Genomic DNA, 72,089 nt, shown 5'->3' with positions numbered 1-72,089 from the left:
CTTGAAATGTCACCAGTGCACAAACTGGTATCTGGTAACTGGAACCTGCACTGAAGCGGTCTGTCCCGTTTCCCAGAAATGTGGTGCAGTAACAGTGAGTTACTCTCACTCAGGTATATGTGACAAGCTGTGGTGGAAAAAGTACTCCCATTTTTTTACTTAAGTAAAAGTATCAATTGTGCAATGTAGAAGGGTCATTCGAAACGAAAACGTGCCATTTTGTGTCCCTCAGAACAAAACCATTTGTAACTAGAAAAAGTGCCCTTCTGGGCACAGGTCTCCACCAGGAGGATAGGACTGTGTGAGATGTTTGGCAAAATGTTTAGGATTAATATAAACATGTTTTTGAAGCATTTTGTTCCAAAAATGTGTTATGCAAAAATCAACCTGTTGGTGGCGCTATAACAGGCCAATGTGAAAAGGGTGGGATATATTCCTCAGCCTAGTAAGAAAATGTGTGAAAGATTTCACGTAAATTGCATGCTGCGTTCATGATTTGAGGCTTTTGTTCAAAACGGGGCAATCTTGCAAACTGTGAAAGCAAATTATAGCCAATTAGGATGGAATATGAAATATCGGACAGATCCGACTTGAGCACATGACCATAGAGATACTGTGTAACGATTTGTGAGATTTTTGGACAGAATCTGGAGGAGTAATATCAAAAAATGTGTTTTACAAAAGTCGGCCTCCTGGTGGCGCTATAAAAGGCAGATGCGGAAAATGCAGGTCAAAGGTTTGTCCTTGGCCTCTAGGGAGTGTGCATGTAACGTATCACGCAGATCGGTGCAGTTTTAGGTAAACAATGTGAAAAGCTGCCTCATGGTGGCGCTATAACAGGCCGTTCTGGAAAATGTGAGGCAGAGGTTCATCGTTGGCATCCAGGGAGTGTGTGTGAAAAGTTTGGCATTGACCTCTGCACCTCTGCACTGTCCAATATCCCACACGTAAGTACCTACACCACTTTTGCGCGCGTGTGTGTGTGTGTATTGTGTACATTATAAATAATTACATAATATTTTACATATAATTTCAGAAAACTTGTAATACAAAAAAATCTTAGTTTTAATATAAGTAATCAACTGGAGAAGTTTCATTGTGATAGCTATTAGTTAACTTTTTTTCCCTATTCACCTACCATGTCTCACCTTAAGACACACATAATACTGCCCTTAGGCTCTGCCATTTGAACCACCATAACTGTAGCCTAGAATAGATGCCGCAGATTGCATTGTAAATGCAGTTGTTACTACATACTGTACATCTCAGCGACTGCGCAACTATTGTGGGTTCTTTTGTGCGTTCTGGTTTCAACTTGTTGTTTCAAAAAAGTTGAAACAACCTCACCCCCATCTAGACCGTAGATGCCACACCTCCTATTAAAAGCTGTACGGTTGCCCTGGCAGTTTTTTAGTTGGAGCTGTTGGACGGACAACAAGATGCATCTAGTCATAGTGATCCTTGGGGTTCTGCTTTTCCCAAAAGTCTTTTTTTAAATGATATGTTGGGGTTTCATGCAATGATGGGATTTCTCCATAATAAATAATTGATCATTTCAGTAGCAAGAGCTTCTAAATCTAGATCAATAAACTAGAAAGGTGAGATAGTCTAGGACCTGGCTAAGATAATGCACTTCATTTAGGAGATAACTCAATTGTTCTTGGCTAATATCACCCTCACAAACAACTTAGTAACTGTGAAAAATTCTCTATCCGGGGCAAAATACCTGAAAAGGACCACACCCCTTTAAAAATGACCGCTACTTTAAACATGGCTTTTCTAAGTGTTTCAAAGTGTTCAGAATACTCATGTTTGTTGAATCTGTGCCCGAGCATATAGCCTAGAACAGTTGAGATATTCTCTCCTAAATGAAGTGCAGCAGATAAGTGAAAGGATCGTTCAAATTGTGATACAAGCATGAAATTTGGTACATATACTCTTCAAATCCCACTCTTTTCAAAAACGCCGCTAGCCACGCAAAATTCCAAGACGGCGGCCCCAAAAATCCAAGATGTTTTTCCTTTAGAACTTGAAATCCATTGATTTTTTCATAAATGTATTGAAGGTGAATATAAAGTTGGGCATTGCGGATATTTTGGTGCCAAGTACATGTCTGTATCTATTATGGTTCTTGATATACAGCTTTTACAGACTCGGGAGAGCGTTTGTAACATTGATTGTTTTGTTGTGTGAAATGATTAGCCAGGTCCTCTACTAAGAGGGCTGTTAGCAAAAACAGCTTTTGATCTTAAGTCTGGCATAGGCTCAAGAGTCTAGCATATATTACGTGTAAACTGAATGTTGAACTGGACTTTTTTTGTGTGCATGGCTCTAAGTAAACTAGAATTCAATATTGATCAAATAAACTGAATTGATGTTCCAGATGGCTTTATTTAATTTCTTGGCCCCGAAAACATATATTCTGACACCAAGATTGACCTTCTAAGTGGCTTGGAACTTAAGCCGAGATATTGGCACTACACGGTGGCCATCTTTTACATCAATACTGTATGGCCGCCTTCTGCCATCTTGATGACGTGGCATGGTGATGGAGAGCATGTGGAAAGAAATTGGTGCTTTTGTCAGCCGTGTCCACATTTCTCTAAAATACCGTATGGCCCTAAACTCCCTCACTAGAGGAATTGTTAGAGATAGAAAACAGTATCCACCATAACTTTAACGCTGACTGCTCCGACAGGATTTTTCATGAAATGCACGGTAAGACTACGGTGATTAGTATTATTGCCATCACCATTGGTCAGTCGTGTAACTTTCCCAACGTTATTGATTGAAATTTTTATTTCACAGTATGTAGAATGGGTACATTTCAAACGAAAGCACAAGTCAATACAAAAACTGCTACTTTGTGGACGATCCATGATAAAGCACTAAGACTTGTTTACAACATGGTCCACCATTTTCAATTAATCAGAGCTGTGTATGTGTTCAACAACACAGCCATGCAAAATAACATTGACATCTATGAGGAATGAGGTGTCGAAAGCTTGCCATCCTTATAGCAAACAGCGGTTGCTAAACTATTTGGATTGGCATACAATCGCTTTTGGGGTGGGTTTTAGTGAAGGGTCCATTATAATTGTTTGTTCAGCTTCCAATACACATGCATGGTGATGGTGGACTGTGTGTAAAGTTCCTAGCGTTCAGTTGTTGTAACCTCTATGATATCGCCCACTTGTCGTTTTAGCTCTCTCTGCCTTGGAATGTCACCTGTGCATCCAGGGACCAGCAACCTGCAAAGAAACACAGATGAGCTGTCCCGATTCCCAGGAATGTGGTGCATATACAATCGAGGCATCCGTGGGTATGTGATAAGCTGTGGTGGAAAAAGTACTCACATTTTTTACTTAAGTAAAAGTATCAATACTGCAATGTAACTCTGTTACAAGTGGCCGGAATACAACATTTTACTTGAGTAAAAGTACACAAGTATTGGCATCAAAATCTATTTAAAGGACAACTTTGGTATTGGTTCATGTTTTAGGCTGTTATTAGAGCAAGTAAAAGATGGAGGGATGAGTGTAATTTTTTTTTAATTTGCTGCTTTCTTTCGTTTTAGGGATTTTAGCTATTTTTGACAGGGGCGGGGGCATTCGAACATGGGGCCAAATATGTTTTTTTTTTTTCACATTCAGTAGATCCTGTGATCTTTTGTGGCCAGATGTAATTTATTGGGGTCTAGTAGGACTATAGTAAATAATGAAAAGAAATCGCTATAACATTTTTGTATACAGATTTAGCCCCATGTTCAAATGCCCCCACCCCCCTGTCAAAAATTGCTAAAATCGCTAAAACTAAAGAAAGCAGCAAATGGAAAAAAAATAATAAAAATAACATCTTTTACTTTCTCTGATAACAACCTAAAACATGAACCTTGGTTGAATAAAAACTAAAGTTGTCCTTTAACTTACCAAAAGTAAAAGTACTATTTAAATTATGCAGAATGTCCCATTTCAAGTTATCAAGGTATAATAATCTTTTGAAAGTAGCATATTTTCAAGCTCACAAGCTTGTAGATCTGCTATTTTAAAATGGTCGAAATGTATACAGGGCTGATGTGGGTAATATTATGTTTTGTAATAATAATCTAAATCTATAAAGTAACTAGTAACTAAAACTTTCAAAAACATTTAGTGGAGTAAAATACAATATTTGGATCAGAATGTAGTGGAGTAGAAGTAAAAGTATTGGAAATTGGAAATACTCAAGTACAAATACCTCAAAAGTTTACTTACTGTAAGTACAGTACTTATTGTAAATGTTACTTTCCACCACTGGTGATAAGGGGTACGGTATTTCATTTTTGTGAGGAAACAGGCACTTTTTAGTATGATTATGTATTTAAGACATTGTTTGACAGTGGGTAATATCTTGTTTGTTTTTAGATGGGGATAACAGGGATTCAAAACGAAAGTCTTGCATGCTACCTGCTCGGTGTGGTCTTAGTTTCTCAATGAACATTGGAAACATCACGACACTTGTAAGCAGCAAGTGCTGCTCCACTGACCTCTGCAATGTCCAATATCCCACACGTAAGTACCTATATCACGCACGGTGGCTACTGCCACACTGGGGGAGAGGGAGGGGCCACATACATCAGCTTGCATCCCTTCATGCATCTAATTTCACTGTGTGACTCGCGTGTCATGTGATTTGTCGGTAGGCGTGTTGCACAGAAAACGGTGACCGATTGACTAATTTACATCTTCCCAACATGCATTCCGCGAGTCACGTGATCTGTGGTAGCCAATCGGAGGATTTAAATGGAGGTATAGTCCACTTGCCAGAATGTGAACCCGGACATTTTGAGTACCCTATGGTTTTAAGTTAGAAATGTTGAGTATGGGTCGCCAGCATTTAGAAACTGCCGGAATATGTTGGGCAATTTTCATAATTAGCATAATACGCTGGGGTACCATTAACAACCTATATAAGGCAACATTTTCAAAATGTCTTTATGCTTAAGTAGCACGTGACGTGTCAAACTAGGGGTTTTTCATGATTCTGAATCTATTGCAAGCATTAGTTTTGCACCAAAAACACTCCTTCAGCTAAATTCGGCCATAGGCACTTGTGTGACCTCATCACATTTGTGATGACGGCTATGGCCGTTTTTAGTCGAAGGAGTGTGAAATCATGAACATGTCACATGCCAATTAAAGCATAACGGAATTTTTAAAATGTTGCCTTATATAGGTTGTCAGTGGTCCCCAGCTTATTATGCTAATTTGAAAATTGCCCAACATACCTGTATGCAAGTTAGCATCCGGCAGTTTCTAAATGCTGGGGACCCATACTCAACATTTCTAACATAAAACCTTGGTGTACTCAACATGTCCGGGTTCACAATGGGGCTCTATGGGCTGGCAAGTAGACTATAGTATATGGAAGGGACAGAAAGACCGAAGGACAGAAAGACAGAGATTTGTAGAATTAATAGATGCGTTGAATCTAGAGTTGCAATACCCTCCATTGACAGCCCATTGATCCAAATTTAAATTTACGATCTGCTTGTAATATTAAACAACGTTAAACTCACCATCATTGCAGCTGAAAGGCAAGCTTGAATTATCCTCTTTTTTTAATGATCATTTATTTTTAGATTTTTCTGACATAGACACGTGGACAACACTAGACAGACTTACAGACTTACAGTGTAAAATCCATAATTTGATAGTACAATTATGCACATGAAACAGTTTTAAAATATATAAAAACAAAAACAATTAACCAAGGAAAGGGGGGAGAGTAAAGGGTACTTTCCAAGCTTGCGACATGGGGGAACGGTGTGAAATGTGTCCCTTGTGCATGTGTGTGCAATTGAGGGTGGGCTGTCCTTACATAATAAAGTCAAGCAGTCATAAAGGTAAAGATCATGAACCATGCAGTCAGAATCAACTACTCTCTTCGATATAATCCAAGAATACATCTGCCTTATTCTGCATTTCATATTTAAGCCTCAACAGAGCAGATTATTTGGGCCATCCACATATATGTTCAGACAGAATATTATGTCATCTGTCTTCCATAAAGTTAAAATGCATGTATTTGCCAAAACTGATCAAATAATGTCCTGTGAACAGAACTCATAATTACATTTGAGTCTGCTCCTAGGAGATATAAGAGAGGATATTTCCTCAGTTTTTTCAATTTGATCATGAATCGTTTGCCAAAAAGGTTTAATCTTTGAGCAAAACCAGAACATATGTGGGTAATAAATGCCCAACGTTCGTTTACATCGATTGCATGAAGGAGAGTGAGAGGAGAAAAATGCACATGTTGATTATTTCTTTGCTTTTGTGCTTAGCGCTCGTCGGAAGTCAATGCGTACCACCTGTTTCGAATTTTCACATAATGTAGGAGAGAGCAGCACGATGCGTTAATGAAAACAAGTGCTTCCAAACTCCAACACTAAAAAAATAATCACCTGCATGGAATTTCTTGACAGGGAGTAGCTCGTAACATGTCTACAGTGGATTTTTATGAAACAAGCGCTTTGCAGATTGAAAGAGGATAATTCAAGCTTGCCTTAATACACTTTACAGCTGCAATATTGATGAGTTTAATATAATTTAATACAAGCAGATCAGACTTTTCTATATGGATGAATGGGCTGTCAATGGAGGGTATTGCAACTTTCAAACCATTGTAAAAAAAGTGTTGCAATTTGTGGCTAGTATGCAAATATGTGAATGTTATTTTGTTATACATGAGGTTCAGGGTTGAATAAATCACCAATATATTATATACAGTATGACCATTTAAAAATGTAAAACCTACAGCTCCTGCCAGCCCTTCTCTCAACGGTAAGAAGTGCTACACCTGCAAAGACAACAACTGCACCAACATCCTGTTATGTTCTGGTGATGAGGATCGATGCGTCACAGGTCGAGGTAACAAGTCTATGGCTTCAGACCACAGCCTCTCCTTTTAACAAGTCTATGGCTTCAGACCACAGCCTCTCCTTTTAACAAGTCTATGGCTTCAGACCACAGCCTCTCCTTTTAACAAGTCTATGGCTTCAGACCACAGCCTCTCCTTTTAACAAGTCTATGGCTTCTGCTTTACCCAAATATTTCACGTTCAGCTCAGAAGAACGGTCAATTAAACAACATTACACGAGAGGGTGTGCTTTACCGTCATTAATGGTACCCTTGCAGGCCGTACCCAGCGCAGAAGTGCTTTAATGATGGTAAAGCACGACCCTTTAGAGAAATAACAACAATTATACAACAATTACCCTTAAAAAAAAAAACAAGTCAACTCAATTTCATTATAACCAAGATATTTGCTAAAAGAAACATATATATTTCTTTAATGACAGATGTAGCCACTAGACCAAAAATGTTCCAAGAAAATCGCTAGCATAGCAACCCAGTCGGCTCCGCTCTGGGAGATCAGCACAGCTGATTTTTGAGGGGCGCTAGCCCCTCCTATACACAGGTTTAATGTTTGTCTTTAGTTCAAAGTTTGTTTAGTAAACTCATTGACAATAAAGGGAAATTTGTCGTTTACATCATATTGTCTCTTTATTGTTAATGGCGTTTAATGTTTGTGTTGGCACCGTTTGTTTTACATCAACATGAGTCAGACTTTAACATATTAGCGCCACTCACTTCACACGGATGTGATTTTTTTCCTATATACAATACACTTTTAATGTTTGTTTTTAGTTCAATGTTTGTTTTAAAAACGCCATTGACAATGAAGGGAAAATGTACGTCATCTTGTCCCTAACAAACATTAAATGCCATTAATAAAGATAATTTAATGTTTGTGTTGGCACTGTTTGTTTTACATCCCCATTACTAATCAACATGAGTTAGACTTTAATATATTAGCGCCCCTCACTTCACACAGGTGTGATGTTTATGTTTTGAATAGGCGTTCCATCATGCTCGTTTGAAGCACAGCTATGGCTATTTCAACCAATCAGATTGCTTCCTCGACCCAACCTGTTGTATAATTATGTTACTCTAGACATGGAGAGTTAACTACAGACAATAACATGTTTTATGTCTGTTCACAGTGGAATACGGAGGCAATGCGATGACCTCGAAGGGCTGCGTCTCAAGGAGCCTATGCGTGTCAACAAACACTCAACAAGTCATTCCAGGCATGACAGTTAAAGCAAGCTGCTGTGAGGGTGACTTGTGCAACAACAGCGCTACCAGCACCACTGTTAGCCTCTTATTGCTCCTGGCAGCACCAGTGGTCTCTGCTGCTCTGTTCAACTGAAGGTTTCGCTGCTTCAGTTTGATCAAAGAGATTCTATAGCAAGAGATGAAACTCCTTAGTGGCGCATCACTCCAAGATGGCAGCACAGTTTACATACTGCTATTCTGAATTAATGTTAATGTAACACCACAAACACGCACATAAACATGCACCGTGAAATTCTGAATTAATTTCTATTTTTCTACTTTGATCCATTCATAAATATGATAAAACGAGTAAATAATGATAGTATTAAGCATATTTATAAATGCTTTAAATGAGCCTAATAAATTAGGCCTGTATCCTGCCACTGAACCTGAATGGAAACAACTTCAAACAAGACTGCAAGGACTTTTTTCGGTGATCGCTTTGGACGTGTGTTTGAACGTTCTCTGTACTGTCTACATTTCTACCAATAAAGTAATCAATCAATCACCACTTCATAAATCATAAAAAAATATATATTTGGAATTGAATTGAGATTGTATCTACAGGCTGGTATGGGGGTTCTCCGGTCGCATGTTGCCCATGTGTGGTCTAGAATCTTCCTCAGTGTGTTACCAGTGGTTGTGTTATTGGATTGGATTGTTGTTTTTATTGTTATTGCTGTTTTATAAGTCATTCTGTGTGTGCCGGAACAATATTAAGCATTTGAGCCGCTTCTACGCCACCCTCTCTCTTTTATGCAAGGCACAGTATTACTCCAAACCACTTTATTTTACCTTTCAGTCAAAACAACAATACACACAATCATACAGGTTAAATCCAAATGGATGAGCATAAACGTAGCAGCAGCAAAATATGAAAACTGTCCCTTTAGACTGGTTTAGACTGGTTAGAAGGCATTTGTAGAATTAATTACTTGCACACTTACATTAGCCTATATTTAGTTTATTGAATTTCATAATTTCCTTGTAATCTATGTATGTAATTAGTGATGGGAGATTAATCGGCAAACACATCGGTATCGGCAGATTTGAGTCGTTTTTAGATTAATCGGCATCGGTTCGATTAATCAATCAGACCGGTCTGATTAATCGGTCTGTCTTTACAGATAAACAAGCCCAAAGTAACAGCTTGAACAGATCTACAAGCTCACAATATTAAATATAATGGTATTAAAGTTAAATCTGACTTTTAAGCATGCAGTGCAGACACCCTGTTACATGTATTTTTCAGAATGGACAAATTATAATTTTTCAATACAGAATGAGATCATATCAACATCGGTAATATTGGTTATCGGCCATAACAGCAATTAATTATATCGGATATCGATATCGGCCAAAATGTCTCATCGGCACAACCCTATATGTAATACATCTTTAGGTTGTTTCCAGAGGAAACGTTTGGGTAACATCTTGAAAACAGAAGTATACGTCTTGTGTAATGTATACTACACATTACTACACATGTATACTATTACACAAGACGTACTTCTGTATTCCCTATGTTCTGTTGTCACTGCCAGTGATAGAGAACATAGCCTGAGCTATGCCTAATGTTTTAAAAAAAACATTGGGCATAGCTTACTTTAGTTACTAGTTACGTAGATTTTGATTATTATTACAAGACATACATTACCACATCAGCCCTATATACATTTCGCAAATACATTTGAAAATAGCAGATCTGCAAGCTTGTGAGCTTGTAGATATGCTATTATCAAAAGATTATTATACATTTGAGAACTTGAAATGGGATATTCTGCATAATGAGTACTTTTAATTTTGGTACTTTAATTACATTTTGCGTCTCAAAGAGCCTGTGTGTGTCAACAAACACGCAGCAAGTCATTCCAGGCATGTCAGCTCAAGCAAGCTGCTGTGAGGGTGACTTGTGCAACAGCTCTACCAGCACCAATGCAATCGTCAGGGTTTCCGATGCTACCAGCACCGCTGTTAGTGTCTTATTGCTCCTGGCAGCACCAGTAGTCTCTGTTGTTCTGTTCAACTGAATGTTTCGCTGCTTCAGTTTGATCAAAGAGATTCTATAATATAACGAATGAACGAAAGTATTCAATCAGTCAATCTCTCCGGTCGCATGTTGCCCATGTGTGGTCTAGAATCTTCCTCAGTGTGTTACCAGTGGTTGTGTTATTGGATTGGATTGTTGTTTTTATTGTTATTGCTGTTTTATAAGTCATTCTGTGTGTGCCGGACCAATATTCAGCATTTAAATGTATATTCAGTGATTTCACTTAATTCAAATATCACTCCAATATTATCACATTTTCGAGGACTAGGGGTGTAAACTATTCCCAAAAATCACTGAATTATTCCATCTAGATGGTAAATTTGTGAGTTTATAGTTTACGGAGTAAATTAACTGGGGGTGGAACCTGCATGATAATTGATTTGTCCCACTTACTCTAGGTAAAAAAATAAATATATATATATATATATATATATATATATATATATATTTATTTATTTTAAAATATATATACACACTACTAATACAAAACAATGAATGAATTAGCGATTCTGCAAGACATAGAGGTGCTTTGCTTTGAAACAGTTGCAGAGGTGATAATTATTGATGTATGTACTGTAATGGTAAAGTAAAAGTTATCCTATGCATTACACACACTAAATGTTGTTTATTGAATTCCATAGTACATTTATTTAGAATCTGTGTATGTAAATATTGTATTAAATCTATAGGCTATTCACAGTGGAAACCTATTGTGTAAAGGCCATGCAGTCCACCCCAATGTTTCGCAACACCAACTGGTTGTCTCCACCAGGCCGAAGGCATGGGGAGAGAGTATGTTTTGCACTCCGTCCGTCCGTCCGTGTGTCCGTGTGTGTGTGTGTGTGTGTCCGTCCGTCCATCCGTCCTTCCGTCTGTGAACAGCTAATCTCCGGCACCGTTAACCCGGTCGATACCACATTTTCCCTGGATGCCAACGATGAACCTCTGCCCCAAAATTTCCAGAACGGCCTGTTATAGCACCACCAGGAGGCCGCTTTGTGCAAAACAAGTTTTTGGACAGTACACCTACAGATTTTGTCCAAACATCACGCAAATTGGTACACAGTCTCTCTAGAGCCATTCAACAAAACGGGTCTTTCAGATTTCTCAGACTCCATCCTGATTGGCTAAGATTGGCTTCCAAAGTTCGCAGTTTCAAACAAAATGCTGCAAATCATGAACACATCGTGTGATATCCGTGAAATTGTGCACGCACATTCCCACTAGGCCGAGGAAGAAATGCCACATGAACATTTTCAACTCAGCCTCATGTTGGCGCTATAACTGGCCAAAAAGTGTTTTACCTCTAACTGCACGGATCTGTGGATAACTTTGTATGCCAACTCCCTAGAGGCCAAGGAAAAACCTTTGCCTAGAATTTTTCACATCTGCTCTTTATAGCGCCACCAGGAGGCCGACATATGTTAAACACATTTTCTAATATTGGATATATTTTATCCAAATTTCACGCAAATCGGTACACATGCTCTCCATAGTCATGTGATCAAGACGGGTTTGTTTGATTTCTCATAATCCACCCTCATTGGCTACAATTGGCTTCTAAACTTTTCAGGAGTAGCCCGCCTTGTACCTGTTTTGTACAAATCGCCACAACTACTAAACGCATCGCCCGATTGTGGTGAAACTGTGCATGCATATTCCCACTAGGCTTTGGAAGAAATGCCACTTGACAGCTTTCAAATCAGCCTCATGGTGGCGCTACAACAGGCCAAGCCGCGTCACACACACACACACACACACACACACACACACACACACACACACACACACACACACACACACACACACACACACACACACACACACACACACACGTTTATATTGCTCCTAAACATTTTGCCAAGCATCACACACACACTCCTATCCTCCTGGTGGAGACCTGTGCCCAGAAGGGCACTTTTCTAGTTGCAACTGCAATGCTTACAAATGTCACGCCCACACCAGTGTGAGCGCACCTGCACCAGGTTCTACGCTGAGTAACCAAGGTTACTTATTGTCTGCTGCTACCCATTGTTCTCTGCCTGCAGATCAACCCAGTTTACCCTAGAACCACTGTGTATGGACCCGGACCGAACTCTGACTACGGCTTGCCTAATCCCTATCGGAACAGACACCCCACGGACAGCCTTCCCGGAACCCTGACCCACGCTTTCCCTACCTACGACGCCTCTGCCTGTTCCCTTGACTTTATAATAAAACCCGTTAAAGGTTTTGCTGCCTGCTTTTGAGTCCTATCCTTTCTGTTGCCTGACAACAAAATCACTTCCATTTCCTTAAACAAAGGTCAGTCAGTCAGTCACTTTAGAAATCTTCAAAAAGCAGATGTACAAGCTCACTCACAACTAGTACTGGTGTGACGCATTGTGAACTTGTAGTTCGGTTATTTTCGTCACATCAGTATAGGTTACTTATTTTCACAAATATTTGTCAATGTTACCTTCTTCTATCCAGTGTTTAACACATTATTCTTTCACCATGTGGTAAGAACATGTAATCAGGGGAGGAGAAGCTACTGTCTGTATATTACTAGAATCAATAATCAAGGAGGATTTAAGACGGTCCACGGCCATGACCAGAATAAAGGTCTAATCTAAATTAAAACTATACTAAAAAAAGCATTATTACAAAATACAAACTAAACTAGCACAAAAACTAATTAAAGCTATAACATGAAGTGAAAATGAAATTCAGAATTCAAAACGATAACCTTGCGGTGGACATGATGTTTGTGGTCCATATAACTAAATCGTTTCTGAGAATAAAATAATGCAATAGTCCGGGAACCGAAGTGTGATTTTTGGCTGAACGTGGTTTCGTCAGATAAAGTTTTTTTGTCAACTGATTCTTGTAGCATGGGGTCACCTCTTAATAATTCAAGAGGGTGCCCAGTGATATCCCTTGGGCATTTTTTGTTATTAGCCCCTTAATGCCCGAAACACAAAAGAATCCACCCAAAATAGAGTTTTATGGTATTTCATGCAAAATACTTGGTCTAAATGCATCAACTTTGATTTCTACAGTGTTTATGAATGTGGATATGCAATCCACATTGTATAAAAGTATAACATTTATGATTAATGCATTATTTATTAATGCATATTATTAACCCCTTCATGCCTGAAAACCCCAACATGCCATAAAATATATCTTTGTCTCCACCAGGCCGAAGGCATGGGGAGAGAGTATGTTTTGCACTCCGTCCTTCCTTCCGTCCGTCCTTCCGTCCGTCCGTTATCAGCTAATCTCCGGCACCGTTGGCCCGATCAATGCCAAACTTTGCACACACACTCCCTGGATGCCAACGATGAACCTCTGCCCCACATTTTCCAGAACGGCCTGTTATAGCGCCACCATGAGGCAGCTTTTCACATTGTTTACCTAAAACTGCACCGATCTGCGTGATACGTTGCATGCACACTCCCTAGAGGCCAAGGACAAACCTTTGACCTGCATTTTCCGCATCTGCCTTTTATAGCGCCACCAGGAGGCCGACTTTTGTAAAGCACATTTTTTGATATTACTCCTCCAGATTCTGTCCAAAAATCTCACAAATCGTTACACAGTATCTCTATGGTCATGTGCTCAAGTCGGATCTGTCCGATATTTCATATTCCATCCTAATTGGCTATAATTGGCTTTCACAGTTTGCAAGATTGCCCCGTTTTGAACAAAAGCCTCAAATCATGAACGCAGCATGCAATTTACCTGAAATCTTTCACACATTTTCTTACTAGGCTGAGGCATATATCTCACCCTTTTCACATTGGCCTGTTATAGCGCCACCAACAGGTTGATTTTTGCAAAACACATTTTTGGAACAAAATGCTTCAAAAACATGTTTATATTAATCCTAAACATTTTGCCAAACATCTCACACAGTCCTATCCTCCTGGTGGAGACCTGTGCCCAGAAGGGCACTTTTTCTAGTTTGAGAATGAGATTGTATGCACAATAATCAAGTCAAATGCATCAAATCTGCTTTCTACCATCTGTATTAGTGAAACTGTAGCATATTTCTTTTCAGGTTGAAGATGGTGGCAACAACAGCCAAATCCAATTCAAATGATACACTCCAAAGTGTATGACCTAAATTATATCTATTCAATGGTCATCGTACTCCTGTCTAGTGACTGTGATGTTCATGTGGAGGATGGCCTTGCCTATGAGCTGGCACCAGTTCACACCATGTTCACACCACCATGTTCACAGAGGATGGAATGCAAATGTATATACCTTTATTGAAAGGATAAGCCCCTTGAGATGCATCATCTCATTTTAGAGGGGGTCCTCAACACCGATGAACAGTAATAATAAACAGCATCATCGAATAAGCAAGGTATAAATATGAACATGCATATTGGAAAAGAGGCGCAACTTTGTTTGTTGTAGAAAGACAAAGTCCAAGGAAAAAAAAGAAGCATGAGCACAGTGTTAGAAGATGAGTGAAAATCGATTCTTTAAATACTGTACATTGAAAAGAAGTGATTGTCCACATTGAAGACGTCACTTCGGGAGGAATGCTGCTGATGCAGATGTCACTGTCATTGATGGATCAGACCTTTGGACCATCCAGCTGATGTCAACCACATACCTGTCTGACAGTGATGTCTACCTAATCTTCAAGATATAGGTCTACTGTGATTACAATATCAGGTCAGTCAGCAGAGATGCCAGGGAGACGGGGGTCAGCTAGAAATACCATGTCCTATCATGATATATCTCCTCCAATCACTGTAGCTACAAACAGGTCTGATTTCCACACTCATCTTGTGCTATAGGCATTCCAGCAAGTGCATTCTGGACCTTCAGGTCCTGTTCCATTAAGGAAACTATGGAGGAAACTAGACTACTAGTCTGGGAGAAAATAATGGGAAAGGTCATGCATGTACTTCAAACCAGCTGCACTACCACCAACAGATTAATTGAGAATGTATAGATCCCCCACTTTTAAACATCTTTGTGGCAAAATGTTGATGGGCATCTTACACCAGCATAAGACCGAGAGTAGTTCGGATGGAAAAAGACAGATCTATCAGGCCACTGAGCCCTAAAGACCTGCAGTAATAAGTGTAATGAAGTAATACAAGTAATAAGTGTAATAAAGTAATAAGTGATCGAGTTAATTCATAGGAAAGGAGGTGTGGTGTACATGACCACTTCCAAATAAGCATTTATTTTGGAATGCAAATTTGTTGCTTTTGCATTAATTATTGTAGGCCTATTTTATGGGCTTTTGCTGTGTTAAGCATGACGGGGTTAATATCTAAAAATGCCCTATTCTGAAATCAAATATATTGTACATATCCACATTCATGCGGCTAAACACTCTAGAAAGCTAATTTGATGCATTTAAACGATATATTTTATGGGATTTGGGGGTTTGAGGCATGAAGGGGTTAATATGCATTAATTACTTGCGCAAGCAGAGCGTGCAAGTAATGTTATCAGTCAGGTGCTACGATGCGTGTGTCCCTTAGCAGTACATGATATGACGTCATATGCTGGCACGAAGCAGACCGTGCAGGTATGTTCTCCGTCATGCTACGAAGCGTATGTCCCATGACGTGATGAAGATATGTACCAATGTCCCTTAGCAGCATATGATATGACGTCATATGCTGGCACGGGACATACGGAAGCAGACCGTGCAGGTATGTTTTCCGTCATGCTACGAAGCGTATGTCCTATGACGTGATGAAGATATGTACCAATGCTAGGGTATAATTGGTTTACGATGGTGACGTAATGATATGTTTCAGTGTCGGGTGGATTAAAGGGACATACGCATCAGACCACCCGAGTAACCACATTATACCACTAATCAACTCAGAAATTACATATACATACATATAGACATATACATATATAGACATATGAGCATATGACGTGATGAATATATGTACCAATGCCAGGGTGTAATTCATGGTTATTGAAGGTGACGTAACGATGACATGTTACAGTGTCGGGTGGACTAAAGTCTAAAGGTAATGCCCCTATGTATACATGTATGTAATCTGACACCACTGCCATAACAGGCACAAGTAATCATTACCATACTTCAAAATACTACTTTTCTTCCTCCAAAAGCAAGGTACGTAGCAAAAAGCTAAACCTAATAATTCAATATTGCAAACGTTCTTTCACAGAGAGGCTGATGTATGTACCAATGCCAGGGTGTAATTCATGGTTATTGAAGGTGACGTAACGATGACATGTTACAGTGTCGGGTGGACTAAAGTCTAAAGGTAATGCCCCTATGTATACATGTATGTAATCTGACACCACTGCCATAACAGGCACAAGTAATCATTACCATACTTCAAAATACTACTTTTCTTCCTCCAAAAGCAAGGTACGTAGCAAAAAGCTAAACCTAATAATTCAATATTGCAAACGTTCTTTCACAGAGAGGCTGATGTATGTACCAATGCCAGGGTGTAATTCATGGTTATTGAAGGTGACGTAACGATGACATGTTACAGTGTCGGGTGGACTAAAGGTAATGCCCCTATGTATACATGTATGTAATCTGACACCACTGCCATAACAGGCACAAGTAATCATTACCATACTTCAAAATACTACTTTTCTTCCTCCAAAAGCAAGGTACGTAGCAAAAAGCTAAACCTAATAATTCAATATTACAAACGTTCTTTCACAGAGAGGCTGAGATTTGAACGTTTGTAGCGGTCTACAGTACTTGCACGCTCTGCTTGCGCACTAGTAGGCCAGGCCTACTTGTGTGCAACAAGCAAGTAGGCACTCGACAGAGTGCAGTTCTAGTTAATAATGCATTCATTTGATGCATTTCGACCAAGTAATTCGCATGAAATACCATAAAACTTTATTTTCAGAGATTTGTTAGTATTTCAGGCATTAAGGGGTTAATAACTAAATTTGCCCAAGGGATATCACTGGGCACCCTTTTGAATTCGTGAGAGGTGACCCCAAGCTACAAGAATCAGTTGAGAAAGAAACTTTATCTGACGAAACCACGTTCAGCCCCACGGCTCCCGGACTACAATGCCTGCCCGTCTGTAAGCTTGTGCTTATTTTCAGTTATTGGTGTGTTTACAAAACTAAGAATAAAGTAAGAATATTCTTACAACATACACTAAGCAGCACATTTAGGCTCTGCCATTTGAACCACCATAACTGTACAGGTATAAGTGACCGTATACAGGCTAGAATAGATGACGCAGATTGCAGTAAATGCAGTTGTTACTACAGTACATACTGTACAATGTACATCTCAGCGACTGTGCAACTATTGTGGGTTCTGTTGTGGGTTCTGGGTTCAACTTCAGAGAAGTTGGAACAACCTCACCCCCATCTAGACAATTTACAATTTAGGCATTTAGCAGACGCTCTTAATCCAGAGCGACTTACATTAAGCAAGAACAAAAAGCATGGGAATACATCACATATAAAAAGCATTTATCAAGAAACATGCGTAAGCTAAGAACGTAACTAGAACATATCTATATAATGACACTATACATATAAACTATACATATATATTATACTATGCTGTACTGTTATTGTGCTGTCTACATGACATGCTATAAGTCTGTTTCAAATGCTATCTAAGTCTAAAAAGTGCTGTCTAAGGCGGTAGGGTAAGTGCTATGGGCCATGGTGGAGTCTGAAAAGGTGGGTTTTCAAACTACGGTGGAAGACCGGGAGTGATGATGCAGCTAGACGCCACCCCATTTGTAGACAGTTATGAAAGCTGTACGGTTGCCCAGTTATTCAGTTGGAGATGTTGGACGGACAACAAGATGCATCTAGTCATAGTGATCCTTGGGGTTCTGCTTTTCCCAAAAGGTAAGTCTTTTTAAATGATATGTTGGGGTTTAATGCAATGATTGGATTTCTCCATAATAAATAATCGATCATTTCAGTAGCAAGAGATTCAAAATGTCTTCTAAATGTAGTCAACGAGGCCTGCAGGCCATGCACTGCAGGAAACAATGTGCATGACATTATTTAAATAAACTAGAAATGCGAGGAAATGTTACAGATACACAAAACAGTATCAAACTTATAACTTTAACTGCTCCTATAGCTGCACTGCATCTATGAGGTGTCAAAAGCTTGATATCAGTTACAGTTGCTAAACTATTTGTATTGGCATTGGACAATCTCTTCTTTGTTTTTATTTCAGTTTAGGCAACTTCACAGAATTAAAAGCATACATTTTTCTTACAACTGCTTTTTTTCTTTTTTTACACAACCTCAGCTGTTTCATACTTTCACAGAATATATTATACACTCATACACACAAACAACTTCACATACATTTACAAGTATTCACAGACAATCTCTTTTTTGGGGTGGGTTTTAGTGAAGATTATGATTGATTGTTCAGAAAGTCATGCTTCCAAATCCAATACATATGCACGGTGGACTGTGTGTAAAGTTTACATTAGTGTTCAGTTGTAACCTCTGTATCGCCCCCCTCTTGTCTTAGATCTCTCTGCCTTGAAATGTTACGAGTGCACTGAGGTTGGAGCCACAGGAACAGGAACCTGCAATAACTCAGTGTACTGTTCTGATTCTGAATGTGGTGCAGTAACAACCAGGTCATCTGTGGGTATGTGATAAGCTGTGGTGGGAAAAGTACTCACATTTTTACTCACAAGTATTGAATACTGCAATGTAAAAATACTCTGTTAAGTAAATGGCCGGAATTCAAAATTTTGCTCGAGTATAAAAGTACAAAAGTATTGGCATCAAAATGTACTTAAAATACCAAAATGAAAAGTACTCTTTAAGCAGAATGTCCCATTTCAAATTCTCAAATGTATAATAATCTTTTGAAAATACCAGATCTACAAGCTCACAAGCTTTTAGATCTGCTATTTTCAAATGGTCCAAATGTATATAGGGCTGATAATGTATGGGTAATGTATGGGTAATGTTTTCTAATAATAATAATAATAATCAAAATCTACAAAGTAACTAGTAACTAAAGTTTTCAAATAAAATGAAGTGGAGTAAAAGTATATTTGGATCAGAGATATAGTGGAGTAGAATAAAAGTATTGGAAATTGGAAATACAGTACAAATAACTCAAAATTGTACTTACTTATTGTAATTGTTACTTTCCACCACAGGTGATAAGAAGTATAATATACTGCAACCTCTGTATTTCATTATTGTAACACTTTCTAGTATGATTATTTAAGACATTGTTTGACAGTGGGAAATATCTTTGTTTTTAGGTGAGATTCCCATTGATGTTAAAATCAAGAGTTGCATGCTATCTGCTGATTGCGACAATGGTGGCTCAATAAACTTTGGAATCAGCAGGTCAGCTGTTAGCAGCAAGTGCTGCTCCACTGACCTCTGCAATGTCCAATATCCCACACGTAAGTACCTATAGCATGTGTAATAATAATAATAATGAATTTTATTTGTATTGCACTTTTCATTCACAGGGAATCTCAGAGTGCTTGTGTGTGTGTGTGTGTGTGTGTGTGTGTGTGTGTGTGTGTGTGTGTGTGTGTGTGTGTGTGTGTGTGTGTGTGTGTGCACGCGTTGTGCGCACATGCGTGCGTGTGTAGTGTCAAATGCTTATGAGGAGCATTGAGAGTTGCATTTGTGCCAGAGGCCAACTGTAATAAACGTGTGGTTTAACTTGTTTATGCAAATATTAGCCACAATTTGCAACACTAGATTTTGTATTGAATCTAGAGTTGCCACAACCTCCATTGACAGCCCATTGATCAAAATAGAAATTTACGATCTGCTTGTATTAAACGACGTTAAACTCACCAACATTGCAGCTGTAAGGTAAACTTGAATTATCCTCTTTCAATCTGCAAAGCGTTTGTTTCATAAAACTCCACCATAGACATGTTATGAGCTACTTTCTGTCAAGCAATTCTGTGCAGCTGATTAATTTTCGATTTTGTTTGGAAGCGCTCGTCGGAAGTCACTCAACGGCCTGCGTACCAACCGTTTCGAATTTGCATATACTGCAGTAAGCAGCAGCACGATGCGTTAATGAAAACGAGTGCTTCCGAACTCCAACACTCAACAAAATAATCACCTGCACGGAATTTCTTGACAGAAAGTAGCTCAGGTCTATGATGGATTTTCATGAAACAAACACTTTGCAGATTGAAAGAGGATAATTCAAGCTTGCCTTACACTTTACAGCTGCTTGTTATTGAGTTTAACGTTGTTTAATAAAAGCAGATCAGACTTTTCTATTTGGATCATATTGCTGTCAACGGAGGGTGTTGCACTGTTGCAACTCTAGATTCAACCCATTATAAAAAATCTAGTATTGCAAATTGCGGCTATGCAAATATGTGAATGTTATTTTGTTGTACATGAGGTTCAGGGTTGAATAAATCACCAATATAATATGACCATTTAAAAATGTAAAACCTACAGCTCCTGCCAGACCTTCAGATTTACCCAACGGTAATAAGTGCTACACATGCAAAGGCAACGACTGTTCAGACATCCTGTCATGTGCTGGTGATGAGGATCGATGCATCACACAGCGAGGTAACAAGTCTATGGCTTCAGACCACATCCTCTCCTTTACCCAAATATGTCACATTCTTCAGCTGAGAAGAACGGTTTTATAAAAGGGATATTTATACAGACAATAACATGTTTTATGTCTGTTCACAGTGGAACACGGAGGCAATGCGATAACCATGAAGGGCTGCGTCTCAAAGAGCCTGTGTGTGTCAACAAACACTCAGCAAGTCAATCCAGGCATGTCAGCTCAAACAAGCTGCTGTGAGGGTGACTTGTGCAACAGCTCTAACAGCACCAATGCAATCGTCAGGGTTTCCGATGCTACCAGCACCAATGCAATCGTCTGGGTTTCCGATGCTACCAGCACCGCTGTTAGTGTCTTATTGCTCCTGGCAGCACCAGTAGTCTCTGTTGTTCTGTTCAACTGAATGTTTCGCTGCTTCAGTTTGATCAAAGATATTCCAAAATATATATCACATCATATACAAATAATTTGGTGATTGCTTTGGACGTGTGTTTGAATGTACTCTGTACTGTCTACATTTCTACCAATAAAGTATTCAATCAGTCAATCTCTCCGGTCGCATGTTGCCCATGTGTGGTCTAGAATCTTCCTCAGTGTGTTACCAGTGGTTGTGTTATTGGATTGGATTGTTGTTTTTATTGTTATTGCTGTTTTATAAGTCATTCTGTGTGTGCCGGACCAATATTCAGCAGTTAAAGGTATATTCAGTGATTTCACTTAACACTTTGATTGCTACAGGATCTCGGCAGGCCTATTTTGATGTTGCTACCGTTTAACATTGCACAAAGGCCTTGTTCGGGGCCCACAGCAAAATGTTCTCTTATAGCGAGAATCACACGCATACATCAAAAGAAAGCTGAACTTGTCCACTTCAATTTAAAAAATACATTTTGATTTTACCATGTTCCATTCTGGAGATATTGACCTTTTTGCAACACCTGCATTTGCCTGGAAGTGGTTATCTTGAACAGCGAGCAGAGTTATGGATGGTTTAAAGTCAGAGACATTGACAGGCAGATATAAAATTGAACCCAATAAATATCCTATACATCCTATACACCGAATGAAAGCCCTGAATGTGTACTTTTACGAGGAAAAGAGTAAACATTGATCCCATGTACAGTTAGACAGTAATTGGTTATTGAATGCAGCTTGTGCCCACCAGATAACTTCAGAGAAGACATGGACGTGAACTCCTCAATATTCACAAAATAAGGCCTATAGCGACATATAAATACTATATACCGTATGAAACAGAAGACTCTCTGCTTTCATAAGAAAAAAAACTTCTATTGTAGTAATAATAAAAATCACACCCATGTGAAGTGAGTGGTGCAACTCTGTCCCATATTATGTTCTCTGCTTATTCAATACAGCTCGCTATATACGGACTGAGGCAGAAAGTCATGTAAACCTTTTATTTACAGTTTGGTCTGTAAACTTCTACTGTAATAATAAAAATCACACCCCTGTGAAGTGAGCGGTGCAACTGTTCTCTACAGTTGCACCGCGCATTTTGAATTCCATAGTACATTTATTTAGAATCTGTGTATGTAAATATTGTATTAAATCTATAGGCTATTCACAGTGGAAACCTATTGTGTAAAGGCCATGCAGTCCACCCCAATGTTTCGCAACACCAACTGGTTGATTGATTGATTGATTGATTGATTGATTGATTGAATTTTTTGAATGGTTTATTTCGATCTTATGCCGTTAGTACATTACAAGATGAATCATGTTTAAAACTCATTTGACATGATCGAAAAGGTATAGGCGGAAGCTGGGAGCTTATTAATGCCTATTCTTAATACATTGTACAGTTGTAACTAAGATAAATTTAAAATGAAAAAAAACAAAAAAAAACAAAGACAAAGACAAAGACAAAGACAAAGACAAAGACAAAGACAAAGACAAACAAAAACAAAAACAACAAAAAACAAAAAACAACTAACAAACAAACACGGGAAACGAAAGAACAGACAGGCAGAGAAGAAGAAGAAACACATTATCGAACACAGTAATCAAACAGTACGAAAATAAAACTCAAGCAATTCAATCAATAAAGCTTCAGTCATTCACTTTTGTATTTGTCCAATATAGCATTTTTGAGCCTTTTTTTTTTAAATTGTATAATGTTTTTACTTTGTTTAATTGTATCCGGCAGGTCATTCCATAGTTTCACCCCGCGAACGGAGATACACATACTTTTCAGTGTGGTACTAACACTAGGTTGTTTGAAGTTTAGTACCCCTCTCAGCTCGTACCTCCCATCCCTATCCCTGAACCAATTTTGGATGTTATCTGGAAGAAGTTTCTGTCTGGCTTTATATAATATTTGTGCTGTTTTGTGGTCTACTAAATCAAATTCTTTCCTACATTTCCTAATAATATCCATTAATTTGTTTTTATATTTTTTATATTTTATTTCTTTCTCTCTAGTTCTGTGTTTAATAAATTCTCTATATAGATTATTCTTTTTTTTGCAAGCATTTTGCAGTCCAATGGACATCCAGGGCTTGTTCAGTGTTGCAACTGCAATGCTTAAAAAAATCACTTCCATTTCCTTAAACACAGTGGAAACCTAATGTGTAAAGGCCATGCAGTCCACACCAATGTTTCGCAACACCTTAAAAAAATCACTTCCATTTCCTTAAAGGGATAGTTCAGATTTTTTGAACTTAAGTTGTATGAAATACTTGCCATTAATATAGTGGTTGCAACTGTATTAATTGATTGCCCGAGTCCCATGGTGGGAGTTCTGCTCTGGTTTTGGTCAATATTAAGTAGTTCCGGTCATTTTGTGGGGGGCACTGGGGCCACGCAGTAAAAGTAAATTAATCCACAAAACGAACGTAATTTGTATTGTTGACCCATTTCTAAAATATTAGCGCGACCTTCGTTCAACTTTGACCCCTCTATCACATGGAACTATTTTTTGGGCGTAGTGATATGGACACAAAAAACATAGTTCTGTGTGATAGAGGGGTAAAAAAAGAACGGAAGTTGCACTAATATTTTAGAAATAGGTCAACAATACAAATTACGTTAGTTTTGTGGATTCATTTACTTTTACTGCGTGGCCCCCAGTGCCCCCCACAAAATGACCGGAACTACTTGATATTTCACCAAAACCAGAGCAGAACTCCCACCACAGGACTCGGGCAATCAATTAATACAGTTGCAACCACTATATTAATGGCAAGTATTTCATACAACTTAAGTTAAAAAAATCTGAACTATCCCTTTAAACAAAGGTCAGTCAGTCAGTCACTTTAGAAATCTTCAAAAAGCAGATGTACAAGCTCACTCACAACTAGTACTGGTGTGACGCATTGTGAACTTGTAGTTCGGTTATTTTCGTCACATCAGTATAGGTTACTTATTTTCACAAATATTTGTCAATATTACCTTCTTCTATCCAGTGTTTAACACATTATTCTTTCACCATGTGGTAAGAACATGTAATCAGGGGAGAAGAAGCTACTGTCTGTATATTACTAGAATCAATAATCAAGGATTTAAGAATTAATTTAAGGATTTAAGACTGTACGGTCCATGGCCATGACCAGAATAAAGGTTTAATCTAAATAAAAAACTATACTAAAACAAAGCATTATTACAAAATACAAACTAAACTAGCACAAAAACTAATTAAAGCTATAACATGAAGTGAAAATGAAATTCAAAATTCAAAATTCATCATGTTGTGCATGGGTTCTGGGTTAACCTCACCCCCATCTAGACACCACCCCATTTGTAGACAGTTATAAAAGCTGTACGGTTGCCCAGTTTTTCAGTTGGAGCTGTTGGACGGACAACAAGATGCATCTAGTCATAGTGATCCTTGGGGTTCTGCTTTTCCCAAAAGGTAAGTCTTTTTAAATGATATGTTGGGGTTTAATGCAATGATTGGATTTCTCCATAATAAATAATCGATCATTTCAGTAGCAAGAGATTCAAAATGTCTTCTTAGGCCGGCTTTAGACTGCAGTCACATAAAGTCAGATCCGATTCAAATACGATTTTTTTCTCAAATACGATCTTTTGGCCCGGTCATTCACACTACCGTTTGCAAGTGACCAGATCCGATCTGTGCATTCAGACTGATTTTAACAACTCAACGCAAAGCCGCCCTGCATCGACATATCTGCTTTGGTTACCGTGGTAACCGAGTTGTTTTTTCCCGGTTTGCAATGCCGTCAGCCCGTTGATCAATATCACTCACACACACACACACACACGAGTCATTAGGCCTACTGTATTTTTTTGGACCCACATTAATGAATTAAATAAAAAAGAACACCCCCCCCGCAGTACAATTGCACAAATGAACCTCAGCTGCGTGGATCTCAGCTGATTTCATTCCACAGTGGCGAGGCGCACAAAGTGATGCCTTTCATCATAACATTTAAATATTAAAACGGCGGAAGTAAACACATATGTTTAGCTGTACATTTAAGCTATCCAACTTCATTTAACTTTGCCATTGTTTAATATGTTGATAAGAGCATGGGATTGTCTGTGAGGGAAGGTTTGAAACATCGGGTTTCATGGATCATGTGCGCTGCGGCTGCTGCGGCCTCGTTATTAAACACTAAGTAATTAATGTTCACTGCCTTAACATCAAGTTCCATATGTTGTACACCATGTCCACGTAATGTTACAGTAGGCTACCTGGCTACAGGTTTATTTGGTCACAAACATGTTTAGTTGTAGGTTTGTAGCCTATATTCCAACGCGCCCCGTGCATCATTGATTATGTTGTCCAAAAGAACAGATCTGCAAGCTATCAACACGCCATGAAACGGCTTGTCGACAGCTTGTATGTCTGTTTTTTGGGGGGTACGGGGGTAGCCGACCCGACGCACGTTACGCATTGGAACAAGCCATGGGTTTGGAGGCTGATTGATGTAAACCGTAAACTTACAGTATTAGATATTTAATAGCATATTTCAAGTTGTCACTTGTCTTTTTGGCATCGGGACTACGAGCTCTCCTTTCTATTTTAACCAACAACAATCTCACATTGCAGATAGGACTGCGTGTAGCTGTTCTCTACCATACCGCGAGAAATATCCTAATAAACGACCTTGTTTCTGTAGCCTACATTTTGAGAAGTTTAGAATATTGTACGGAGGAATCCTCCAGTGCGCCTCCTCTCCAGTGATATGACAGGAGGAGCATCATTTCACATCCTACCCGGTTTGCATTTAACCGCCTCCCCCCTTCGGAATTCCAATAACTTCTTCATGAGAGAAAACGCGAATGTTACTGCCGCCGAATTATTAACATTTTCGCTAGAAATAGACTTTATCAAATATGAGTGACTGACTGTTGTAACGATACAGAGACACCTCCCCGACAATATTCTTTGACCGTTTATTTATTTTTGAACCACAATGCTTATATGAGACTATTAAAAATGAAACTTCTGTGACCCTGGACTAGGGGATGAGCAAGCGTCAAGACTTTGGTACACTACGGCTCCGCAGTAGGCCTATAGTGCTGACATAATGAAGAGACATCATTCCTATAAAACAAAAGTGTGTTGCACTATTGTTTTCCTCTCTTTTCTGTCCTGTCACTTGTTTTCTTTTGCTCTCGTTTGGTTGTTTTTCTCTGTCTCTTGTTTAATACTTAAATTAAAATACTACTCGCGCTCTGTAATGAAGTCACGTCAGTAGCGCTCGGGTCGCGCTGCGGGTGACGTTTGGACAGTTTGATATGTGACTCAGGTCACTTCATGTGGTCGTTGCATTCAGACTGAGCCAGATCAACTCAGATCGGATATAAATCGGATTTGAAACCACCTCTGGATGTGACTCAAGTCACATTTGAAAAAATCGGATTCCATGTGACCTGTCTGCATTTAGACTTATTTAAGCAAATCGGATTTATATCTTGAAGTGACACAGATCTGATTCAGGCTATACATTCAGGCTAGATTTGGCTGCCAGTGTAAAACAGGCCTAAATGTAGTCAACGAGGCCTGCAGGCCATGCACTGCAGGAAACAATGTGCATGACATTATTTAAATAAACTAGAAATGCGAGGAAATGTTACAGATACACAAAACAGTATCGAACTTATAACTTTAACGTCTGCTCCTATAGCTGCACTGCATCTATGAGGTGTCAAAAGCTCGCCATCAGTTACGGTTGCTAAACTATTTGTATTGGCATTGGACAATCTCTTTTTTGGGGTGGGTTTTAGTGAAGATTATGATTGATTGTTCAGAAAGTCATGCTTCCAAATCCAATACATATGCACGGTGGACTGTGTGTAAAGTTTACATTAGTGTTCAGTTGTAACCTCTGTATCACCCCCCTCTTGTCTTAGATCTCTCTGCCTTGAAATGTTACAAGTGCACTGAGGTTGGAGCCACAGGAACAGGAACCTGCAATAACTCAGTGTACTGTTCTGATTCTGAATGTGGTGCAGTAACAACCAGGACATATGTGGGTATGTGATAAGCATTTTTACTCACAAGTACTCACAAGTATTGAATACTGCAATGTAAAAATACTCTGTTAAGTAAATGGCCGGAATTCAAAATTTTGCTCGAGTATAAAAGTACAAAAGTATTGGCACCAAAATGAAAAGTACTATGCAGAATGTCCCATTTCAAATTCTCAAATGTATAATAATCTTTTGAAAATAGCAGATCTACAAGCTCACAAGCTTTTAGATCTGCTATTTTCAAATGGTCCAAATGTATATAGGGCTGATAATGTATGGGTAATGTATGTTTTCTAATAATAATAATAATAATAATAATAATCAAAATCTACAAAGTAACTAAAGTTTTCAAATAAAATGAAGTGGAGTAAAAGTATATTTGGATCAGAGATGTAGTGGAGTAGAATAAAAGTATTGGAAATTGGAAATACAGTACAAATAACTCAAAATTGTACTTACTTATTGTAATTGTTACTTTCCACCACAGGTGATAAGAAGTATAATATACTGCAACCTCTGTATTTCATTATTGTAACACTTTCTAGTATGATTATTTAAGACATTGTTTGACAGTGGGAAATACCTTTGTTTTTAGGTGAGATTACCGTGGATGTTAAAATCAAGACTTGCCTGCTATCTGATGGGTGCGGCGATAGTGGCTCAATAAACTTTGGAATCAGCAGGTCAGTTGTTAGCAGCAAGTGCTGCTCCACTGACCTCTGCAATGTCCAATATCCCACACGTAAGTACCTATAGCATGTGTAATAATAATAATAATAATAATGAATTTTATTTGTATTGCACTTTTCATTCACAGGGAATCTCAGAGTGCTTGTGTGTGTGTGTGTGTGTGTGTGCACTGCACACGCTCGTGCGCACATGCGTGCGTGTGTAGTGTCAAATGCTTATGAGGAGCATTGAGAGTTGCATTTGTGCCAGAGGCCAACTGTAATAAACGTGTGGTTTAACTTGTTTATGCAAATATTAGCCACAATTTGCAACACTAGATTTTGTATTGAATCTAGAGTTGCCACAACCTCCATTGACAGCCCATTGATCAAAATAGAAATTTCCGATCTGCTTGTATTAAACGACGTTAAACTCACCAACATTGCAGCTGTAAGGTAAGCTTGAATTATCCTCTTTCAATCTGCAAAGCGTTTGTTTCATAAAAATCCACCGTAGACATGTTATGAGCTACTTTCTGTCAAGCAATTCTGTGCAGCTGATTATTTTTCGATTTTGTTTGGAAGCGCTCGTCGGAAGTCACTCACCGTTTCGAATTTGCATATACTGCAGTAAGCAGCAGCACGATGCGTTAATGAAAACGAGTGCTTCCGAACTCCAACACTCAACAAAATAATCACCTGCACGGAATTTCTTGACAGAAAGTAGCTCAGGTCTATGATGGATTTTTATGAAACAAACACTTTGCAGATTGAAAGAGGATAATTCAAGCTTGCCTTACACTTTACAGCTGCTTGTTATTGAGTTTAACGTTGTTTAATACAAGCAGATCAGACTTTTCTATTTGGATCATATTGCTGTCAATGGAGGGTGTTGCAACTCTAGATTCAACCCATTATAAAAAATCTAGGCTATGCAAATATGTGAATGTTATTTTGTTGTACATGAGGTTCAGGGTTGAATAAATCACCAATATAATATGACCATTTAAAAATGTAAAACCTACAGCTACTGCCAGACCTTCAGATTTACCCAACGGTAAGAAGTGCTACACCTGCAACGGCAACGACTGTTCAGACATCCTGTCATGTGCTGGTGATGAAGATCGATGCATCACACAACGAGGTAACAAGTCTATGGCTTCAGACCACAGCCTCTCCTTTACCCAAATATGTCACATTCTTCAGCTCAGAAGAACGGTCAATTAAAGGGCTATTTATACAGACAATAACATGTTTTATGTCTGTTCACAGTGGTAGTCAAAGGCAATGCGATGACCTACAAGGGCTGCGTCTCAAAGAGCCTGTGCGTTTCATTGGACACTCCTCAGAGTCCTCACTCCATTTTAGGAGTGACAGTTGAAGCAATTGCCTGCTGTGAGGGTGACTTGTGCAACAGCGCTACCAGCACCGCTGTTAGCCTCTTATCAACACAGGCCGTTAGCCTCCTGGCAACACAAGAGACGGTCACGGCCACACAGCCAACTCAAGGTACGGCCACGGAGCCGACTTTGGGACCCAAAACAAGGACAACACAAGAGATGGTCACGGCCACACAGCCAACTCAAGGTACGGCCACGGAGCCGACATATCTGCTCTGGTTACCGTGGTAACCGAGTTGTTTTTTTCCGGTTTGCAATGCCGTCAGCCCGTTGATCAATATCACACACACACACACACACACACACACACACACACACACACACACACACACACACACACACACACACACACACACACACACACACACACACACACACACACACACACACACACACACACACACACACACACACACACACACACACACACACACACACACACACACACACACACACACACACACACACACACACACACGTCATTAGGCCTACTTTATTTTTTTGGACCCACATTAATGAATTAAATAAAAAAGAACACCCCCCCCCCCCCCCCCCCCCCCGCAGTACAATTGCACAAATGAACCTCAGCTGATTTCATTCCACAGCGAGGCGCACAAAGTGATGCCTTTCATCATAACATTTAAATATTAAAACGGCGGAAGTAAACACATATGTTTAGCTGTACATTTAAGCTATCCAACTTCATTTAACTTTGCCATTGTTTAATATGTTGATAAGAGCATGGGATTGTCTGTGAGGGAAGGTTTTTGAAACATCGGGTTTCATGGATCATCTGCGCTGCGGCTGCTGCGGCCTCGTTATTTAACACTACGTAGTTAATGTTCACTGCCTTAACATCAAGTTCCATATGTTGTCCACCATGTCCACGTAATGTTACAGTAGGCTACCTGGCTACAGGTTTATTTGGTCACAAACATGTTTAGTTGTAGGTTTGTAGCCTATATTCCATCGCGCCCCGTGCATCATTGATTATGTTGTCCAAAAGAACAGATCTGCAAGCTATCAACACGCCATGAAACGGCGTGTCGACAGCTTGTATGTCTGTTTTTTGGGGGGTACGGGGGGTAGCCGACCCGACGCACGTTACGCATTAGAACAAGCCATGGGTTTGGAGGCTGATTGATGTAAACCGTAAACTTACAGTATTAGATATTTAATAGCATATTTAAAGTTGTCACTTGTCTTTTTGGCATCGAGACTACGAGCTCTCCTTTCTATTTTAACCAACAACAATCTCACATTGCAGATAGGACCGCGTGTAGCTGTTCTCTACCATACCGCGAGAAATATCCTAATAAACGGCCTTGTTTCTGTAGCCTACATTTTGAGAAGTTTAGAATATTGTACGGAGGCATCCTCCAGTGCGCCTCCTCTCCAGTGATATGACAGGAGGAGCATCATTTCACATCCTACCCGGTTTGCATTTAACCGCCTCCCCCCTTCGGAATTCCAATAACTTCTTCATGAGAGAAAACGCGAATGTTACTGCCGCCGAATTATTAACATTTTCGCTAGAAATAGACTTTATCAAATATGAGTGACTGACTGTTGTAACGATACAGACACCTCCCCGACAATATTCTTTGACCGTTTATTTATTTTTGAACCACAATGCTTATATGAGACTATTAAAAATGAAACTTCTGTGACCCTGGACTAGGGGATGAGCAAGCGTCAAGACTTTGGTACACTACGGCTCCGCAGTATAGTGCTGACATAATGAAGAGACATTATTCCTATAAAACAAACGTGTGTTGCACTATTGTTTTCCTCTCTTTTCTGTCCTGTCACTTGTTTTCTTTTGCTCTCGTTTGGTTGTTTTTCTCTGTCTCTTGTTTAATACTTAAATTAAAATACTACTCGCGCTCTGTAATGAAGTCACGTCAGTAGCGCTCGGGTCGCGCTGCGGGTGACGTTTGGACAGTTTGATATGTGACTCAGGTCACTTCATGTGGTCGTTGCATTCAGACTGAGCCAGATCAACTCAGATCGGATATAAATCGGATTTGAAACCACCTCTGGATGTGACTCAAGTCACATTTGAAAAAATCGGATTCCATGTGACCTGTCTGCATTTAGACTTATTTAAGCAAATCGGATTTATATCTTGAAGTGACACAGATCTGATTCAGGCTACATTCAGGCTAGATTTGGCTGCCAGTGTAAAACAGGCCTAAATGTAGTCAACGAGGCCTGCAGGCCATGCACTGCAGGAAACAATGTGCATGACATTATTTAAATAAACTAGAAATGCGAGGAAATGTTACAGATACACAAAACAGTATCGAACTTATAACTTTAACGTCTGCTCCTATAGCTGCACTGCATCTATGAGGTGTCAAAAGCTCGCCATCAGTTACGGTTGCTAAACTATTTGTATTGGCATTGGACAATCTCTTTTTTGGGGTGGGTTTTAGTGAAGATTATGATTGATTGTTCAGAAAGTCATGCTTCCAAATCCAATACATATGCACGGTGGACTGTGTGTAAAGTTTACATTAGTGTTCAGTTGTAACCTCTGTATCACCCCCCTCTTGTCTTAGATCTCTCTGCCTTGAAATGTTACAAGTGCACTGAGGTTGGAGCCACAGGAACCTGCAATAACTCAGTGTACTGTTCTGATTCTGAATGTGGTGCAGTAACAACCAGGACATATGTGGGTATGTGATAAGCATTTTTACTCACAAATACTCTGTTAAGTAAATGGCCGGAATTCAAAATTTTGCTCGAGTATAAAAGTACAAAAGTATTGGCACCAAAATGAAAAGTACTCTTTATGCAGAATGTCCCATTTCAAATTCTCAAATGTATAATAATCTTTTGAAAATAGCAGATCTACAAGCTCACAAGCTTTTAGATCTGCTATTTTCAAATGGTCCAAATGTATATAGGGCTGATAATGTATGGGTAATGTATGTTTTCTAATAATAATAATAATCAAAATCTACAAAGTAACTAGTAACTAAAGTTTTCAAATAAAATGAAGTGGAGTAAAAGTATATTTGGATCAGAGATGTAGTGGAGTAGAATAAAAGTATTGGAAATTGGAAATACAGTACAAATAACTCAAAATTGTACTTACTTATTGTAATTGTTACTTTCCACCACAGGTGATAAGAAGTATAATGTACTGCAATCTCTGTATTTCATTATTGTAACACTTTCTAGTATGATTATTTAAGACATTGTTTGACAGTGGGAAATATCTTTGTTTTTAGGTGAGATTACCATGGATGTTAAAATCAAGTCTTGCGTGCTATCTGCTGCGTGCGGCAATAGTGGCTCAATAAACTTTGGAATCAGCAGGTCAGTTGTTAGCAGCAAGTGCTGCTCCACTGACCTCTGCAATGTCCAATATCCCACACGTAAGTACCTATAGCATGTGTAATAATAATAATAATAATAATGAATTTTATTTGTATTGCACTTTTCATTCACAGGGAATCTCAGAGTGCTTGTGTGCGTGTGTGTGTGTGTGTACTGCACACGCTCGTGCGCACATGCGTGCGTGTGTAGTGTCAAATGCTTATGAGGAGCATTGAGAGTTGCATTTGTGCCAGAGGCCAACTGTAATAAACGTGTGGTTTAACTTGTTTATGCAAATATTAGCCACAATTTGCAACACTAGATTTTGTATTGAATCTAGAGTTGCCACAACCTCCATTGACAGCCCATTGATCAAAATAGAAATTTCCGATCTGCTTGTATTAAACGACGTTAAACTCACCAACATTGCAGCTGTAAGGTAAGCTTGAATTATCCTCTTTCAATCTGCAAAGCGTTTGTTTCATAAAAATCCACCGTAGACATGTTATGAGCTACTTTCTGTCAAGCAATTCTGTGCAGCTGATTATTTTTCGATTTTGTTTGGAAGCGCTCGTCGGAAGTCACTCAACGGCCTGCATACTACTCGTTTCGAATTTGCATATACTGCAGTAAGCAGCAGCACGATGCGTTAATGAAAACGAGTGCTTCCGAACTCCAACACTCAACAATATAATCACCTGCACGGAATTTCTTGACAGAAAGTAGCTCAGGTCTATGATGGATTTTTATGAAACAAACACTTTGCAGATTGAAAGAGGATAATTCAAGCTTGCCTTACACTTTACAGCTGCTTGTTATTGAGTTTAACGTTGTTTAATACAAGCAGATCAGACTTTTCTATTTGGATCATATTGCTGTCAATGGAGGGTGTTGCAACTCTAGATTCAACCCATTATAAAAAATCTAGTATTGCAAATTGAGGCTATGCAAATATGTGAATGTTATTTTGTTGTACATGAGGTTCAGGGTTGAATAAATCACCAATATAATATGACCATTTAAAAATGTAAAACCTACAGCTCCTGCCAGACCTTCAGATTTACCCAACGGTAATAAGTGCTACACCTGCAACGGCAACGACTGTTCAGACATCCTGTCATGTGCTGGTGATGAGGATCGATGCATCACACAACGAGGTAACAAGTCTATGGCTTCAGACCACAGCCTCTCCTTTACCCAAATATGTCACATTCTTCAGCTCAGAAGAACGGTCAATTAAAGGGCTATTTATAGACAATAACATGTTTTATGTCTGTTCACAGTGGAAGTCAAAGGCAATGCGATGACCTACAAGGGCTGCATCTCAAAGAGCCTGTGCGCTTCATTGGACACTCCTCAGAGTCCTCACTCCATTTTAGGAGTGACAGTTGAAGCAATTGGCTGCTGTGAGGGTGACTTGTGCAACAGCGCTACCAGCACCGCTGTTAGCATCTTATCAACACAGGCTGTTAGCCTCCTGGCAACACAAGAGACGGTCACGGCCACACAGCCAACTCAAGGTACGGCCACTGAGCCGACTTTGGGACCCAAAACAAGGACAACACAAGAGATGGTCACGGCCACACAGCCAACTCAAGGTACGGCCACGGAGCCGACATATCTGCTCTGGTTACCGTGGTAACCGAGTTGTTTTTTCCCGGTTTGCAATGCCGTCAGCCCGTTGATCAATATCACACACACACACACACACACACACACACACACACACACACACACACACACACACACACACGCACACACACACACGTCATTAGGCCTACTTTATTTTTTTGGACCCACATTAATGAATGAAATAAAAAAGAACACCCCCCCCCCCCCCCCCCCGCAGTACAATTGCACAAATGAACCTCAGCTGATTTCATTCCACAACGAGGCGCACAAAGTGATGCCTTTCATCATAACATTTAAATATTAGAACGGCGGAAGTAAACACATATGTTTAGCTGTACATTTAAGCTATCCAACTTCATTTAACTTTGCCATTGTTTAATATGTTGATAAGAGCATGGGATTGTCTGTGAGGGAAGGTTTTTGAAACATCGGGTTTCATGGATCATGTGCGCTGCGGCATGCTGCGGCCTCGTTATTAAACACTACGTAATTAATGTTCACTGCCTTAACATCAAGTTCCATATGTTGTCCACCATGTCCACGTAATGTTACAGTAGGCTACCTGGCTACAGGTTTATTTGGTCACAAACATGTTTAGTTGTAGGTTTGTAGCCTATATTCCATCGCGCCCCGTGCATCATTGATTATGTTGTCCAAAAGAACAGATCTGCAAGCTATCAACACGCCATGAAACGGCGTGTCGACAGCTTGTATGTCTGTTTTTTGGGGGGTACGGGGGGTAGCCGACCCGACGCACGTTACGCATTAGAACAAGCCATGGGTTTGGAGGCTGATTGATGTAAACCGTAAACTTACAGTATTAGATATTTAATAGCATATTTAAAGTTGTCACTTGTCTTTTTGGCATCGGGACTACGAGCTCTCCTTTCTATTTTAACCAACAACAATCTCACATTGCAGATAGGACCGCGTGTAGCTGTTCTCTACCATACCGCGAGAAATATCCTAATAAACGGCCTTGTTTCTGTAGCCTACATTTTGAGAAGTTTAGAATATTGTACGGAGGCATCCTCCAGTGCGCCTCCTCTCCAGTGATATGACAGGAGGAGCATCATTTCACATCCTACCCGGTTTGCATTTAACCGCCTCCCCCCTTCGGAATTCCAATAACTTCTTCATGAGAGAAAACGCGAATGTTACTGCCGCCGAATTATTAACATTTTCGCTAGAAATAGACTTTATCAAATATGAGTGACTGACTGTTGTAACGATACAGAGACACCTCCCCGACAATATTCTTTGACCGTTTATTTATTTTTGAACCACAATGCTTATATGAGACTATTAAAAATGAAACTTCTGTGACCCTGGACTAGGGGATGAGCAAGCGTCAAGACTTTGGTACACTACGGCTCCGCAGTATAGTGCTGACATAATGAAGAGACATTATTCCTATAAAACAAACGTGTGTTGCACTATTGTTTTCCTCTCTTTTCTGTCCTGTCACTTGTTTTCTTTTGCTCTCGTTTGGTTGTTTTTCTCTGTCTCTTGTTTAATACTTAAATTAAAATACTACTCGCGCTCTGTAATGAAGTCACGTCAGTAGCGCTCGGGTCGCGCTGCGGGTGACGTTTGGACAGTTTGATATGTGACTCAGGTCACTTCATGTGGTCGTTGCATTCAGACTGAGCCAGATCAACTCAGATCGGATATAAATCGGATTTGAAACCACCTCTGGATGTGACTCAAGTCACATTTGAAAAAATCGGATTCCATGTGACCTGTCTGCATTTAGACTTATTTAAGCAAATCGGATTTATATCTTGAAGTGACACAGATCTGATTCAGGCTACATTCAGGCTAGATTTGGCTGCCAGTGTAAAACAGGCCTAAATGTAGTCAACGAGGCCTGCAGGCCATGCACTGCAGGAAACAATGTGCATGACATTATTTAAATAAACTAGAAATGCGAGGAAATGTTACAGATACACAAAACAGTATCGAACTTATAACTTTAACGTCTGCTCCTATAGCTGCACTGCATCTATGAGGTGTCAAAAGCTCGCCATCAGTTACGGTTGCTAAACTATTTGTATTGGCATTGGACAATCTCTTTTTTGGGGTGGGTTTTAGTGAAGATTATGATTGATTGTTCAGAAAGTCATGCTTCCAAATCCAATACATATGCACGGTGGACTGTGTGTAAAGTTTACATTAGTGTTCAGTTGTAACCTCTGTATCGCCCCCCTCTTGTCTTAGATCTCTCTGCCTTGAAATGTTACGAGTGCACTGAGGTTGGAGCCACAGGAACAGGAACCTGCAATAACTCAGTGTACTGTTCTGATTCTGAATGTGGTGCAGTAACAACCAGGACATATGTGGGTATGTGATAAGCATTTTTAATCACAAGTACTCACAAGTATTGAATACTGCAATGTAAAAATATGTAAATGTAAATGGCCGGAATTCAAAATTTTGCTCGAGTATAAAAGTACAAAAGTATTGGCACCAAAATGAAAAGTACTCTTTATGCAGAATGTCCCATTTCAAATTCTCAAATGTATAATAATCTTTTGAAAATAGCAGATCTACAAGCTCACAAGCTTTTAGATCTGCTATTTTCAAATGGTCCAAATGTATATAGGGCTGATAATGTATGGGTAATGTATGTTTTCTAATAATAATAATAATCAAAATCTACAAAGTAACTAGTAACTAAAGTTTTCAAATAAAATGAAGTGGAGTAAAAGTATATTTGGATCAGAGATGTAGTGGAGTAGAATAAAAGTATTGGAAATTGGAAATACAGTACAAATAACTCAAAATTGTACTTACTTATTGTAATTGTTACTTTCCACCACAGGTGATAAGAAGTATAATATACTGCAACCTCTGTATTTCATTATTGTAACACTTTCTAGTATGATTATTTAAGACATTGTTTGACAGTGGGAAATATCTTTGTTTTTAGGTGAGATTACCATGGATGTTAAAATCAAGTCTTGCGTGCTATCTGCTGCGTGCGGCAAAAGTGGCTCAATAAACTTTGGAATCAGCAGGTCAGTTGTTAGCAACAAGTGCTGCTCCACTGACCTCTGCAATGTCCAATATTCCACACGTAAGTACCTATAGCATGTGTAATAATAATAATAATGAATTTTATTTGTATTGCACTTTTCATTCACAGGGAATCTCAGAGTGCTTGTGTGTGTGTGTGTGTGTGTGTGTGTGTGTGTGTGTGTGTGTGTGTGTGTGTGTGTGTGCACTGCACACGCTCGTGCGCACATGCGTGCGTGTGTAGTGTCAAATGCTTATGAGGAGCATTGAGAGTTGCATTTGTGCCAGAGGCCAACTGTAATAAACGTGTGGTTTAACTTGTTTATGCAAATATTAGCCACAATTTGCAACACTAGATTTTGTATTGAATCTAGAGTTGCCACAACCTCCATTGACAGCCCATTGATCAAAATAGAAATTTCCGATCTGCTTGTATTAAACGACGTTAAACTCACCAACATTGCAGCTGTAAGGTAAGCTTGAATTATCCTCTTTCAATCTGCAAAGCGTTTGTTTCATAAAAATCCACCGTAGACATGTTATGAGCTACTTTCTGTCAAGCAATTCTGTGCAGCTGATTATTTTTCGATTTTGTTTGGAAGCGCTCGTCGGAAGTCACTCAACGGCCTGCATACTACCCGTTTCGAATTTGCATATACTGCAGTAAGCAGCAGCACGATGCGTTAATGAAAACGAGTGCTTCCGAACTCCAACACTCAACAATATAATCACCTGCACGGAATTTCTTGACAGAAAGTAGCTCAGGTCTATGATGGATTTTTATGAAACAAACACTTTGCAGATTGAAAGAGGATAATTCAAGCTTGCCTTACACTTTACAGCTGCTTGTTATTGAGTTTAACGTTGTTTAATACAAGCAGATCAGACTTTTCTATTTGGATCATATTGCTGTCAACGGAGGGTGTTGCTGTTGCAACTCTATTCAACCCATTATAAAAAATCTAGTATTGCAAATTGAGGCTATGCAAATATGTGAATGTTGTAGGCTACATGAGGTTCAGGGTTGAATAAATCACCAATATAATATGACCATTTAAAAATGTAAAACCTACAGCTCCTGCCAGACCTTCAGATTTACCCAACGGTAAGAAGTGCTACACCTGCAACGGCAACGACTGTTCAGACATCCTGTCATGTGCTGGTGATGAGGATCGATGCATCACACAACAAGGTAACAAGTCTATGGCTTCAGACCACATCCTCTCCTTTACCCAAATATGTCACATTCTTCAGCTCAGAAGACAGTCAATTAAAGGGATATTTATACAGACAATAACATGTTTTATGTCTGTTCACAGTGGAAGTCAAAGGCAATGCGATGACCTACAAGGGCTGCGTCTCAAAGAGCCTGTGCGCTTCATTGGACACTCGTCGGAGTCCTTACTCCATTTTAGGAGTGACAGTTGAAGCAATTGGCTGCTGTGAGGGTGACTTGTGCAACAGCGCTACCAGCACCGCTGTTAGCCTCGGTGCACCCGCTTCGAATGGAATCAGTGTATTGAAACGGGGAAAATCAGGTGCAATCAGGCCTTTCAATAGACTGAGTAGGCCTAGACGCTACTCAGGTGCTCAGTAGGTTGATTCCTTCCTATTGTGTAGGTTGATCTGTGCAGTTTAATTCATCGCATGCAGCTACTGGAGCTCAGTAGGTGATCATTCCTTTCAATGCATCCGTTGCGTCTACCGCGTCTCGTCACGTGACCATTGGCTTTCTTTTCAGCGCAATAAACATTACTCAACTGAAATTACTGAATTAATAAAGTTCCTGCATTATAAACCTTGTTTTGATTATTTTCCTAGTGAGAATGTATTTTATGCCTTCAGACTTATTTCTGTAAATGTATGATGTCTAGATTGGTCGTTATTTATTGGTTATTCATTCATTATTTTTAACAGAAGCGCACCGAGGTTACTATTAGCAACGCTCCCATACTCCGCAGGGATGATCCCATTGTTGAATTGACCAAATGTCGCAATTAGGTCCCAAATGGTATCGCATCACAATTAAACCAACACAATCCACGACCTTTTCTACGCACATACGCTTCCAGCCTAGCCTCGGTCCCAGGCTTACTTATCTGTGAAAAGAAAAGCTTCCAGCCATATCCTTCTAATCTAGACAGTAGACAGGATATCTGCAATATCTTTTTTTTAGAACCAAAACATAGATGGATGGATGGATGGATAGATATTTCTATGTGAACTGAATTATGTAATAAATAAACCTTGTTACATGATTATTGTGAGATCTATCTATTTTTATTTCATTATTTAGTTCACATAGCAACATCTACATTATCATGCTAGAATGATGGAATCTATAACTACCACTATGGTGAAGTCAATATTAATTTCATATTATGACCTACATCGCATGTTCAGTGTCATGGTTGTGAGCCATAGACGGAATAGCCTCTTAAAAAATGTAATAGTTTATTATGAATGTCATTGCAAACATCAGATTCGGTCATAATGATTAATAATGAAAGATATTCTATGGAAATTAACTAAGTGCTTGCTTTGTGGTTAAATGTTTTACATGGATACCTGAAATGACAGGAGTGATAGATGTTCAAAATTGTTTGATTGAGTCCAAGATATGTATAAATTAAATTTAAAATATGATTGAACTGGTATATTTGGTTCCCTTTCAGTCAGTTATTGATCTTGCTACTTTAACTCGATTTTATTCTTCAGCTATTTAAAATGCAGATCTGTTTCTGTACAACATTGTAAAGTGTGTACAGCAGTATTTCTAAAGTATTAGTTAAATCCAGATTCATTTCACATTACAGGTAGTTTACAGCTGCAAAGTGGTGATATTCAGCTCTGCCAGTGTATTTAATACATTTATGCAAATATCTTTGTCAATGTAGTCAGTGTAGAGAAACACACGCTATGGTCTAAACTGTGAGGCATCGGAGCCCATGTGGCCATATGCCATAACTATCGAATATCAGAGTTGATGCCAATATCACAGCAAAATCTTAATGCCTTGTTACTAGCACTCCTAATGATACATTTGATGAAAAAATAAAGTGTAAATTGAATCCGTGGGTCTTTTTGAAAAGAATACATCTGACTTAACATCACAAACCAATGTACTGTACAACCATTCATTACAAACTGGCAGCACCAGTGGTCTCTGTTGTTCTGTTCAACTGAAGGTTTCGCTGCTTCTGTACGCCTTAGTGGGTTGGTACTCTTTAACGTCTCGCAGGTTGCTTGTTCATTCATGCAAATGTAAAGATGCAACTACCTAGGGTGTGTGTGTGTGGGTGGGTGGGTGGGTGGGTGGAATGTTTTTTTGTTGTTGTTGCTTTTGTAGTTGTCCACTTTTTTGTATCATTTTGGAAAAGAAAGAAAAGACTCGTATGTCATGTTTGTCTAAATAAAAATATCTTAAAAAATAAAATAAAATAAAAATGTTTGGAATCACCACCAGAAGGCGCATCACACCGAGATGGCGGCACATGCACATCATTCTATTCTGAATCTGAATTAATGTTAATGTAACACCACAAACACGCACATAAACATGCACTGGTGCGCACACATGCATCCTGAAATTCAGAATTCAGATCAGACATCTCCAGACTCATACATAACACATTAAAATAATCTCATCTGCTAATTCAACACAGTCAGTGATGAATATTCCACCAGCCGATGCGATGGCTAATCAGCTTCATTATAAGTCAATGACATTGCATTAAGATGATGATGATGGTGCCATCAGGGGTCTGTCTGTGAGAGAACTTATATGGCGGGTTGACAGTAGTGCACATGCGGTCTCTACTGCCCTCTGCTGTACAATAATACATTTGCACTCAAAAATAGATTTAGTATTGAAACTGAAACTAACATGTCCAAGGAAGGTGATTTTGTTTGTCAATAATAGCCATCAATAAGGGCATATTTTCTATCATTTCTATTAGCAATGATGCGACCTCGCCCGCACCATTGTGATGTCAGAACCACATTGCGATGTCAGAACAGGCCAGCTTCATATATGGAGGGATTTTATCCCATTTTGACCTGAGGACGATTCTACAAATGTCTTCTAAATCCTTTTCTGTGAAACCCATGATTCTACGTATATGTCAGTGGTTCTCAAACTGTTTCATGTCAAGGACCCCCAAAAATATATTTAATTGCCCGCCGACCCCCATCTGAAAATATGTTGTTCCAGGGACCACCCAGAAGCAAAGATTTGAGTTAAAAACGTTCACTCTGAAAGAATATATATATTCAAAGATTTGTGCTACATTTTCACGATTTTTCAAAAATAGCAGAACTACAAGCTACGAGCTTGTAGATCTGCTATTTTTCAACAGCTAAAGCATAACATAATGCTTAAAACACCAACAGGGGTTCCCGCCCCAAAATGGGTTATTTGGGCCCTGTCCGGAGCCCGGGGGCAGAGGCTTTGGTGCTGGTTCTGGACAACCGGCTATCCGACCGACTCAAGGTCGGGCCTTGGCCTGCACACTCCCTGTGGTGGTGTGGAACGCGTGTGTCAAATTTGACGTCGGTGGGGCGAACGGTTCTCGGGTTACGTGGATTACAGACGTATACAGACTTTACAGAGACGTGGTGGCGAAATTTGATGTAAAATGCCAGCACTCAAACTCAGTGAACACTCAGTGGACTTGACGCTAAAAATAATTATTAAAAAAATGACATGGATCACACATCATTTGTATTCCATTGTTTGATACTGTATAGTAGGAGCCACTAGCCAAAGTGAAAACAACTGCTCACTTCTATCAGTGGCAGGCCTACTCACATATTTTACTTAAGTAAAAGTATCAATACTACAATATTAAAATACTCAGTTGCAAGTAAAAGTCCGGAATTCAAAAAGTAAAAAGTATAAAAGTATTGGCGTCAAAATGTACCAAGAGTAGAATGTACTCATTGTGCAGAATGCCCCATTTCACAAGTTTTCAAATGTATAAAATGTATATAAATCTTTTGAAAATAGCCGATCTGCAAGCTCACAATGCGTCGACGATGTGACACATTGTGAGCTTGTAGATCGGCTATAGTCAAATGGCCGAAATGTATATAGAGCTGAAGGAGTTAATGTATGTTTTGTCATAACAATCCAAGTCTACAAAGTAACTTGTAACTACATTTTTTGAGCGGTGTCTCCGCTCCATTACGGAGCTGTGTGTCCCCTTGTCTGTCCGAGCACGGAAAGCTGCAACACGGTAACTGTCAATTTCTCTACAGTTTCGGACGTGGGAAGGCTCGCCGGAACCGGGCCGCCCCCCCTGGGCGCGTTCCTGGGGACCCCCACGCGGTAACTCTGTCATTTCTTTACCGTTTCGGACACAGGAAGGCTCGCCGGAACCGGGCCGGCCCCCTGGGCGCGTTCCTGGGGGTCTGGATGTTCCGGGGACCCCCCGGGGACACCCACGCGGTAACTATCATTTCTCAAAGATTTTTTCCTAAAATAATCCAAGTACAGTACACTACAATACAGTACATAGTACAGTAACTATTGTAAGAGCCATTTGAGCCACCATATTGTTTTCCATGGTTCATTCAAGTTGCCAATCTAGGTTGCCATGGTTACAGGGAGGGAGGGTATTTAACCCTGGCCCTAATTGGTATCAGGTGTTGCCAGTGGCAGAGGTAAACCAGTTTTTGACTGTGTTCATGAGGGCTGGTGATCTGTATCCTGTGCGTTTGATGATTTATGTTATGTTTGTTTTATATGACAAAGTATAGGACTTTGAGCACTATAATAAATATAATTTAACTTCTACTCAACGGACATTTTTGGACATCAGTTATTTTGATCACACGTCTGAACTTCCTCGGCAGCCAGTATCACCCAAGTATAGGGACTTGGGCGTTACATTAGGTCAAAAACTGCCTTAGTTCTACACTTGTTTATAGGAAGCAAGTCAAACGAGCGGGGTTGTTTCAGAAGAGGACATTGGACACAGTACACACAGACAGGGCATGTGTGTGTGTTTGGTGAGAACCGGACGGATCTGCAGAGATGGCAGCAGCTGCGAGCGATCGTCTCTACAAGTTGCTGTGAGGTGGTGGTGATCGATTTCAACTCGGAGCTATAGGGGTGCACCGGGGACATCGGCAGCACTGTCGCCGCACGGCCGCAGCAGCAGATCTTCGGGGCCGGACGGGACCGCTTGGCAGTCGGGAGATCATCCACACCGACCGACAAAGTGTGTGTGTTTCAACGGCGCACGGCCGCCAATACAGAGGAAACCCAGTATTGGTAAAAACGAGCACTTTTAACTGACTTTTTGTTCATTTGAACATGGATTCTTGGTTGGATGATGAACCTCCAGTAGTCACTCAGAAAACAATTCATGACTATTTCATGCACAAGTATTTTCCAAACAATCGGTGTCAAAAGTGCCATGATGATGTCACATTTGATATTGAGTATTCTGTTGCCGCCGATGACTGTGATATATTTCGTATTATTGGGGCCTCTGTTGTTGCTCATGAGTGTGACAATGGTGGTGAGGCTCTGCAGGGAACACAGGAAATGCAGGCAGTAGGTCTACAAGATGCTACAATCAGCAGCTCAGCTGAAGAATCAGCTGTTGGTGAGAGGCCCAAGCTGAGCAGAGTGGTGGAAGAGCCACTCATACAAAAGCATCCATCCTTCTCTCCAGCGCAGGCCATGAAGGCAGCAGCTCCACGACCAAAGAAGACCAGCCCCAACATCGCTGAGCAGGTCGTCGAGGCCATGTCCGCCTCCAAGGAACGGAGCAAAAACAACATGTCCCTGACTGTGGTCAAGAAGATGGCAGCTAAAAGCTCAAAGGAGAGAAAGAAGGGAAAATGGCAGAGCCAAAGAAAGAGAAAGAAAAGAAGATGGGAGAGCTCAAGAACAAAAAGGATCAAAGCAGAAGACACCTGAGTTGTTTAAGCAAGTCTCTGACACTCATACACCCTCTCTAAGTAGGCCAGTTTATGTTTGCAATTTTGAATATTGCCTGAGTTATGAATGCTTAAAAGGTTTTGAATTTTGGTTTTGTTGTTTAATGGCTCTTTGTATTTTTTATGTTTTTGAATTGCTCTGTTTTCACACCAGTAGCAATTAGGGGTGGGTGTGTAAGCGCCATTTTGAGTCTCCTAATTGTGGCCAATGATGTCCACTGAGGGGTGTGGTCAATGTGAAGGTTGGAAGGGTATTTAATCAGGTCTCAATCAAGCAGCAGGTGTTGCTGACAAGAGGCAAACAGTTTTCTGACTGTGTTTAGGAGGCTGTGTGGATCATGTACGTTTATTGCATTTATTTATATGTATGCTGTAGTGATTAGGCCTGCAGAGACAGATAATAAATCCTCATTATACCAACATGTCTGGACATCACTTCCTGGAGCACACGTCTTAACTATACAACCCGACTGTCGGCAACCAGTAGTGCCACAAATTTAGGATTTGGGCGCTACAATAGTGTGTAAGCGCCATTTTGAGTCTCCTAATTGTGGCCAATGATGTCCACTGAGGGGTGTGGTCAATGTGAAGGTTGGAAGGGTATTTAATCAGGTCTCAATCAAGCAGCAGGTGTTGCTGACAAGAGGCAAACAGTTTTCTGACTGTGTTTAGGAGGCTGTGTGGATCATGTACGTTTATTGCATTTATTTATATGTATGCTGTAGTGATTAGGCCTGCAGAGACAGATAATAAATCCTCATTATACCAACATGTCTGGACATCACTTCCTGGAGCACACGTCTTAACTATACAACCCGACTGTCGGCAACCAGTAGTGCCACAAATTTAGGATTTGGGCGCTACAATAGGTCAGAAAACTGCCTTAGTTCTACACTTGTTTATAGGAAGCAAGTCAAACGAGCGGGGTTGTTTCAGAAGAGGACATTGGACACAGTACACACAGACAGGGCATGTGTGTGTGTTTGGTGAGAACCGGACGGATCTGCAGAGATGGCAGCAGCTGCGAGCGATCGTCTCTACAAGTTGCTGTGAGGTGGTGGTGATCGATTTCAACTCGGAGCTATAGGGGTGCACCGGGGACATCGGCAGCACTGTCGCCGCACGGCCGCAGCAGCAGATCTTCGGGGCCGGACGGGACCGCTTGGCAGTCGGGAGATCATCCACACCGACCGACAAAGTGTGTGTGTTTCAACGGCGCACGGCCGCCAATACAGAGGAAACCCAGTATTGGTAAAAACGAGCACTTTTAACTGACTTTTTGTTCATTTGAACATGGATTCTTGGTTGGATGATGAACCTCCAGTAGTCACTCAGAAAACAATTCATGACTATTTCATGCACAAGTATTTTCCAAACAATCGGTGTCAAAAGTGCCATGATGATGTCACATTTGATATTGAGTATTCTGTTGCCGCCGATGACTGTGATGTCATATTTCATATTATTGGGGCCTCTGTTGTTGCTCATGAGTGTGACAATGGTGGTGAGGCTCTGCAGGGAACACAGGAAATGCAGGCAGTAGGTCTACAAGATGCTACAATCAGCAGCTCAGCTGAAGAATCAGCTGTTGGTGAGAGGCCCAAGCTGAGCAGAGTGGTGGAAGAGCCACTCATACAAAAGCATCCATCCTTCTCTCCAGCGCAGGCCATGAAGGCAGCAGCTCCACGACCAAAGAAGACCAGCCCCAACATCGCTGAGCAGGTCGTCGAGGCCATGTCCGCCTCCAAGGAACGGAGCAAAAACAACATGTCCCTGACTGTGGTCAAGAAGATGGCAGCTAAAAGCTCAAAGGAGAGAAAGAAGGGAAAATGGCAGAGCCAAAGAAAGAGAAAGAAAAGAAGATGGGAGAGCTCAAGAACAAAAAGGATCAAAGCAGAAGACACCTGAGTTGTTTAAGCAAGTCTCTGACACTCATACACCCTCTCTAAGTAGGCCAGTTTATGTTTGCAATTTTGAATATTGCCTGAGTTATGAATGCTTAAAAGGTTTTGAATTTTGGTTTTGTTGTTTAATGGCTCTTTGTATTTTTTATGTTTTTGAATTGCTCTGTTTTCACACCAGTAGCAATTAGGGGTGGGTGTGTAAGCGCCATTTTGAGTCTCCTAATTGTGGCCAATGATGTCCACTGAGGGGTGTGGTCAATGTGAAGGTTGGAAGGGTATTTAATCAGGTCTCAATCAAGCAGCAGGTGTTGCTGACAAGAGGCAAACAGTTTTCTGACTGTGTTTAGGAGGCTGTGTGGATCATGTACGTTTATTGCATTTATTTATATGTATGCTGTAGTGATTAGGCCTGCAGAGACAGATAATAAATCCTCATTATACCAACATGTCTGGACATCACTTCCTGGAGCACACGTCTTAACTATACAACCCGACTGTCGGCAACCAGTAGTGCCACAAATTTAGGATTTGGGCGCTACAATAGGTCAGAAAACTGCCTCAGTTCAAGAAGATTTGTTTATAGGGAACAAGTCGGACTACAAACAGGTTCGTTTTGGACACGCACGGACAAGGCGTGTGTGACACTGTGTGTTGGCGTGGAGCGGACTGATCGCCCACTGCTCTACAAACAAGTTCTGCTGACTGCTGCTGTTACCTGAAGCAAGCGATTGATTGCCGCCCGGAGCTACAGGGGTGCCACCGGGGACGTCATCACTTCAGCAGGCCAGCCGAGATCGGGTCGGTACTGGACCGAGCCGCAAAGACACAGAACATCTTTTGCGCTGACCACCGTCAGCGCCGTGGTTAGTGTTTATCCAGCGGCGCACTGGGCGCAGGCAGCGCTCAACAGTAACAACAATGGAGCATGTGCACGCACTATTAACTCTTTAACTGTGTGACCATCTGAACACTGAACATTGATGTTTATTTCATTCATGGGCGACGGGGAGGCGCTATCTTGCGCTGGTAAAAAGCCAAAGAATGCCAATGTGCTTCAACTTGAGTCTGGTGTCAGTGGGGCTGTCACCAGAAAACTCATGGTCACAAGGACGCCAGAAGAAGCGTTGTCTGACAAGTTGGAAAGTTTGCAGTCATTCAATGATGAACAATATATAAAAGAGGCAAAAGATGCATTTTGTGAATTCATGAGTGTGATTGATGCCAACAATGATACAATATGGAACAAAGCTAAAGATCTAAGTTATGATCATTTTAGTGATGAAATGGACAAGTGGTTGTATGGTCCAAATTATTGCCCTGATGATGATGATGATGATGTGATCGACATTGAGGTTTCTGTTGCCACAAATCACTGTGACAAAGAGGACGATGTCATATTTGATGTTGAAGCTTGTGTTGCGCAATTCTGTGACAAAGACTATGGGTGTGAGTGCGAGGCTCCAAGGCCACAGGAGTTGCAGGCAGAGCAAGATTCCACCATGACTAGCAGCTTTACTGAAGAATCAGCTGTCACAAAGAGACTGAGTAGAGTGGTGACCGAGCCACTTGTTGCAGAAAAGAGTCCATCCTTCTCTCCAGCTCCGGCCATGAAGGCTGCCAAGAGAGAGGCAGCAGCTCCACGACCCAAGAAGACCGGCCCCAGCATCACTGAGCTGGTCGTCGAGGTCGTGTCCGCCTCAGGCTCCAAGGAATGGAGCAACATGTCCCTGGCTGCTGTCAAGAAGGTGGCAGCTAAAAGCTCGAAAAGGAGAAAGAGAGAAAAATGGCAGAGCCAAAGAAAGAGAAAGAAAAGATGGCAAAGCTCAAGAAACGGGAGGAAAAGAAGATGGGAGAGCTCAAGAAAGAAACGTATAAAAGACTTGAGTTTAAGCAGGTGACAGGTCTGACTCAGTCATTCATCCCCTCTCTGAAATCTGCTTTTTTGTAAAACTGTAAAACTGAAATGAATATGAGTTGCCTTAAATGATTTGTATTTTGTATTTATGGCTCTTTTGTATTTTTTGTTTTTTAAAATTGCTCTTTCTTGTATGCCAGTAGCAATTAGGGGTGGGTGTGTAAGAGCCATTTGAGCCACCATATTGTTTTCCATGGTTCATTCAAGTTGCCAATCTAGGTTGCCATGGTTACAGGGAGGGAGGGTATTTAACCCTGGCCCTAATTGGTATCAGGTGTTGCCAGTGGCAGAGGTAAACCAGTTTTTGACTGTGTTCATGAGGGCTGGTGGTCTGTATCCTGTGCGTTTGATGATTTATGTTATGCTTGTTTTATATGACAAAGTATAGGACTTTGAGCACTATAATAAATATAATTTAACTTCTACTCAACGGACATTTTTGGACATCAGTTATTTTGATCACACGTCTGAACTTCCTCGGCAGCCAGTATCACCCAAGTATAGGGACTTGGGCGTTACAACTATAAAAATACATGTTGTTTAACACATCAAATGGCCATAACTCCGTCACCATTGCTCTGATCGGCACAATATAGGACGAAAAGATAGTAAAAATACATTATTCCGAGATCATTCATCTGTCCTCCTCGATGGAAAGCGATGGTCAAGGGCACGAGCAGCTATTAAAATGTTAAAAATGTACATCTGTAGTGTATGTATGTACACCGTGAAATCTTGAGTGTTACTTTTAATTAAGAGTGTGTGGTTACCTTTTTATAGTGTGTAGTCATTCCGAAGCTTCTCTCGTGCTGAGCCATTTCCCCGCATCTCAAATTTCATAAACGTGTCAGCAGTGGAACACTAGAACCTTGAAACACACGACTCCTTTTTAGTAAAGTCACATTTTATTGCGTTCCGATTCATAGAAGCATTTCTTTAGAAAATATACTCATTTTCAGGCCTGTGAAATCAGTTCAAAACGGTCCCACTTATACCGACTCAAAACTCAATACTTTCACAGAGATGATAATGGGGAACAACAGACAACACACCCTTCCCTTGGTTCTCATCACCAGCATACACCAAAAGCGTACAACACATGTCAAACTATAATATTACCACAAAAGAACATGATTGTTTAATTTGCTAAGATTTTCACATCGGTTAGTGCAGTTAGCTGATTTATATTTTTTTAATATTTACACACTTCATTAGAATAAATACAAACTCACCCTTACAGTCGCGGTCACAGATTGTCAATAAAAGACGGAGAAGATGAGAAAAGACTATTGTCATTATTATTAAATACAATTCTGTACAAAGAAGTGCAGAGCAGCATACTCTCTGTGTACACTGTAGTGTACAGTATACTGTGTGTAGTGTGTGCGCGTGCGTGTGTGCCTGTGCATCATTTTTGTATGATAACAATCGCAGACTAGCAGCTTAGTGGTAGTTATCATGCATTGAGTACATGCACCCCTATATTGCCACATGCAAATTGTGACAACAAATATATGATCAACTTTTTAACCTTACTTTGTGCAGAGACCAATGAAACCACTTTTCTGCATAATTCAAATATGGGGAATTGATTGGAATGGTTATTTTACTTCCACAAAACTTCCATATATGCTTAAATGGGCTTTTAATGCAGTATTTTGCACACACATCTAAGAAATTTAAAATAAGGCTTGCAAATATCCCCATTTTGGAAGTGTGTGCTAAGAACCAACATGTTCCTAATGGCTATAGAAAACTGCTCACCATTCTAAGCTTTAATATGAGTGGTAACATGTGTTTGTACGTTTTGTAACTCTAGAGATACAATCAGAAACACTATTATAGTGTGATAACACGAGCCAGGGCCATAGCTATAGAATCAAATCGGTGGGCAAAGCTGGTGTGATGTTTTTGACTTGTTGTGCATCTCTACTTCACAGTTTGGCATGATAACCATTGCAGACACATAGCTTAGTGGTCGTTATCATGCATTGAATATGTGGCCCCCTATATTACCACACACATTCTTATAATATATTATATTATATGATAAACGTTTGAGCCATTATTGTGTAGAGACCTATAATCACACCTTTCTGCATAATTCAAGTATGGGTAATTGACTGGAATAGTCATTTTACTTATTCAATACTTTCATATATGCTTAAAACTCGACACCAGGCTGGCTGAAGAAGTTCCTCATGCAGAAGACCCCAACACGTTGTAGTGTCTGGCCCTTAGACTTGACAGTCATGCCGAAGCAGGGTCTCACTAGAAACTGGTGGGGCAGAGTGAATGGATAGATGATGTTGGTTGGACACAGGGTGATGCGTGGCCGTGGACTGAGAGTGCATCCCGCATTGACACCAACCACAGATCTTGCAGCTTTAGGCGTGCATCTCGTGCTTTGTCTGACTCAGCTCTCTATGCACGTTGTTGTGCGTCACGCATCCGGTTGCAGTATAGGCTCGGGTACCTTTGGGCATATTGGCATGTAAAAAAGGTGATCTGTAACTGCCATCTATTAGCCAATTCATCGTTCTGTTGAGCTGGTCAAGTCATGGTGATGTCAGCGGTATCACCTTTTATGCCCATCTTTGTCAGGCATGCCCAAATATGGGGTCTATGCAGATGTCAGAAGTCGGTGGGACGAACCCGTATTTAGGCATGCCCAAATATGGAGTTGCAGAGGCAGAGGCCTTGTGATGTCAGCTGTGGCCCGGGCAGAGGCCTTTTGTGGCGGTTCTGGACAATCATGGGTCCGACCAACTCGACACCGGGCACTGCACTCCCTGTGGGGGTGTAGAACGCGTGTGTCGAATTTGAAGTAGGTGGGGCGAACGGTTTTGGTGTTACATGTATTACAGACGTACAGCTGTACAGACACAGAGACTTTGCATTTATAGTTAGATGATACATTGGCTACTATATGGACATTGAATATTCCCTCATTTAAAACCTTTGATTTTGACATGTTAACAAAATGAAATAAGAATGTTGACTCTGTCAATACAATATTCAATTGACAGTCATGCAAAATCAGGCATATTTTCCTATATAATGCCTAATTTGCATATTTAAATATACAATTTCAGAAAACTTGTAATACAATAAATCATTGTTTTCATGTAATTAATCAACTATAGGCCGTGTTGGGACCCCAGAAAAAGTGCCTAGAAAATGAATTTCGTTCCCGCGTCATGGGCACTACTAGTGCAGGAAAAAACCCTCTAAAAGAGGCTTAGTTTTTGAGGTACCCCTCCCCGAGGTATAACAAAACGGGACAACGTTTTTTCATATCTTTAGGATGTCCCCTTCATGAAATGGATTGTCCCGAGATTTACTTTTACTGCAAAAGTCATGAAATTAATCCATGAAGTGACTCACCACATAGGCAAAAAAACGCCTATCCTAAAAGAGGGAGTTCCAAGTAAATCCTCTGTCATTTTCTACCTGCTGATTGTTTTTTACATCATACTTGCACAGATGGTCTACAGGTAGTGTGCCTACATCCCAGCACAATCAGAATGCCAATATCTGGTTCTATTGTGAATCAGCAGCCTTTTATATAAGGTATTAAATAGGCGGAAATAGCAAAAAGTTAACTTTTCTGAGCAACATTCACTTGTCCTACTCTTTATCAGGGTTAGAACTAAATGGGACATAGTTTTTTCATATCTTTAGGATGTCCCCTTCATGAAATGGATTGTCCCAAGTTTTACTTTTACTGCAAAAGTCATGAAATTAATCCATGAAGTGACTCACCACATAATGAAAAAACGCCTCAATCATGAAAGAGGGAGATCCAAGTCATTTTCTACCTGCTGCATGGTTGGTTTTATGTCATGCTTGCACAGATGGTCTAGTCAGGTACATCCTAAAGCAACCTAAATGCCAATATTTGACTGAATTGACTGAATCTGCAGGCTTTAATATAAGGCCTTATTAGAGGCAGAAATAGCCAAAAGCATAGAAACTGCAGTATCAACCATCAATCTATTTACTTTGAATGCAAAAGTCATGCAATTCTTCAATTAACTTTTTGCACCAAAAAAAGTGCATACAGTGACCCCAGTGTCTACAGGTGTCTGTAGACAGTAGTGTCTACCGTACATGAGCAGGGTTTTATTAGCCTGGCTAATAAGCCAGAACGAATCAGCCGTTGTCAAAAACAATTGCCTCTGGCAATTTGAGTCTGGCTTATTAGCCAGGCTAGGGTTTTATAGGCACTCTGGGTTAGAATCATAGGTGTTACACTCAAGAGTACCGGTCTCCGCCAGACCAATTACAGGTTATTGTGGGCTGGAAGTCAATCTTAGCCAGTCAGGATGGAATATGAAAAATCTGAAAGAACTGTTTCTTTATTGTACAGATGACGGTCACACGCGGACGGACAGACAGGGTGAAAAACATAGAGATGCCATGCCTTTCGTCCTGGTGGAGACAATATGTTTTTACCCAGCCACTTCATATTCATATAGAATCTATTATTCTCAGATGGACTACCGCTACACCTGAAAGCATCAAGAATGACACATTATTGATGTTGTATTCTATAGGTCCATATAGCCTAAATGCAGTATGGTTTAATGCTGTAGAATTCACAGCTTTGTGTGTGCCATTCTTTTCTTTTTTAAATAATTTTTATCCCACGATTTTGTAACCCATTTTTCACCCCTGTGTCAATTATCTAATGTGATCCTGGGCTCTACACACCCTCCGCCAACCTAGTCCCCATATATGGGGGACATGGGGAGAGCAACGGACTTGAACTCATGCTTCCTTCATGCCTGAGTGTCCAAGTTGCTCCTTTACACCTGACAGTGGGAGTTTCCCTGGTTGGACGTAGCGCGTGGAAGGAACACGTTATTCCAACCAGTTCCTTTCCCCTCCATCAGGCACCCCGGCTGGCCAGGGGGAGGCAGTTTAGAGACCAGGATTACTGCATGTTTTTTGTGAGGGTACCTACCCTAGGGGACACGGGGAGAACATGCAAACTCCACACTTTCGCCAACCCCGCCTCGGGTATGGGCACTGATGATGCGGAGGAGGAAACACGCCGCCAGCACCCACAGCGCCCTGAGCGGGAATCGAACCCAGGACCTAGCTGTGAGGCGACAGCACTACCAACTGTGCCACCGTGCCCCAGTGTGTGCCATTATTAATGAATAATCAACAATCAGCAGCTTATGGAAACCAATTTGGCCCCAGTCAGTCAGTTCCCCCCACAATGCTCAAGATGACATTGAGAATAAGCTGCTGATTGATAAGTAGTACCATAGAAGACGTTAGGCCTCACTCACACCTATACATCTAGCATACAACAATGTTGCCTTATATAATATTTTGTCAGTCCAGCTGTTTTGAGGCATAGGCTCAAGACAGAAACACCCTTAGATTCCACATGAATGTGAGTAAACTAAAAACATGGCATCAAAATATATTTCCTGTTATTAAGTTTGTATAGGCCTTTTACAGTATTAGATCAGGATTAGAACATTTAGAAGTAACTCTTGAAAAGAAAACTGTTAGATAGATAGATAGATAGATAGATAGATAGATAGATAGATAGATAGATAGATAGATAGATAGATAGATCGATCCACTTATAACCAGTAAGACGCCTGAGGGTGAGAAGCGACCGCGTCATAAAGGGCGAGGTGACGTGCACGCATCCACCTGGGTGACTGCTGGGCGAGCGCTGGCGCTTTGGCATGGGGGGTAAGATCAACATATGGAATGAATTCTGTACTGGCCATATATGGAGCATGTCTTGAGTGTACAGGGTTTGATGAGGTCAGATCAACATATGGAATGTCAGAACAGGTCAGCTCCATATAGATCTAAGGGTGGCAGCGGGGGCAGTGTCTTGAGTGTAAAGGGTTTGATGAGGGCCCATGAGCTGGGCCTTCATTTTCAGGCCTGTTGAGAACTCTAGTTTTCGCCGACTGCCGGGCGCGGTTTGAGGTCAGATGTAGAGTTGCTGGCCAATATTGATACATCAGGGATCTCCATATACTGTATGGGCTTAATTGCGACATCAGGTTGTATTTACTATGACATCAGGGATCTCCGATGCCACGTGATGTTATGAGACCTGGGCACCGTATATTGGGGCTTTAGTGTGTTGTGACTGACGGACAAAAATGTACGATTTCATAGTAAACGCGACCTGCGGTCACAATAAGGCCTTATATAAACGGTTGCTTATTCACAATAGAACCAAATATTGGCATCCTGGGGGCAGAGAGCACTGAGGGGGAAGGTGCCCAACCCCCAGAAAAGGGCACCATTTTGGGGTGGACTTTTTGTGGGGGTCCCTTGTGCCATTTCACATCAGAAATATCCAACTAGGATGTTCCACAATAACTTGGCCTGTGTCATTGGACAGTAAAATAATACATTCTAATTTCCATGTAAACATAAAAATATATAATGTGTGTGTGTGTGTGTGTGTGTGTGTGTGTGTGTGTGGTGGGGGGTAGGCGTTTCTTTCAGTGGGGATCACTTCATGGATGGATTTAATGACTTTTGCAGTAAAAGTAAAACTTCTGACCATCCATTTCATGAAGAGGACATCTTAAAGATATGAAAAAACAATGTCACATTTTGTTGATAAATAGTAGGACCAAAATTACAAGTGAATGTCAGAAAAGTAAACTTTTTGCTATTTCCGCCTATTTAAGGCCTTATATAAAAGGCTGCTGATTCACATTAGAACCAAATATTGGCATTCTGATTGTTCTGGGATGTAGGCACACTACCTGTAGACAATTTGTGCAAGTATGATGTAAAAACAAACAGCAGGTAAAAAATGACAGAGGATTTACTTGGAACTCTCTCTTTCAGATAGGCGTTTTTTATTGCCTATGTGGTGAGTCACTTCATGGATCAATTTTAAGACTTTTGCAGTAAAAGTAAATCTCGGGACAATCCATTTCATGAACGGGACATCCTAAAGATATGAAAAAACTATGTCCCGTTTTGTTATACCTCGGGGAGGGGTATAGTCAACTTTTGGGGCTTTTGTTCCTGCACTATACTCATTCAATGCATTTTTTCAAATCAACCTGGGGACCACTATTGTGTTGGGTGGGGATATGGGCTAAGATTAGTGCTTTTGTAACTTAACACTTGCTATGCATCCCATGTGTATACAACATCCCACTGTTTCTCAACCGTTGACTACTACTGGTAAAATGTCCTAATAATAATGACTCAACCAGACAATCCGGTGCACTTCCCCTTTCTTGAGATTCTAACTCCCTTTTTCTGTTGAATTTCTTGAACTCCAACTTGTCAGTAAATGACTACATGGATGGACTCATCATAGGTCACCAGGTCATTCAGTGCACTTCCCCTTTCTTGAGATTCTAACTCCCTTTTTCTGTTGAATTTCTTGAACTCCAACTTGTCAGTAAATTACATGGATGGACTCATCATAGGTCACCAGGTCATTCAGTTCACGGTTTTTCAACTAGTGGAAAGAACATTTAAAAAAATCAACAAATCCTACATTACTAAATGCATGGTCAGGGACCACATGCAATACCTCCACGGACCACCAGTGGTCCACGGACCACCTGTTGAAAACCCATGGTCTACTAGATGGACGTGTGTATGCACGTACAGAGATTTTGTGCATTAATTATTTAATACTCCTATCTGTATCAATATGAATGTGTATATTAGAGTGTTCTAGATAGATGTAATCATACATCAGAGCATTTCAATGTGGCCTACTAGGGAAGTTTCATGGTGATCACTAGTTCTTAAGTTTTTACATCCTATTCACATGTATATAGGTGAAAATAACAAAATGTGTGATAAATATGAAAAAGCTGCTCCTGTGGAAGTGTTATCATATATTAATTTACTTATATTGACCTTCTAAACAATTTAATATAGGTATGGTTTTGCCCACTCATTTCGTAATGAAAACTTGTCTGGCTCATGGACTATAAGCTCCTTGGGAAACTTGTGGATAGGGCGAGCACACCGAGACACATCGCTACAGGCGCCAACATTTGAGAAACGCCTTAGCAGGCAGCGGCAGCTAGGCTTGCCAGCTACCGCTGTACTTGACTCTCTTGGTTAACAATCGAAGAGGATGAGCGGTACCACACTGAAAAGAGGATGAGCGGTACCACACTGAAAAGTTGGGGATATTTAAAACCTTTACACACATCTGAAAAACAAAACACAAGCAAGAAAAAACGCGCCACCAGACGTGCCATAATATAGAAAAATGATGGTTTCGCTGACGATGTGCGACGCGTCTCAGCACGATCGCCCTCTTACGCCTGAGAATAAACCGAAGCAAGTGCAAAACACAAAGGGGGGAGAACGAAACATAAAAAGCATACCTGTACATGCGTGATCTGCAAACAAATAACATGTAGTGAAATAAATAAGCATTGGGTCAGGGTCCAGATGACGCTACGAGCTTGTAGATCTGCTATTTTTCAATAGCTAAAGTATAACATAATGCTAACACCAAAAGGGGTCCCCGTACAGAATGGGTTATGACATTGTTTGACAGTGGGTAATATCTTGTTTGTTTTTAGGTGGGGATAACAGGGATTCAAAACGAAAGTCTTGCATGCTACCTGCTCGGTGTGGTCTTATTTTCTCAATGAACATTGGAAACATCACGACACTTGTAAGCAGCAAGTGCTGCTCCACTGACCTCTGCAATGTCCAATATCCCACACGTAAGTACCTATATCACGCGCGGTGGGCGGCTACTGCCACACTGGGGGAGAGGGAGGGGCCACATACATCAGCTTGCATCCCTTCATGCATCTAATTTCACTGTGTGACTCGCGTGTTATGTGATTTGTCGGTAGGCGTGTTGCACAGAAAACGGTGACCGATTGACTAATTTACATCTTCCCAACATGCATTCCGCGAGTCACGTGATCTGTGGTAGCCAATCGGAGGATTTAAATGGAGGTATAGTCCACTTGCCAGAATGTGAACCCGGACATTTTGAGTACCCTAAGGTTTTAAGTAAGAAATGTTGAGTATGGGTCGCCAGCATTTAGAAACTGCCGGAATATGTTGGGCAATTTTCATAATTAGCATAATACGCTGGGGTACCATTAACAACCTATATAAGGCAACATTTTCAAAATGTCTTTATGCTTAAGTAGCATGTGACGTGTCAAACTAGGGGGTTTTCATGATTCTGAATCTATTGCAAGCATTAGTTTTGCACCAAAAACACTCCTTCAGCTAAATTCGGCCATAGGCACTTGCCCAAATCACATTTGTGATGACGGCTATGGCCGTTTTTAGTCGAAGGAGTGTGAAATCATGAAAGTTTCACATGTCACATGCCACTTAAAGCATAACGGAATTTTGAAAATGTTGCCTTTATAGGTTGTCAGTGGTACCCCAGCTTATTATGCTAATTTGAAAATTGCCCAACATATGCAAGTTAGCACCCGGCAGTTTCTAAATGCTGGGGACCCATACTCAACATTTCTAACATAAAACCTTGGTGTACTCAACATGTCCGGGTTCACAATGGGGATCTATGGGCTGGCAAGTAGACTAGTATATGGAAGGGACAGAAAGACCGAGATTTGTAGAATTAATAGATGCGTTGAATCTAGAGTTGCAATACCCTCCATTGACAGCCCATTGATCCAAATTTAAATGTACGATCTGCTTGTATTAAACAACGTTAAACTCACCATCATTGCAGCTGAAAGGTAAGCTTGAATTATCCTCTTTTTTTAATGATCATTTATTTTTAGATTTTTCTGACATAGACATGTGGACAACACTAGACAGACTTACAGTGTACAATCCATAATTTGATAGTACAATTATGCACATGAAACAGTTTTAAAATATATAAAAACAAAAACAATTAACCAAGGAAAGGGGGGAAAGTAAAGGGTACTTTCCAAGCTTGCGACATGGGGGAACGGTGTGACATGTGTCCCTTGTGCATGTGTGTGCAATTGAGGGTGGGCTGTCCTTACATAATAAAGTCAAGCAGTAAAGATCATGAACCATGCAGTCAGAATCAACTACTCTCTTCGATATAATCCAAGAATACATCTGCCTTATTCTGCATTTCATATTTAAGCCTCAACAGAGGTAGCAGATTATTTGGGCCATCCACATATATGTTCAGACAGAATATTATGTCATCTGTCTTCCATAAAGTTAAAATGCATGTATTTGCCAAAACTGATCAAATAATGTCCTGTGAACAGAACTCATAATTACATTTGAGTCTGCTCCTAGGAGATATAAGAGAGGATATTTCCTCAGTTTTGACTTAAGGATTTTTTCAATTTGATCATGAATCGTTTGCCAAAAAGGTTTAATCTTTGAGCAAAACCAGAACATAATGTGGGTAATAAATGCCCAACGTTAGTTTACATCGATTGCATGAAGGAGAGTGAGAGGAGAAAAATGCACATGTTATGAGTGATTATTTCTTTGCTTTTGTGCTTAGCGCTCATCGGAAGTCAATGCGTACCACCTGTTTCGAATTTGCACATAATGTAGGAGAGAGCAGCACGATTGAAAACAAGTGCTTCCAAACTCCAACACTAAAAAAATATTCACCTGCATGGAATTTCTTGACAGGGAGTAGCTCATAACATGTCTACGGTGGATTTTTATGAAACAAGCGCTTTGCAGATTGAAAGAGGATAATTCAAGCTTGCCTTACACTTTACAGCTGCTTGTTATTGAGTTTAACGTTGTTTAATACAAGCAGATCAGACTTTTCTATATGGATGAATGGGCTGTCAATGGAGGGTATTGCAACTTTCAAACCATTATAAAAAATCTAGTGTTGCAAATTGCGGCTAGTATGCAAATATGTGAATGTTATTTTGTTGTACATGAGGTTCAGGGTTGAATAAATCACCAATATATTATATACAGTATGACCATTTAAAAATGTAAAACCTACAGCTCCTGCCAGCCCTTCTCTCAACGGTAAGAAGTGCTACACCTGCAAAGACAACAACTGCACCAACATCCTGTTATGTTCTGGTGATGAAGATCGATGCGTCACAGGTCGAGGTAACAAGTCTATGGCTTCAGACCACAGCCTCTCCTTTTAACAAGTCTATGGCTTCAGACCACAGCCTCTCCTTTTAACAAGTCTATGGCTTCAGACCACAGCCTCTCCTTTTAACAAGTCTATGGCTTCAGACCACAGCCTCTCCTTTTAACAAGTCTATGGCTTCAGACAACAGCCTCTCCTTTTAACAAGTCTATGGCTTCAGACAACAGCCTCTCCTTTTAACAAGTCTATGGCTTCAGACAACAGCCTCTCCTTTTAACAAGTCTATGGCTTCAGACAACAGCCTCTCCTTTTAACAAGTCTATGGCTTCAGACAACAGCCTCTCCTTTTAACAAGTCTATGGCTTCAGACCACAGCCTCTCCTTTTAACAAGTCTATGGCTTCAGACCACAGCCTCTCCTTTTAACAAGTCTATGGCTTCAGACCACAGCCTCTCTTTTTAACAAGTCTATGGCTTCAGTCAACAGCCTCTCCTTTTAACAAGTCTATGGCTTCAGACCACAGCCTCTCCTTTTAACAAGTCTATGGCTTCAGACCACAGCCTCTCCTTTTAACAAGTCTATGGCTTCAGACCACAGCCTCTCCTTTTAACAAGTCTATGGCTTCAGACCACAGCCTCTCCTTTTAACAAGTCTATGGCTTCAGACCACAGCCTCTCCTTTACCCAAATATTTCACGTTCAGCTCAGAAGAACGGTCAATTAAACAACATTACACGAGAGGGTGTGCTTTACCGTCATTAATGGTACCCTTGCAGGCCGTACGCAGCGCAGAAGTGCTTTAATGATGGTAAAGCACGACCCTTTAGTGTAATACAACAATTATACAACAATTACCCTTAAAAAAAAACAAGTCAACTCAATTTCATTATAACCAAGATATTTGCTAAAAAAAACATATATATTTTTGAATGACAGATGTAGCCACTAGACCAAAAATGTTCCAAGAAAATCGCTAGCATAGCAACCCAGTCGGCTCCGCTCTGGGAGATCAGCACAGGTGATTTTTGAGGGGCGCTAGCCCCTCCTATACACAGGTTTAATGTTTGTCTTTAGTTCAAAGTTTGTTTAGTAAACTCATTGACAATAAAGGGAAATTTGTCGTTTACATCATATTGTCTCTTTATTGTTAATGGCGTTTAATGTTTGTGTTGGCACCGTTTGTTTTACATCAACATGAGTCAGACTTTAACATATTAGCGCCACTCACTTCACACGGATGTGATTTTTTTCCTATATACAATACACTTTTAATGTTTGTTTTTAGTTCAATGTTTGTTTTAAAAACGCCATTGACAATGAAGGGAAAATGTACGTCATCTTGTCCCCAGTGGCGTGCACAGACATTTAGAGGGGCAGGTGCTCAAGTTAAAAAAGGGCACCTTGTGCAGCGCGTGGAACCGGCCGGTTGCCTTAATCCATTTTGGGCGGGAACCCCTTTTGGTGTTAGCATTATTTTATGCTTTAGCTATTGAAAAATAGCAGATCTACAAGCTCATAGCGCGCCACCGAGTGGCGCGCTATGAGCTTGTAGGTCTGCTATTTTTGAAAAATCAAAAGAAAAAAAAACAAAAAAAAAAAACGTTTTTTTTTCCAAAAGGGCACATTGCCAAAAGGGCAGGGGGTGCTCTAGCACCCCCTAGTGTTTATCTGTGCACGCCACTGCTTGTCCCTAACAAACATTAAATGCCATTAATAAAGATAATTTAATGTTTGTGTTGGCACCGTTTGTTTTACATCCCCATTACTAATCAACATGAGTTAGACTTTAATATATTAGCGCCCCTCACTTCACACGGGTGTGATGTTTATGTTTTGAATAGGCGTTCCATCATGCTCGTTTGAAGCACAGGTATGGCTATTTCAACCAATCAGATTGCTTCCTCGACACAACCTGTTGTATAATTATGTTACTCTAGACAATAGACATGGAGAGTTAACTATACAGACAATAACATGTTTTATGTCTGTTCACAGTGGAATACGGAGGCAATGCGATGACCTCGAAGGGCTGCGTCTCAAGGAGCCTATGCGTGTCAACAAACACTCAACAAGTCATTCCAGGCATGACAGTTAAAGCAAGCTGCTGTGAGGGTGACTTGTGCAACAACAGCGCTACCAGCACCACTGTTAGCCTCTTATTGCTCCTGGCAGCACCAGTGGTCTCTGCTGCTCTGTTCAACTGAAGGTTTCGCTGCTTCAGTTTGATCAAAGAGATTCTATAGCAAGAGATGAAACTCCTTAGTGGCGCATCACTCCAAGATGGCAGCACAGTTTACATACTGCTATTCTGAATTAATGTTAATGTAACACCACAAACACGCACATAAACATGCACCGGGAAATTCTGAATTAATTTCTATTTTTCTACTTTGATCCATTCATAAATATGATAAAACGAGTAAATAATTATAGTATTAAGCATATTTATAAATGCTTTAAATGAGCCTAATAAATTAGGCCTGTATCCTGCCACTGAACCTGAATGGAAACAAGACTGCAAGGACTTTTTTCGGTGATCGCTTTGGACGTGTGTTTGAACGTTCTCTGTACTGTCTACATTTCTACCAATAAAGTATTCAATCAATCACTCACCACTTCATAAATCATAACAAATATATATTTGGAATTGAATTGAGATTGTATCTACAGGCTGGTATGGGGGTTCTCTGGTCGCATGTTGCCCATGTGTGGTCTAGAATCTTCCTCAGTGTGTTACCAGTGGTTGTGTTATTGGATTGGATTGTTGTTTTTATTGTTATTGCTGTTTTATAAGTCATTCTGTGTGTGCCGGAACAATATTAAGCATTTGAGACGCTTCTACGCCACCCTCTCTCTTTTATGCAAAGGCACAGTATTACTCCAAACCACTTTATTTTACCTTTCAGTCAAAACAACAATACACACAATCATACAGGTTAAATCCAACTGGATGAGCATAAACGTAGCAGCAGCAAAATATGAAAACTGTCCCTTTAGACTGGTTTAGACTGGTTAGAAGGCATTTGTAGAATTAATTGCTTGCACACTTACATTAGCCTATATTTAGTTTATTAAATTTCATAATTTCCTTGTAATCTATGTATGTAATTAGTGATGGGAGATTAATCTGCAAACACATCGGTATCGGCAGATTTGAGTAGTTTTTAGATTAATCGGCATCGGTTCGATTAATCAATCAGACCGGTCTGATTAATCGGTCTGTCATTACAGATAAACAAGCCCAAAGTAACAGCTTGAACAGATCTACAAGCTCACAATATTAAACATAAAGGTATTAAAGTTAAATCTGACTTGCCTAAGCATGCACTGCATGCTTAGGTATTTTTCAGAATGGACAAAATTATTATAATTTTTCAATACAGAATGAGATCATATCAACATCGGTAATATTGGTTATCGGCCATAACAGCAATTAATTATATCGGATATCGATATCAACCAAAATGTCTCATCGGCACAACCCTATATGTAATACATCTTTAGGTTGTTTCCAGAGGAAACGTTTGGGTAACATCTTGAAAACAGAAGTATACGTCTTGACTTAAAAACAAACAAACACGGGAAACGAAAGAACAGACAGGCAGAGAAGAAGAAGAAACACATTATCGAACACAGTAATCAAACAGTACGAAAATAAAACTCAAGCAATTCAATCCATAAAGCTTCAGTCATTCACTTTTGTATTTTTCCAATATAGCATTTTATATATGCTATAGCCTTGAGCCTATAGCATTTTTGAGCCATTGTATAATGTTTTTACTTTGTTTAATTGTATCCGGCAGGTCATTCCATAGTTTCACCCCGCGAACGGAGATACACATACTTTTCAGTGTGGTACTAACACTAGGTTGTTTGAAGTTTAGTACCCCTCTCAGCTCGTACCTCCCATCCCTATCCCTGAACCAATTTTGGATGTTATCTGGAAGAAGTTTCTGTCTGGCTTTATATAATATTTGTGCTGTTTTGTGGTCTACTAAATCAAATTCTTTCCTACATTTCCTAATAATATCCATTAATTTGTTTTTATATTTTTTATATTTTATTTCTTTCTCTCTAGTTCTGTGTTTAATACATTCTCTATATAGATTATTATTTTTTTTGCAAGCATTTTGCAGTCCAATGGACATCCAGGGCTTGTTCAGTGTTGCAACTGCAATGCTTAAAAAAATCACTTCCATTTCCTTAAACACAGTGGAAACCTATTGTGTAAAGGCCATGCAGTCCACACCAATGTTTCGCAACACCTTAAAAAAAATCACTTCCATTTCCTTAAACAAAGGTCAGCCAGTCAGTCACTTTAGAAATCTTCAAAAAGCAGATGTACAAGCTCACAACTAGTACTGGTGTGACGCATTGTGAACTTGTAGTTCGGTTATTATCGTCACATCAGTATAGGTTACTTATTTTCACAAATATTTGTCAATGTTACCTTCTTCTATCCAGTGTTTAACACATTATTCTTTCACCATGTGGTAAGAACATGTAATCAGGGGAGAAGAAGCTACTGTCTGTATATTACTAGAATCAATAATCAAGGAGGATTTAAGAATTAATTTAAGGATTTAAGACTGTACGGTCCATGGCCATGACCAGAATAAAGGTTTAATCTAAATAAAAAACTATACTAAAACAAAGCATTATTACAAAATACAAACTAAACTAGCACAACAACTAATTAAAGCTATAACATGAAGTGAAAATGAAATTCAAAATTCAAAATTCAAAATTCATCATGTTGTGGGTTCTGGGTTAACCTCACCCCCATCTAGACACCACCCCATTTGTAGACAGTTATAAAAGCTGTACGGTTGCCCAGTTTTTCAGTTGGAGCTGTTGGACGGACAACAAGATGCATCTAGTCATAGTGATCCTTGGGGTTCTGCTTTTCCCAAAAGGTAAGTCTTTTTAAATGATATGTTGGGGTTTAATGCAATGATTGGATTTCTCCATAATAAATAATCGATCATTTCAGTAGCAAGAGATTCAAAATGTCTTCTTAGGCCGGCTTTAGACTGCAGTCACATAAAGTCAGATCCGATTCAAATACGATTTTTTCTCAAATCCGATCTTTTGGCCCGGTCATTCACACTACCGTTTGCAAGTGACCAGATCCGATCTGTGCATTCAGACTGATTTTAACAACTCAACGCAAAGCCGCCCTGCATCGACATATCTGCTTTGGTTACAGTGGTAACCGAGTTGTTTTTTCCCGGTTTGCAATGCCGTCAGCCCGTTGATCAATATCACTCACACACACACACACACACACACACACACACACACACACACACACACACACACACACACACACACACACACACACACACACACACACACACACACACACACACACGAGTCATTAGGCCTACTGTATTTTTTTGGAACCACATTAATGAATGAAATAAAAAAGAACACCCCCCCCGCAGTACAATTGCACAAATGAACCTCAGCTGCGTGGATCTCAGCTGATTTCATTCCACAGTGGCGAGGCGCACAAAGTGATGCCTTTCATCATAACATTTAAATATTAAAACGGCGGAAGTAAACACATATGTTTAGCTGTACATTTAAGCTATCCAACTTCATTTAACTTTGCCATTGTTTAATATGTTGATAAGAGCATGGGATTGTCTGTGAGGGAAGGTTTTTGAAACATCGGGCTGCGGTGCGCTGCGCTGCGGCTGCTGGCCTCGTTATTAAACACTACGTAATAAATGTTCACTGCCTTAACATCAAGTTCCATATGTTGTCCACCATGTCCACGTACTGTTACAGTAGGCTACCTGGCTACAGGTTTATTTGGTCACAAACATGTTTAGTTGTAGGTTTGTAGCCTATATTCCATCGCGCGCCGTGCATCATTGATTATGTTGTCCAAAAGAACAGATCTGCAAGCTATCAACACGCCATGAAACGGCGTGTCGACAGCTTGTATGTCTGTTTTTTGGGGGGGTACGGGGGGTAGCCGACCCGACGCACGTTACGCATTGGAACAAGCCATGGGTTTGGAGGCTGATTGATGTAAACCGTAAACTTACAGTATTAGATATTTAATAGCATATTTAAAGTTGTCACTTGTCTTTTTGGCATCGGGACTACGAGCTCTCCTTTCTATTTTAACCAACAACAATCTCACATTGCAGATAGGACCGCGTGTAGCTGTTCTCTACCATACCGCGAGAAATATCCTAATAAACGGCCTAGTTTCTGTAGCCTACATTTTGAGAAGTTTAGAATATTGTACGGAGGCATCCTCCAGTGCGCCTCCTCTCCAGTGATATGACAGGAGGAGCATCATTTCACATCCTACCCGGTTTGCATTTAACCACCTCCCCCCCTTCGGAATTCCAATAACTTCTTCATGAGAGAAAACGCGAATGTTACTGCCGCCGAATTATTAACATTTTCGCTAGAAATAGACTTTATCAAATATGAGTGACTGACTGTTGTAACGATACAGAGACACCTCCCCGACAATATTCTTTGACCGTTTATTTATTTTTGAACCACAATGCTTATATGAGACTATTAAAAATGAAACTTCTGTGACCCTGGACTAGGGGATGAGCAAGCGTCAATACTTTGGTACACTACGGCTCCGCAGTATAGTGCTGACATAATGAAGAGACATTATTCCTATAAAACAAACGTGTGTTGCACTATTGTTTCTCTCTTTTCTGTCCTGTCACTTGTTTTCTTTTGCTCTCGTTTGGTTGTTTTTCTCTGTCTCTTGTTTAATACTTAAAATACTACTCGCGCTCTGTAATGAAGTCACGTCAGTAGCGCTCGGGTCGCGCTGCGGGTGACGTTTGGACAGTTTGATATGTGACTCAGGTCACTTCATGTGGTCGTTGCATTCAGACTGAGCCAGATCAACTCAGATCGGATATAAATCGGATTTGAAACCACCTCTGGATGTGACTCAAGTCACATTTGAAAAAATCGGATTCCATGTGACCTGTCTGCATTTAGACTTATTTAAGCAAATCGGATTTATATCTTGAAGTGACACAGATCTGATTCAGGCTACATTCAGGCTAGATTTGGCTGCCAGTGTAAAACAGGCCTAAATGTAGTCAACGAGGCCTGCAGGCCATGCACTGCAGGAAACAATGTGCATGACATTATTTAAATAAACTAGAAATGCGAGGAAATGTTACAGATACACAAAACAGTATCGAACTTATAACTTTAACGTCTGCTCCTATAGCTGCACTGCATCTAAAGCTCGCCATCAGTTACGGTTGCTAAACTATTTGTATTGGCATTGGACAATCTCTTTTTTGGGGTGGGTTTTAGTGAAGATTATGATTGATTGTTCAGAAAGTCATGCTTCCAAATCCAATACATATGCACGGTGGACTGTGTGTAAAGTTTACATTAGTGTTCAGTTGTAACCTCTGTATCGCCCCCCTCTTGTCTTAGATCTCTCTGCCTTGAAATGTTACGAGTGCACTGAGGTTGGAGCCACAGGAACAGGAACCTGCAATAACTCAGTGTACTGTTCTGATTCTGAATGTGGTGCAGTAACAACCAGGACATATGTGGGTATGTGATAAGCATTTTGACTCACAAGTACTCACAAGTATTGAATACTGCAATGTAAAAATATGTAAATGTAAATGGCCGGAATTCAAAATTTTGCTCGAGTATAAAAGTACAAAAGTATTGGCACCAAAATGAAAAGTACTCTTTATGCAGAATGTCCCATTTCAAATTCTCAAATGTATAATAATCTTTTGAAAATACCAGATCTACAAGCTCACAAGCTTTTAGATCTGCTATTTTCAAATGGTCCAAATGTATATAGGGCTGATAATGTATGGGTAATGTATGTTTTCTAATAATAATAATAATAATAATCAAAATCTACAAAGTAACTAGTAACTAAAGTTTTCAAATAAAATGAAGTGGAGTAAAGTATATTTGGATCAGAGATGTAGTGGAGTAGAATAAAAGTATTGGAAATTGGAAATACAGTACAAATAACTCAAAATTGTACTTACTTATTGTAATTGTTACTTTCCACCACAGGTGATAAGAAGTATAATATACTGCAACCTCTGTATTTCATTATTGTAACACTTTCTAGTATGATTATTTAAGACATTGTTTGACAGTGGGAAATATCTTTGTTTTTAGGTGAGATTACCGTGGATGTTAAAATCAAGAGTTGCCTGCTATCTGCTGGGTGCGGCGATAGTGGCTCAATAAACTTTGGAATCAGCAGGGGAGTTTTTAGCAGCAAGTGCTGCTCCACTGACCTCTGCAATGTCCAATATCCCACACGTAAGTACCTATAGCATGTGTAATAATAATAATAATGAATTTTATTTGTATTGCACTTTTCATTCACAGGGAATCTCAGAGTGCTTGTGTGTGTGTGTGTGTGTGTGCACTGCACACGCTCGTGCGCACATGCGTGCGTGTGTAGTGTCAAATGCTTATGAGGAGCATTGAGAGTTGCATTTGTGCCAGAGGCCAACTGTAATAAACGTGTGGTTTAACTTGTTTATGCAAATATTAGCCACAATTTGCAACACTAGATTTTGTATTGAATCTAGAGTTGCCACAACCTCCATTGACAGCCCATTGATCAAAATAGAAATTTCCGATCTGCTTGTATTAAACGACGTTAAACTCACCAACATTGCAGCTGTAAGGTAAGCTTGAATTATCCTCTTTCAATCTGCAAAGCGTTTGTTTCATAAAAATCCACCGTAGACATGTTATGAGCTACTTTCTGTCAAGCAATTCTGTGCAGCTGATTATTTTTCGATTTTGTTTGGAAGCGCTCGTCGGAAGTCACTCACCGTTTCGAATTTGCATATACTGCAGTAAGCAGCAGCACGATGCGTTAATGAAAACGAGTGCTTCCGAACTCCAACACTTAACAAAATAATCACCTGCACGGAATTTCTTGACAGAAAGTAGCTCAGGTCTATGATGGATTTTTATGAAACAAACACTTTGCAGATTGAAAGAGGATAATTCAAGCTTGCCTTACACTTTACAGCTGCTTGTTATTGAGTTTAACGTTGTTTAATACAAGCAGATCAGACTTTTCTATTTGGATCATATTGCTGTCAATGGAGGGTGTTGCAACTCTAGATTCAACCCATTATAAAAAATCTAGTATTGCAAATTGAGGCTATGCAAATATGTGAATGTTATTTTGTTGTACATGAGGTTCAGGGTTGAATAAATCACCAATATAATATGACCATTTAAAAATGTAAAACCTACAGCTCCTGCCAGACCTTCAGATTTACCCAACGGTAATAAGTGCTACACCTGCAACGGCAACGACTGTTCAGACATCCTGTCATGTGCTGGTGATGAGGATCGATGCATCACACAACGAGGTAACAAGTCTATGGCTTCAGACCACAGCCTCTCCTTTACCCAAATATGTCACATTCTTCAGCTCAGAAGAACGGTCAATTAAAGGGCTATTTATACAGACAATAACATGTTTTATGTCTGTTCACAGTGGAAGTCAAAGGCAATGCGATGACCTACAAGGGCTGCGTCTCAAAGAGCGTGTGCGCTTCAATGGACACTCCTCAGAGTCCTCACTCCATTTTAGGAGTGACAGTTGAAGCAATTGGCTGCTGTGAGGGTGACTTGTGCAACAGCGCTACCAGCACCGCTGTTAGCCTCTTATCAACACAGGCCGTTAGCCTCCTGGCAACACAAGAGACGGTCACGGCCACACAGCCAACTCAAGGTACGGCCACTGAGCCGACTTTGGGACCCAAAACAAGGACAACACAAGAGATGGTCACGGCCACACAGCCAACTCAAGGTACGGCCACGGAGCCGACATATCTGCTCTGGTTACCGTGGTAACCAAGTTGTTTTTTTCCGGTTTGCAATGCCGTCAGCCCGTTGATCAATATCTCACACACACACACACACACACACACACACACACACACACACACACACACACACACACACACACACACACACACACACACACACACACACACACACACACACACACACACACACACACACACACACACACACACACACACACACACGTCATTAGGCCTACTTTATTTTTTTGGACCCACATTAATGAATGAAATAAAAAAGAACACCCCCCCCCCCCCCCCCCCCCCGCAGTACAATTGCACAAATGAACCTCAGCTGATTTCATTCCACAGCGAGGCGCACAAAGTGATGCCTTTCATCATAACATTTAAATATTAAAACGGCGGAAGTAAACACATATGTTTAGCTGTACATTTAAGCTATCCAACTTCATTTAACTTTGCCATTGTTTAATATGTTGATAAGAGCATGGGATTGTCTGTGTGGGAAGGTTTTTGAAACATCGGGTTTCATGGATCATGTGCGCTGCGGCTGCTGCGGCCTCGTTATTAAACACTACGTAATTAATGTTCACTGCCTTAACATCAAGTTCCATATGTTGTCCACCATGTCCACGTAATGTTACAGTAGGCTACCTGGCTACAGGTTTATTTGGTCACAAACATGTTTAGTTGTAGGTTTGTAGCCTGTGACTTTGATATGTGACTCAGGTCACTTCATGTGGTCGTTGCATTCAGACTGAGCCAGATCAACTCAGATCGGATATAAATCGGATTTGAAACCACCTCTGGATGTGACTCAAGTCACATTTGAAAAAATCGGATTCCATGTGACCTGTCTGCATTTAGACTTATTTAAGCAAATCGGATTTATATCTTGAAGTGACACAGATCTGATTCAGGCTATACATTCAGGCTAGATTTGGCTGCCAGTGTAAAACAGGCCTAAATGTAGTCAACGAGGCCTGCAGGCCATGCACTGCAGGAAACAATGTGCATGACATTATTTAAATAAACTAGAAATGCGAGGAAATGTTACAGATACACAAAACAGTATCGAACTTATAACTTTAACGTCTGCTCCTATAGCTGCACTGCATCTATGAGGTGTCAAAAGCTCGCCATCAGTTACGGTTGCTAAACTATTTGTATTGGCATTGGACAATCTCTTTTTTGGGGTGGGTTTTAGTGAATATTATGATTGATTGTTCAGAAAGTCATGCTTCCAAATCCAATACATATGCACGGTGGACTGTGTGTAAAGTTTACATTAGTGTTCAGTTGTAACCTCTGTATCACCCCCCTCTTGTCTTAGATCTCTCTGCCTTGAAATGTTACAAGTGCACTGAGGTTGGAGCCACAGGAACAGGAACCTGCAATAACTCAGTGTACTGTTCTAATTCTGAATGTGGTGCAGTAACAACCAGGACATATGTGGGTATGTGATAAGCATTTTTAATCACAAGTACTCACAAGTATTGAATACTGCAATGTAAAAATATGTAAATGTAAATGGCCGGAATTCAAAATTTTGCTCGAGTATAAAAGTACAAAAGTATTGGCACCAAAATGAAAAGTACTCTTTATGCAGAATGTCCCATTTCAAATTCTCAAATGTATAATAATCTTTTGAAAATAGCAGATCTACAAGCTCACAAGCTTTTAGATCTGCTATTTTCAAATGGTCCAAATGTATATAGGGCTGATAATGTATGGGTAATGTATGTTTTCTAATAATAATAATAATCAAAATCTACAAAGTAACTAGTAACTAAAGTTTTCAAATAAAATGAAGTGGAGTAAAAGTATATTTGGATCAGAGATGTAGTGGAGTAGAATAAAAGTATTGGAAATTGGAAATACAGTACAAATAACTCAAAATTGTACTTACTTATTGTAATTGTTACTTTCCACCACAGGTGATAAGAAGTATAATATACTGCAACCTCTGTATTTCATTATTGTAACACTTTCTAGTATGATTATTTAAGACATTGTTTGACAGTGGGAAATATCTTTGTTTTTAGGTGAGATTACCATGGATGTTAAAATCAAGTCTTGCGTGCTATATGCTGCGTGCGGCAAAAGTGGCTCAATAAACTTTGGAATCAGCAGGTCAGTTGTTAGCTACAAGTGCTGCTCCACTGACCTCTGCAATGTCCAATATCCCACACGTAAGTAGGCTACCTATAGCATGTGTAATAATAATAATAATAATAATGAATTTTATTTGTATTGCACTTTTCATTCACAGGGAATCTCAGAGTGCTTGTGTGTGTGTGTGTGTGCACTGCACACGCTCGTGCGCACATGCGTGCGTGTGTAGTGTCAAATGCTTATGAGGAGCATTGAGAGTTGCATTTGTGCCAGAGGCCAACTGTAATAAACGTGTGGTTTAACTTGTTTATGCAAATATTAGCCACAATTTGCAACACTAGATTTTGTATTGAATCTAGAGTTGCCACAACCTCCATTGACAGCCCATTGATCAAAATAGAAATTTCCGATCTGCTTGTATTAAACGACGTTAAACTCACCAACATTGCAGCTGTAAGGTAAACTTGAATTATCCTCTTTCAATCTGCAAAGCGTTTGTTTCATAAAAATCCACCGTAGACATGTTATGAGCTACTTTCTGTCAAGCAATTCTGTGCAGCTGATTATTTTTCTATTTTGTTTGGAAGCGCTCGTCGGAAGTCACTCAACGGCCTGCGTACTACCCGTTTCGAATTTGCATATACTGCAGTAAGCAGCAGCACGATGCGTTAATGAAAACGAGTGCTTCCGAACTCCAACACTCAACAATATAATCACCTGCACGGAATTTCTTGACAGAAAGTAGCTCAGGTCTATGATGGATTTTTATGAAACAAACACTTTGCAGATTGAAAGAGGATAATTCAAGCTTGCCTTACACTTTACAGCTGCTTGTTATTGAGTTTAACGTTGTTTAATACAAGCAGATCAGACTTTTCTATTTGGATCATATTGCTGTCAACGGAGGGTGTTGCTGTTGCAACTCTAGATTCAACCCATTATAAAAAATCTAGTATTGCAAATTGAGGCTATGCAAATATGTGAATGTTATTTTGTTGTACATGAGGTTCAGGGTTGAATAAATCACCAATATAATATGACCATTTAAAAA

At 40.1% G+C, this 72,089-nt stretch overlaps 2 protein-coding genes across 3 annotated transcripts in view; both read left to right on the top strand.

Annotated features, from left to right (window-relative positions):
- Positions 1 to 24,572: 24,572 nt before the first annotated feature.
- On the top strand, positions 24,573 to 39,526 carry LOC306931092 (uncharacterized protein). 2 transcript variants are annotated; one of them, XM_079512289.1, is made up of 9 exons: positions 24,573 to 24,632; positions 27,104 to 27,226; positions 32,531 to 32,677; positions 33,659 to 33,775; positions 33,902 to 34,216; positions 36,471 to 36,593; positions 37,183 to 37,329; positions 38,344 to 38,460; positions 38,588 to 39,526. In XM_079512289.1, exons 1-9 carry the CDS (start codon positions 24,587 to 24,589, stop codon positions 38,863 to 38,865), a joined length of 1,413 nt encoding a protein of 470 aa, XP_079368415.1. In that variant the 5' UTR covers positions 24,573 to 24,586; the 3' UTR covers positions 38,866 to 39,526. The 2 variants fall into 2 exon arrangements, with proteins under 2 accessions (XP_079368415.1, XP_079368416.1); XM_079512290.1 differs by lacking the exons at positions 24,573 to 24,632; positions 27,104 to 27,226 and adding an exon at positions 31,909 to 31,972.
- A 24,408-nt stretch (positions 39,527 to 63,934) lies between these two features.
- LOC306912419 (uncharacterized protein) overlaps positions 63,935 to 72,089 on the top strand; it is a gene marked incomplete at its 3' end in the record, with an annotated part of 8,799 nt that continues 644 nt past the window's right edge. The window contains exons 1-7 of the mRNA XM_079488625.1: positions 63,935 to 63,994; positions 66,525 to 66,647; positions 67,242 to 67,388; positions 68,348 to 68,464; positions 68,593 to 68,907; positions 70,257 to 70,379; positions 70,969 to 71,115. Of these exons, the coding sequence (XP_079344751.1) occupies positions 63,949 to 63,994; positions 66,525 to 66,647; positions 67,242 to 67,388; positions 68,348 to 68,464; positions 68,593 to 68,907; positions 70,257 to 70,379; positions 70,969 to 71,115 (1,018 nt within the window). The 5' untranslated portion in view covers positions 63,935 to 63,948. The remainder of the gene's footprint in view (positions 63,995 to 66,524; positions 66,648 to 67,241; positions 67,389 to 68,347; positions 68,465 to 68,592; positions 68,908 to 70,256; positions 70,380 to 70,968; positions 71,116 to 72,089) is intronic.

The sequence above is a fragment of the Electrona antarctica genome (assembly GCF_951216825.1).
Source record: "Electrona antarctica genome assembly, chromosome: 1".
NCBI classification, from domain to species: Eukaryota; Metazoa; Chordata; class Actinopteri; order Myctophiformes; family Myctophidae; genus Electrona; species Electrona antarctica.
The sequence above is the reverse complement of the archived record's forward strand: the minus strand, read 5'-3'. Positions and strand labels throughout refer to the sequence as shown.

Excerpts from the sequence above, each read along its gene's own strand:
- LOC306931092 (XM_079512289.1), top strand. The coding sequence starts at position 24,587 with ATGCATCTAGTCATAGTGATCCTTGGGGTTCTGCTTTTCCCAAAAG. Across the intron at positions 32,678-33,658 it reads CAATGTCCAATATCCCACAC|CTCCTGCCAGACCTTCAGAT; the intron begins GTAAGTACCTAT and ends TAAAACCTACAG. Across the intron at positions 36,594-37,182 it reads AACAACCAGGACATATGTGG|GTGAGATTACCATGGATGTT; the intron begins GTATGTGATAAG and ends CTTTGTTTTTAG.